At 46.9% G+C, this 72,089-nt stretch overlaps 2 protein-coding genes across 2 annotated transcripts; one reads left to right on the top strand and one right to left on the bottom strand.

Annotated features, from left to right (window-relative positions):
- Window positions 1-35,261: 35,261 nt before the first annotated feature.
- LOC125523261 (zinc finger MYM-type protein 1-like) lies at window positions 35,262-38,734 on the top strand. The gene is made up of 2 exons (XM_048688309.1): window positions 35,262-35,697; window positions 35,843-38,734. The coding sequence occupies exon 2, from the start codon at window positions 36,133-36,135 to the stop codon at window positions 37,270-37,272; it is 1,140 nt and encodes a 379-aa protein (XP_048544266.1). The 5' UTR covers window positions 35,262-35,697; window positions 35,843-36,132; the 3' UTR covers window positions 37,273-38,734.
- A 7,448-nt stretch (window positions 38,735-46,182) lies between these two features.
- Window positions 46,183-64,293, bottom strand: LOC125525808. The gene is made up of 5 exons (XM_048690812.1): window positions 63,090-64,293; window positions 59,541-60,074; window positions 57,978-58,640; window positions 56,896-57,582; window positions 46,183-48,267 (listed from the first exon to the last, which is right to left on the bottom strand). Exons 1-5 carry the CDS (start codon window positions 64,188-64,190, stop codon window positions 46,246-46,248), a joined length of 5,007 nt encoding a protein of 1,668 aa, XP_048546769.1. The 5' UTR covers window positions 64,191-64,293; the 3' UTR covers window positions 46,183-46,245.
- Between the last annotated feature and the right edge of the window lie 7,796 nt (window positions 64,294-72,089).

Raw genomic sequence — 72,089 nt, 5'->3', positions numbered from 1 at the left:
GAGTCCTGGATTAGGGGGTGTTCAGGTATCCGGACTATACCTTCAGCCGGACTCCAGGACTATAAAGATACAAGATTGAAGACTTCGTCCCGTGTCCGGATGGGACTTTCCTTGGCATGGAAGGCAAGCTTGGCGATGCGGATGTTGAAGATCTCCTACCATTGTAACCGACTCTATGTAACCCTAACCCTATCTGGTGTCTATATAAACCGGAGGGTTTTAGTCCGTAGGACAACATCTTCAACATACAATCATACCATAGGCTAGCTTCTAGGGTTTAGCCTCCTTGATCTCGTGGTAGATCCACTCTTGTACTACCCATATCATCAATATTAATCAAGCAGGAGTAGGGTTTTACCTCCATCGAGAGGGCCCGAACCTGGGTAAAAACATCGTGTCCCTTGTCTCCTGTTACCATCCGCCTAGACGCACAGTTCGGGACCCCCTACCCGAGATTCGCCGGTTTTGACACCGACATTGGTGCTTTCATTGAGAGTTCCTCTGTGTCGTCGCTTTTAGGCCCGATGGCTCCTTCGATCATCGACAATACAGTCCAGGGTGAGACTTTTCTCCCCGGACAGATCTTCGTCTTCGGCGGCTTCGCACTGCGGGCCAATTTGCTTGGCCACTTGGAGCAGATCGAAAGCTACGCCCCTAGCCATCAGGTCAGGTTTGGAAGCTTAAATTACACGGCCGATATCCGCGAGGACTTGATCTTCGACTGATTCGAGCCACAGCCGAGCACGCCGCACTGTCTCGATGGGCATGATCTAGCTCTGTAGCCGAACAGTGCCCTGGAGGCCGCACACGCACCGGTACCGACCCTTAATTCGGAGCCCACTGCGCCAATCGAGGATGAGCGGTTGGACGCCACCTCGGGGGCTATGATCCCAAAGGTGATCAAGCCGAATACCAGCCCCGCACTCTGCAAGACTCATGGCTCCGAGGAGCCAGACTCCTTTCCAGACTCCGAGCTCTCCGCGCCCCTGCCAATCAAATCTGACTGAGCGCCGATCATGGAGTTCACCGCTGAGGACATCTTTCAGTACTCGCCCTTTGGCGATATCCTGTAGTCACTAAAGTCTCTCTCTTTGTCAGGAGAGCCCTGGCCGGACTACGGTCAGCAAGGATGGGATATGGATGATGAAATTCAAAGCCCACCCACCACCCACTTCGTAGCCACTGTCGATGATTTAACCGACGTGCTCAATTTCGACTCCGAAGACATCGACGGTATGGACGCCGATGCAGGAGACGATCAAGAACCAGCGCCTATAGGGCACTGGAAAACCACCTCGTCGTATGACATATACATGGTGGATACTCCAAAAGATGGAGATGGCAATGGAACAACGGGGGATGACACCTCCAAGAAACATCCCAAGCGCCGGCGTCAGCGGCGCCGCTCTAAATTCCGCCAAAGCAAAAACGGCGATTCCGGCACGGGAGATAATACTACCCCGGATAGCGCTGAAGAACACCCCGTCCAGCAAGATCGGCATAGGAGGATGGCGAAGCCAGCCCTCGCGAGAGAGCGGCAGACAGAGAGGTTGAGGATAATCATTATATGCCTCCCTCCGAAGACGAGGCAAGCCTCGACGATGACGAATTCGTCGTGCCATCAGATCCCGCCGAACAAGAGCGTTTTAAATGCAGGCTCATAGCCACGGCAAGCAGCCTCAAGAAAAAGCAGCAACAGCTTAGAGCTGATCAAGATTTGCTAGCTGACAGATGGACTGAAGTCCTTGCGGCCGAAGAGTACGAACTCAAACGCCCCTCCAAGAGCTACCCAAAGCGTAGGCCGCTACCCCGATCAGAGGAGGAAGCACCTACATCACCAGCGCATGACATGGCCGACCGGCCACCTCGCGGCCGTGACAGAGAGGCCTCTCGGCCCTCCACCCAAGCCATGCCCTGACGTCGTTCAAAGACTAAGGAACGGGAAAATGCACCAGACCTGCGAGACATACTGGAGGACAAAGGCAAGGCAAACAAGATCGATCTATGGATCGCGCAGGCGCCCCACGGCACGTGACGTTGATCGTCATTCCAGATACAATAAATCCGGCCGGGCCAAACACAACAGACAAAGCTCCTTTGAGTTGCGTCGTGATATAGCCCAATACAGAGGCGCGGCACACCCACTGTGCTTCACGGATGAAGTAATGGATCATAAAATCCCTGAGGGTTTCAAACCCGTAAACATCGAATCATACGATGGCACAACAGATCCTGCGGTATGGATCGAGGATTATATCCTTCATATCCACATGGCCCGTGGCGATGATCTGCACGCCATCAAATACCTCCCACTCAAACTCAAGGGACCGGCCCGGCATTGGCTTAATAGCTTGCTAGCAAATTTAATCGGTTCTTGGGAGGACCTGGAAGCCGCATTCCTCGACAATTTCCAGGGCACCTATGTGCGACCACCGGACGCCGATGACCTAAGCCACATAATTCAGCAGCCAGATGAATCGGCCAGGCAATTCTGGACACGGTTCCTAACAAAGAAAAACCAGATAGTCGACTGTCCGGACGCAGAGGCCCTAGCGGCCTTCAAGCATAATATCCGTGACGAGTGGCTTGCCCGGCACCTGGGACAGGAAAATCCGAAATCCATGGCAGCCCTCATGACACTCATGACCCGCTTTTTCCGCGGGAGAAGACAGCTGGCTAGCTCGCAGCAACAACTTAGCAAAGAACCCTGGTAAGTCAGATACCAAGGACAAAAGTGGCAGGACACGTCGGAACAAGCAAAAGCACCGCGTTAGCAGCAACAACAACGAGGACATGGCAGTTAATGCCGGATTCAGAGGCTACAAATCCGGTCAACGGATAAAGCCATTCAAAAAGAATACTCAGGGCCCGTCCAGTTTGGACCGAATACTCGACCGCTTGTGCCAGATACACGGCACCCCCGAAAGGCCAGCCAATCACACCAATAGGGATTGTTGGGTGTTCAAGCAGGCAGGCAAGTTAAGAGCCGAAAACAAAGACAAGGGGATGCATAGCGATGACGAGGAGGAGCCCAGGCCGCCGAACAACAGTGGAAAGAAGGGTTTTCCCCCACAAGTGCGGACGGTGAACATGATATACGCAACCCACATTCCCAAGCGGTAACGGAAGCGTGCGCTACGGGACGTATACGCGATGGAGCCAGTCGCCCCAAAGTTCAACCCATGGTCTTCCTGCCCGATCACTTTTGATCGAAGGGACCACCCCACTAGCATCCGTCACGGCGGCTTCGCCGCATTGGTTCTAGACCCAATTATCGACGGATTTCACCTCACAAGAGTCCTCATGGACGGCGGCAGCAGCCTGAACCTGCTTTACCAGGATACAGTGCGGAAAATGGGCATAGATCCATCGAGGATTAAGCCCATCAAAACGACCTTTAAAGGCGTTATACCAGGTGTAGAGGCCAACTGTACAGGCTCAGTAACACTTGAAGTGGTCTTCGGATCTCCGGATAATTTCCGAAGCGAGGAGTTAATCTTCGACATAGTCCCGTTTCGCAGTGGCTATCACGCTCTGCTCGGGCGAACCGCATTTGCAAAGTTCAATGCGGTACTGCACTACGCATATCTAAAGCTCAAGATGCCAGGCCCTCGAGGAGTAATTACGGTCAATGGAAACACCGAACACTCCCTCCGAACGGAGGAGCACACGGCGGCCCTCGCAGCGGAAGTACAAAGCAGCCTTTTTAGGCAACTCTCTAGTCCGGCCGCTAAAAAGCCGGACATTGTCAAGCGCGCCGGAGTTACCTACAACAAGACCGCCTGGCACGTTCGGAGCAGGCGTAGCAATGCGGCCCCAACCCCAGCCTTCGCGTACATAACTACGCCCTTGAAATACCATGGGCGCAGGGGAAGGGGCACAATCACGGCATGCCCAAAAACACGGCCTAAACCGTACTAGGGGCTACCGAATTATTTTTTAATTTTTTCTTACTTTCAGGAATCCATACTTCGGACGACCTGTTCGGCAATTCAAATGCCGCACAAACGATGCAAGATCCAGGGAAGCAGACAAGCCATGCCGCAACATGGAACTACCAGGTGGTCTCTATTACGAGCAGTATACCTGATTTACATACAATTCCACGGCCTGCCCCTGGACAGGCCATGTTAAATAGTCCAACCTTTTGCTTATCGCACTATGTGTATCGTTCGGCTTTGATCACAGCCTTTATATAAACAATGCATAGCTTTTGTCTATTTTTTGCATTACTATCTATTATATCTGTTCATTAATGACAGGTTGCTCCCGTACACTATGGTACGGCAAATACGCCAGGGGCTTCAGTACCCCTCAATATGGTGTGTGAAGTCCGTACACTTTCACAAGTGCGGCACCCCGAACTTATAGCACTATATGCATCGGCTCCGAATCATGATTTGGGTCAATAGTTGGGTTTGCCCGGCTCCTATGTTTTGGTGCCTTACGTTCCGCTATATCGGCTAAGGTAGCACTAGGAGAACCACTGCGATTGTGCCCCAGTTCAGCTGGGCTAAGCACCTCAGTGGAGAAAGCTAAAACTGACTGTCATGATGAGGCGAGAGACCGGTCGGTGTTCGAGAGGTTTTTCGAGTCCCTAAAGACTTATGCCGCTTCGAGCGAGGAGCCGACTTTGTCCGGCCAAGGCGTGGATAGCGCCCCGAACTCGGTCTTCCAAAGTAGGGGCTTCACCGAAATTTAAAATTATAGAGTTATATGGCTAAGTGAGAGTGTTCAAGCATTATAGTCTGATTGCCTTGTTCATTGTGCTGAGTGCCTCCCTCGAAGGACCCAATCATGGGAAAAAGAGCGCTCAGGTTTATCCTGAACACCCCAGCACTAGTGGCATGGGGGCAGAAGCCGACGACTGGCCATCTCTCAATTTTTGATAAACGGCCGCACAGAAAGTAATATTTTAAATTCAAAAGCATTGCTTAGCGCATATGAACAAGTTTTCAGCGTACAGGACAATACGAGCGAGTTCATTCAAAAATTACATCCTTGGTACATTCATCCGCCATAAGGCGGGCTCCCGGCAGAACGTCCTTATAATAGTTCTCGGGCTTACGATGCTCCTTCCCCGCCGGCGGCCCGTCCTTCACAAGCTTCACACCGTCCAGCCTACCCCAGTGCACCTTTGCATGGGAAAGGGCCCTGCGGGCACCTTCGATGCAGACGGAGCGCTTGATGACCTCAATCCTTGGACAAGCCTCCACCAACCGCCGCACCAGACCGAAGTAGCTCCCGGGCAGGGCCTCCCCAGGCCACAGCCGAACTACGAAGCCCCTCATGGCCTGTTCGGCCGCCTTGTGGAGCTCGACCAGCTGCTTCAGCTGGTCGCTTAAGGGCACAGGGTGTCCGGCCTCAGAATACTGAGACCAGAACACCTTCTCCGTCGAACTGCCCTCTTCGGCTCGGTAGAATGTGGCAGCATCGGATAAGCTACGGGGAAGATCTGCAAATGCCCCTGGAGAGCTCCGGATTCAGGTAAGTAACAAGTAGTTTACTTTTATATTTCTGCTTTGCATAGAGAATGCCTTACCCACCGCTATCTTTTTCACCGCATCCAACTCCTGGAGGGCTTTCTGGGCTTCGGCCTTGGCAGACTTGGCAGTTTCATGGGCCGCCTTGAGCTTGGACGCTCGCGTCTTTGAGTCAAGCTCCAGACTCTCATGTTTTTTCATGAGAGCCTGAAGCTCTTGCTGCGCCTCGCCGACCTGCGCCTCCAATTTCTCTCGCTCGGTGCACTCCGTGGCCGCTTTCTTCTTGGCCTCGGACAGCGCCTGCTTGAGGGTCGCCACCTCAGTTGTGGCACCTACGATAAGCAGCATACCCCTGTTATTTTTTGCAATTGCGTCTTTTTATAGGCATTTTTTCTATAAGGTATTTCTTACCTTCCTTCTCCTCGAGCTGCCGCTTGGCAAGACCGAGCTCCTGCTCGGTCCGCTCGAGGCCCTGCTTCAGGGCACCCACCTCCGCAGTCAGTGCGGCAGTGGCTAGCAGCGAAGCCTGCATACGCATATTGACTCTCTTATTGTTAGACTCCAGCGAAATTTATTAGATCCTCTATTCGGCTTTTCTTTCCGAACGCCAAACAGAGCATCAGGGGCTACTATCTATGCAGTCATATTTTTACATATTTTTACTTACCTCGAAGCCTGTTAGAAGGCTAGCACAAGCTTCAGTCAGTCCGCTCTTGGCGGACTGAACCTTCTGGATCACCGCACTCATGACAGTACGGTGCTCCTCGTCGATGGAGGTGCCATTAAGCACCTCCAGTAGATTATCCGGCGCCTCCGGTTGGACGGAGGCCACCGGCTCGGTAGGCTTACTCCTCTTAGAAGGAGGTCGCCTGCCGCAGTCCTGAACCGTTGAGGATTCCGGCGCGGTGTCCGGCACGAAGCCGGACTTAGAGCCCTGGGGGGTCTTGTCTCCCTTACTCCCGGAGTCTGGGAGGTTGCCTCGCGGCTCCTCCAGGACCACCTCCTCTTGGCCGGCAACTTGCCGTTATGCCACTTCGGCGTCGTCTGCAGCTCCGGGGGAGGTAGCGGGTGGAACTGAATTCACATCCGATGAATTCAGAGAGCCTCTCGACGACTCATCGAGCCCGGCCTTGGGCGGGCTGCGCAATTATATTCGACATAAGGGAAAGTTGTGTAACAAAAGAATATTATGAGTTACTCTGGTATCCGAATACTTACGATTCCGCTGGACGCTTGACCCTGTGCGGCCACTCCTCTTCGCGCTCGTCGGCGTCGGTGGAGTAGTCCGGCGGAGGGGTCTTCTTCTTCTTCTTGGACCGTTCGGCCTCCCCCGTTGGGGCGGCCTTCCTCTTCTTTCCTCCCCCCGCTAGAGGTGGAGAGGTTTCTTCTTCCTCCTCCTCGCCTTCGCGGGAGGAGTGCGTCTCGGATTCGTCGGACGACGAGTCCGACACCGCCATGTGCCGGGCACTCTTTCGAGTCCCCGTGGTCTTCTTCCTCTTGGCCTTCTTCTCCGGCACCGCATAAGGAGCCGGAGCCAGCAGCTTCGCTAAGCGAGCAGGGGCTGGGTCTTCAGGCAAGGGAGTTGGACAGTTAATTAGTCCGGACTTCGCCTGCCAAGCCTGTCAAAGGCGAGGGAGTTTAGATCCCGCATAGAGTCAAACTATGAAAAAAACTTAAACATCCTGTAAAGGGTGAAAGTGGCTTACCTCGCTAGCGTGACGCTGCGAGCTGTATCCGCGGTCCTCGGAAGCGGATGCGGGAGCCTCGGCGCCTTTGGTTAGCACCCTCCAGACGTCTTCATACGTCGTGTCGAAGAGCCTGCTAAGGGTTTGGTGCTGCGCCAGGTCGAACTCCCACAGATTAAAGTCCCGTTGTTGACACGGAAGGATCCGGCGGACGAGCATAACCTGGACTACATTAACAAGCCTGGTCGGCTTGTTCACCAGAGACTGGATGCATGTCTGCAGTCCAGTCACCTCTCTTTCGTCACCCCACGACAAGCCCGTCTCTTTCCAGGACATGAGCCGCGTGGGGGGTCCGGATCGAAACTCAGGGGCTGCGATCCACTTCGGATCGCGTGGCTCGGTGATGTAAAACCACCCAGACTGCCACCCCTTCAGGGTCTCCATGAAGGCGCCCTCGAGCCATAGGACGTTGGCCATCTTGCCCGCCATGGCGCCTCCGCATTCCGCTTGGCTGCCACGCACCACCTTAGGCTTGACATTGAAGGTATTGAGCCAGAGGCCGAAATGGGGGCGGATGCAGAGGAAAGCCTCACACACGACGATAAACGCCGAGATGTTGAGGATGAAGTTCGGGGCCAGATCGTGAAAATCCAGGCCGTAGTAGAACATGAGCCCCGGACAAATGGGTGGAGAGGAAAACCCAGTCCGCGGAGGAAGTGGGGAAGGAATACTACCCTCTCATGGGGCCTTGGGGTGGGGAGGAGCTGCCCCTTCTCAGGAAGCCGGTGCGCGATGTCTTTGGACAAGTATCCGGCCTTCCTTAGCTTTTTGACATCGCCCTCCGTGACGGAGGAGACCATCCACTTGCCTCCCGCTCCGGACATCGCTGGATAAGGTCGAGGTGGGAAGTGCGGGCTTGGGCACTGGAGCTCGAGTGCGCGGAAGATGGATAGGCAAAGGAGGAAGAAGGCGTAGGTAAAAAGGTGGATCCTTATCCCCTTATATGGGCGGATGCGGCTATGCGTCCCCACCAGCCTAGTAAAACTCGCTTGCCTCCCAAGCACCGTGATAAATGGCGCGGTTGGGTTACCCACGTCCATATTGATGAGAATCCCGTAAATGGGGGACACGATCTCTGCTTTGACAAGACGTGCCAAGGAAACCGCCTCGCAAAACGTGCTGAGGTGGGGAAGTGAAAACGATTCGAGTAAAAGACTTGGCCGTAGTGTGATGACACGCTGCGGAACATGTTAGCAGATTAGATTGGTGTTAATATTATTCTCTCTATGGCAATATGTGGAAGCTTTTTTGCAGAGCCGGACACTATCTTTGGTGTTTACAATATTTTATGAAGAACTTGGAGGAGGAACCCGCCTTGCAATGCCAAAGACAATCTGCGCGCCGGACTCGTCGTCATTGAAGCCTGGTTCAGGGGCTACTGAGGGAGTCCTGGATTAGGGGGTGTTCGGGTAGCCGGACTATACCTTCAGCCGGACTCCAGGACTATGAAGATACAATATTGAAGACTTCGTCCCGTGTCCGGATGGGACTTTCCTTGGCGTGGGAGGCAAGCTTGGCGATGCGGATATTCAAGATCTCCTACCATTGTAACCGACTCTATGTAACCCTAACCCTATCCGGTGTCTATATAAACCAGAGGGTTTTAGTCCGTAGGACAACATCTTCAACATACAATCATACCATAGGCTTGTTGGGGAACGTAGCAGAAATTCAAAATTTTCCTACGTGTCACCAAGATCTATCTATGGAGAAACCAGCAACGAGGGGAAGGAGAGTGCATCTACACACCCTTGTAGATCGCTAAGCGGAAGCGTTCAAGAGAACAGGGTTGATGGAGTCGTACTCGTCGTGATCCAAATCAGCGATGATCCTAGCGCCGAACGGACGGCACCTCCGCGTTCAACACACGTATGGAGCAGCGACGTCTCCTCCATCTTGATCCAGAAAGGGGGGAGGAGAGGTTGATGGAGATCCATCAGCACGACGGCGTGGTGGTGGAAGTAGCGGGATTCCAACAGGGCTTCGCCAAGTGCTGCGGGAGGAGGGAGATGTGTCACGGGAGGGAGAGGGAGGCGCCAGGGCTTAGGTCCGGCTGCCCTCCCTTCCCCCCACTATATATAGGGCCAAGGGAGAGGGGGGGGCAGCCTTGGCCCTTCCTCTAAGGAAGGGTGCGTCTAGGGAGGAGTCCATCCTCCCCAAGGCACCTAGGAGGTGCCTTCCCCCTTTAGGACTCTTCCTTTCCCTTATCTCTTGGCGCATGGGCTTCTTGGGGCTGGTTCCCTTGGCCCATATAGGCCAAGGCGCACACCCCTACAGCCCATGTGGCCCCCCGGGGCAGGTGGACCACCGGACCCCTTTCGGCACTCCGGGTACAATACCGATAATGCGCGAAACTTTTCCGGCGACCAAAACAAGACTTCCCATATATAAATCTTTACCTCCGGACCATTCCGGAACTCCTCGTGACGTCCGGGATCTCATCCGGGACTCCGAACAACTTTCGGGTTACCGCATACTAATATCTCTATAACCCTAGCGTCACCGAACCTTAAGTGTGTAGACCCTACGGGTTCGGGAGACACGTAGACATGACCGAGACGACTCTCCGGCCAATAACCAATAGCGGGATCTGGATACCCATGTTGGCTCCCACATGCTCCTCGATGATCTCATCGGATGAACCACGATGTCGAGGATTCAATCAATCCCGTATACAATTCCCTTTGTCTAGCGGTACGATACTTGACCGAGATTCGATTGTCGGTATCCCGATACCTTGTTCAATCTCGTTACTGGCAAGTCTCTTTACTCGTTCCGTAACACATCATCCCGTGATCAACTCCTTGATCACATTGTGCACATTATGATGATGTCCTACCGAGTGGGCCCAGAGATACCTCTCCGTCACACGGAGTGACAAATCCCAGTCTCGATTCGTGCCAACCCAACAGACACTTTCGGAGATACCCGTAGTGCACCTTTATAGTCACCCAGTTACGTTGTGACGTTTGGCACACCCAAAGCACTCCTACGGTATCCGGGAGTTGCACAATCTCATGGTCTAAGGAAATGATACTTTACATTAGAAAAGCTTTAGCATATGAACTACACGATCTTTGTGCTAGGCTTAGGATTGGGTCTTGTCCATCACATCATTCTCCTAATGATGTGATCCCGTTACCAATGACATCCAATGTCCATGGTCAGGAAACCGTAACCATCTATTGATCAACGAGCTAGTCAACTAGAGGCTTACTAGGGACATGGTGTTGTCTATGTATCCACACATGTATCTGAGTTTCCTATTAATACAATTCTAGCATGGATAATAAACGATTATCATGAACAAGGAAATATAATAATAACCAATTTATTATTGCCTCTAGGGCATATTTCCAACAAGGCTAGCTTCTAGGGTTTAGCCTCCTTGATCTCGTGGTAGATCCACTCTTGCACTACCCATATCATCAATATTAATCAAGCAGGTGTAGGGTTTTACCTCCATCGAGAGGGCCCGAACCTGGGTAAAAACATCGTGTCCCTTGTCTCATGTTACCATCCGCCTAGACGCACAGTTCGGGACCCCCTATACCTTCATCATGTCGTCCGCCGCTCTCACCCGGCACTACAGGAGCTGGTAATTGCGTAGGCGGGGTGGTGGTCTCCGCACATGCTTGTTGATGTGTGGTTATTGGTGTGCTCTCGGCCGGCTCCAGACGAATAAGATTCTTCGGCCATAGCAGCACCCAACCCTTTCACCTTCCAATCCGTGGCGGGGTCTCGTCGTCCGCTCCCACATGATGTACTGAAGGAGGCAAATCCTCGTGCCCCGATTTCACATTGGACAAGCTAACCCTGAAGTGCCCAGCAGGGACCAGCTGGTTGTGGAACGTGGGTTGCAAGGGGTCCATTATCATCCCCTTTCCCACGTCCACCTTCTGGCCTTTGATCAAGTAGAGTATGGAGCACGGGGTTTCTTTCGCCTGCAAACACATATGTCTGTGGCGTAAAACATCCGAAAGGCAAAAAAAATGGAATATTATATATATATATATGGTGGTGCGACATGTAATTACCGTGATGGCGTCGAGCTCAGCCAAAGACGAAGCCCCACCGAGCACGCCAGAGACTGAGGACGGGCTGCTATGAGCGGGAGCGGCTGCGAGAGGAGGCCCGGTTGCATGGGCAAGTGATGGTGCGATGATTTTGTTGTTCATGGAGTTGCTCCCGACGAAACTGGGCAACGGGAAATCATGTACCGTCTTGTTTGGATTTTCCTTCGTCCAGTTGATGATAACTGGAACCAAGTTAGTAGCGAAATCATTTCTGCAGGCAGTTATAGCTGCATTAACTGCCTGCTATAACAACTCATATTTGTCCTCGGCTGCTTTTTTCGCGTCCCCAGCTGCTTTTTTCTCGACCGCAAGCTTCACCTTCGCGTCGATGTCCGCCTGACTAAACTTCTTTTTCTACTTCTTGGCCTCCGGACCCTCGTTATAAAACACCTTCCACGTGGCGCCGTCTCCAGCGCAGTGCACACGACCATATTGCGGCCGCTGGCCCAAAGGGAGTCCCTTAAGTTCGTTCAAGGCCCGGTTGAGAGGGGTGTCCCACTTGGGCCTCATCGGAGAAGTAGGGCTTTCGGCTGCAAGTTGGTGTTGCTTCTCCAGTAGTCTAATCAATTTCCTCGTGATCTGGTCTGTGTAAAAAACCTTTTTCTCCTTGTCCCACTTGTAGCGGGCCCTGACGAAGTCACGCTCCAAGGGGTTGGTGAACTTCGTGAAGGGGTCTGGGAGACCCGCGGCTTCACGTTCCGCGTCCTCCTTATCCCATATGGGCCTTTTACCGAGGTAGCCACGGCTTCCGAGGCGATGCTTCCCCGTGTTCCTTTGCTGAAGGCTCTTGAATTTCGCAGCCTTAGCCTTGGCTGCCTCGGTAGCGCAAGTGTCCTTGAACTTTTCGAACTCCTCTTCCGTAAGTGTCGGATTTTCCTCCAGAATCTTGGACAGGGGTTCATCAGCCTCAATAGCTCGTTTCACCCTCCCTTTCCAGGAGGCCAAATCATTGCTGAACATGCCCATGGCGTGATTGTTAATCTTTTTCATCTTCTGATCATCCCACAGTTGTTCTATGTTATCATCCCGGTCGGGGAACTTGAATCTCTTGTGCAACTTCGTTAGGAGCAACTGTGTCAAATGTTCTTTACTCCTTAAGTCATCGTCGTTGATGCTCGCGCATTCCCGTAGGATGCATCCTACTTGGTTCCCATAGCACTTGCGAGGTTCTTCCGGCTCTAACGGCTCAAATTTGCCAGGTGCCATCTTTGTGATCACAAGTCGTACAATCCCTAGTTTGTTAGGTTTTCGTATCCTCTGCTTCTTATGCTTCCTCTTTTCGGTAGCGGCATCGGGGCTGGTACCTTCCCCGCCGGTATCTTCCCCGCCGGTACTTTCCCCACCGATCTCGGCGCCGCCATCAGTGCCGGCGCCGTCGGTGTCGATGTCGGCGTCAGTACCATCATCGAGGCCGACCTGCAAACCTTGCTTAGCAGTCAAATAGTCGAGGTACTCTTGTTCAACCTCATAATCCATCTCGTCTGCATCTTGGTCAGAAGGCCCAGTTTCTTCGTTGTTCGACACGTTTCCTATGATTAAGTGTCCTCATTTATTTCTAAAAGTATGAATAAATGAGAAATGACATAAAAAGGAAATCTATGTGCCAGCACTCGATATGCCAACTATGTAGCACAAATCATGCCTTTATTCACGGGAAATTTCGGCATGACCTTTGCTAAAAAATGGACATATCGAGCGCTTGAAATTCACCGGAACGGACATGAATCAACATTCCGGCATAACATAGGCCACTCGAATCATTTACCAAAACATGACATATCCACATATCACACATGTCCAGTTCAAATTTGCATATAAATTCATAAGTAAATAGATAACCTATTAACATAACTAAAACCTAAGTAAATTAACCCTAGCTAGCAGAGAGAGAGAGAGGGGGGGGGGTTTACAGAGGGTGCAGGGGCGAGGAGGCAGGCCCGACGACGACCGAGGTTGGGAGGGGAGGAAGCAGAGGAGGGAGGCGAGGGCCGACGGGTCGGGGGCGAGCGCGCCGGGGTCGGGGGCGAGCGCCGGCGCCGGGGGCGAGCGCGCCTGGGTCGGGCGCGGCGGGGTCGGGGGCGAGCGCGCCGGGGTCGGGGGCGGGCGCGGCGGTGCGACGGGGCCGGGGAAGAGAGTGGGGATTTGGGGGAAAAGAGGCGGGATGAAGCAGGGAGAGGGAGAATTTTGGGTTAAGTGGAAGTAGTAGTAGCGCGTTTACACGAAGCGCGCTACTACTATTACGGGCAGCTATAGCGGTTTTCTGCAGAAACCGCTACTGCTAGCTTGACTAGCTGCAGCTCTTTTTCACTAAAGCGCTACTGCTATAACCAATTTCCCTTTTTTTTCTTTTCCTCAGCATAATAGGAACATATATATTACATCATTGGACCCTTGCATAATAATGGCTAAGTGTGTATACAAAATAGGAACATATATATATTACATCATTGGACCCATGCATAGTAATGGCTAAGTGTGTATACAAAATAGGAACATATATATATTACATCATTTGACCGATTCCTCTGCGCTGACGTTTTCGTTTTTGAGTCAGCTTCTTTCCCTTCTTGTTCGTAGAAGAATAATTGAGCCCCTCATTGTGACTTTGCCTTTTCCATGGAGTACGATTTTTCTTTGGTAATGTAGTATTGATTCTTCTTTTGACGTATACTTCATCATCATCGTCATCTTCCCTCATTGGGTTGCCGTACTGATCATAGTCTTCCTCGTTGGCGACTCCATCCATTCCAATGATGTTTCTTTTGCCTTTCATCACGACAACACGACTGGGATTGCATGGGTCGGTTATGAAGAAGCATTGTGTCACGTGCTTAGCGTGTACCCATGGCTCGTTTTTTGCGATAGCGTTCACGGTAGCGCTCTTGGCGTCGGGTATAGTCATGGTAGTGAAAATCCGGCTTTCTCTTTCGACATTCTTAGCCCATCTGACACGGAACATCGTCGTGTTGTGCAGTCCAGAGTAGTCAAGCTCCCAGATCTCCTCGACCCTTCCATAAAATCGTTCAGTTGCGCCGTTGTTGCTGCCGGTCATGCATTCCATCATCACCCCTGAGTTCTGATCATCACTGTCCATATCTTTGGCCTCCGTGTAGAACATGTATCCGTTGATATCATATGCCTGATAGGTTACGAGGTTGGGCGAGGGTGTTAGGGAACGTAGTAATTTCAAAAAAATCCTATGCACACGCAAGATCATGGTGATGCATAGCAACGAGAGGGGAGAGTGTTGTCTACGTACCCTCGTAGACCGAAGCGGAAGCGTTGATGCAACGTAGAGGAAGTAGTCGTATGTCTTCCTGATCCGACCGATCCAAGCACCGAAACTACGGTGCCTCCTAGTTCTAGCACACGTTCAGCTCGATGACGATCCCCGGCCTCCGATCCAGCAAAGTGTCGGGGAGAAGTTCCGTCAGCACGATGGCGTGGTGACGATCTTGATGTTCTACCGTCGCAGGGCTTCGCCTAAGCACCGCTACGATATGACCGAGGTGGAATATGGTGGAGGGGGGCACCGCACACGGCTAAGGAACAATCACGAAGATCAACTTGTGTGTCATGGGGTGCCCCCCTGCCCCCGTATATAAAGGAGCAAGGGGGAGGGGCGGCCGGCCTAGGAGGGGGCGCGCCAAGGAGTAGGATTCCTACTCCTAGTTGGAGTAGGTTTCCTCCTTTCCTAGTCCAACTAGGAGAAGGGGGGAAAGGGGGGAAGAGGGGAAGGAAGGGAGAGAGGGGCCGCGCCCCAAACCCCTTGTCCAATTCGGACTGGGCTTGGGAGGGGCGCGCGCCACCTCCTGTTCCTTCCCATTAAGGCCCATTGCTTCTTCCTCGTATTCCCGTAACTCCCCGGTACCTCCGAAAATACCCGAATCACTCAGAACCTTTCTGATGTCCGAATATAGTCGTCCAATATATCGATCTTTACGTCTCGACCATTTCGAGACTCCTCGTCATGTCCCCGATCTCATCCGGGACTCCAAACTCCTTTGGTACATCAAAACTCATAAACTCATAATATAACTGTCATCAAAACCTTAAGTGTGCGGACCCTACGGGTTCGAGAACAATGTAGACATGACCGAGACACGTCTCCGGTCAATAACCAATAGCGGAACCTGGATGCTCATATTGGCTCCCACATATTCTACGAAGATCTTTATCGGTCAGACCGCATAACAACATACGTTGTTCCCTTTGTCATCGGTATGTTACTTGCCCGAGATTCGATCGTCGGTATCTCAATACCTAGTTTAGTCTCGTTACCGGCAAGTCTCTTTACTCGTTCTGTAATACATCATCTCGCAACTAACTCATTAGTTGCAATGCTTGCAAGGCTTAAGTGATGTGCATTACCGAGAGGGCCTAGAGATACCTCTCCGACAATCGGAGTGACAAATCCTAATCTCGAAATATGCCAACCCAACATGTACCTTTGGAGACACTTGTAGAGCACCTTTATAATCACCCAGTTACGTTGTGACGTTTGGTAGCACAAAAGTGTTGCTCCGGCAAACGGGAGTTGCATAATCTCATAGTCATAGGAACATGTATAAGTCATGAAGAAAGCAATAGCAACATACTAAACGATCAAGTGCTAAGCTAATGGAATGGGTCATGTCAATCACATGATTCTCCTAATGATGCGATCCCGTTAATCAAATGACAACTCATGTCTATGGCTAGGAAACATAACCATCTTTGATCAACGAGCTAGTCAAGTAGAGGCATACTAGTGACACTCTGTTTGTCTTTGTATTCACACATGTATTATGTTTCCGGTTAATACAATTCTAGCATGAATAATAAACATTTATCATGAAAATAAGGAAATAAATAATAACTTTATTATTGCCTCTAGGGCATATTTCCTTCAGTCTCCCACTTGCACTAGAGTCAATAATCTAGTTCACATCGCCATGTGATCTAACATAAATAGTTCACATCTTTATGTGGTTAACACCCATAGTTCACATCGATATGTGACCAACACCCAAAGGGTTTACTAGAGTCAGTAATCTAGTTCACATCGCTATGTGATTAACACCCAAAGAGTACTAAGGTGTGATCATGTTTTGCTTGTGAGATAATTTTAGTCAACGGGTCTGTCATATTCAGATCCGTAAGTATTTTGCAAATATCTATATCAACAATGCTTTGCACGGAGCTACTCTAGCTAATTGCTCCCACTTTCAATATGTATCTAGATCGTGACTTAGAGTCATCCAGATCTGTGTCAAAACATGCATCGACGTAACTTTTTAGGATGAACTTTTTGTCACCTCCATAATCGAGAAACATATCCTTATTCCACTAAGGATAATTTTGACCGCTGTCCAGTGATCTACTCCTAGATCACTATTGTACTCCCTTGACAAACTCAGTGGTAGGGTATACAATAGATCTGGTACACAGCATGGCATACTTTATAGAACCTAAGGTTGAGGCATAGGGAATGACTTTTTCATTCTCTTTCTATTTTCTGCCGTGGTCGGGTTTTGAGTCTTCACTCAACTTTACACCTTAAAACACAGGCAAGAACTCCTTCTTTGACTGTTTCATTTTGAACTACTTCAAAATCTTTTGTCAAGGTATGTACTCATTGAAAAATCTTATCAAGCGTCTTGATCTATCTCTATAGATCTTGATGCTCAATATGTAAGCAACTTCACCAAGGTCTTTTTTTTAAAACCTTCTTTCAAATACTCCATTATGCTTTGCAGAATAATTTAACATTATTTTTGATCAACAATATGTCATACACATATACTTATCAGAAACGTTGTAGTGCTCCCACTCACTTTCTTGTAAATACAGGCTTCACCGCAAGTCTGTATAAAACTATATGCTTTCATCAACTCATCAAAGTGTATATTCCAACTCCGAGATGCTTGCACCAGTCCATAGATGGATCGCTGGAGCTTGCACACTTTGTTAACACCTTTAGGATCGACAAAACCTTCTGGTTGCATCATATACAACTCTTCTTTAATAAATCCATTAAGGAGTGCAGTTTTGTTTATCCATTTGCCAGATTTCATAAAATGCGGCAATTGCTAACATGATTCGGACAGACTTAAGCATCGCTACAGGTGAGAAACTCTCATCGTAGTCAACACCTTGAACTTTGTCAAAAACCTTTTTCGACAAGTCTAGCTTTGTAGATAGTAACACTACTATCAACGTCCGTCTTCCTCTTGAAGATCCATTGAATCTCAATGGCTTGCCGATCATCGGGGAAGTCAATCAAAGTCCATACTTTGTTCTCATACATGGATCTCATCTCAGATTTCATGGCCTCAAGCCATTTCGCGGAATCTGGGCTCATCATCGTTTCCTCATAGTTCGTAGGTTCGTCATGGTCAAGTAACATGACCTCCAGGACAGAATTACCGTACCACTCTGGTGCGGAGCTCACTCTGGTTTACCTACGAGGTTTGGTAGTAACTTGATCTAAAGTTATATGATCATCATCATTAGCTTCCTCACTAATTGGTGTAGTAGTCACAGGAACAGATTTCTATGATGAACTACTTTCCAATAAGGGAGCAGGTACAGTTACCTCATCAAGTTCTACTTTCCTCCCACTCACTTCTTTCGAGAGAAACTCCTTCTCTAGAAAGGATCCATTCTCAGCAACGAATATCTTGCCTTCGGATCTATGATAGAAGGTGTACCCAACATTTTCTTTTAGGTATCCTATGAAGACGCACTTCTCCGATTTGGGTTTGAGCTTATCAGGATGAAACTTTTTCATATAAGCATCGCAACCCCAAACTTTAAGAAACGACAACTTTGGTTTCTTGCCAAACCACAGTTTAGATTGTGTCGTCTCAACGGACTTAGATGGTGCCCTTTTTAACGTGAATGTAGCTGTCTTTAATGCATAACCCCAAAACGATAGAGGTAAATCGGTAAGAGACATCATAGATCGCACCATATCTAATAAAGTACGGTTATGACATTCGGACACACCATTACACTGTGGAATTGTGAGCGGATAACAATTTCACACAGGAAACAGCTATGACCATGATTACGCCAAGCTATTTAGGTGAGACTATAGAATACTCAAGCTTGCATGCCTGCAGGTCGACTCTAGAGGATCCCCGGGTACCGAGCTCGAATTCTTTGAACTTTTCAAATGTTTCAGACTTGTGTTTCATCAAGTAGATATACCCATATCTGCTCAAATCATCTGTGAAGGTCAAAAAATAATGATACTTGTCGCGAGCCTTAATATTCATCGGACCACATACATCAGTATGTATGATTTCCAACAAATCTGTTGCTCGCTCCATTGTTCCGGAGAACGGAGTCTTAGTCATCTTGCCCATGAGGCATGGTTCGCAAGCATCAAGTGATTCATAATCAAGTGATTCCAAAATCCCATCAGCATGGAGTTTCTTCATGCGCTTTACACCAATATGACCTAAACGGCAGTGCCACAAATAAGTTGCACTATCATTACTAACTTTGCAATTTTTGGCTTCAATATTATGAATATGTGTATCACTACGATCGAGATCCAACAAAGCATTTTCGTTGGTGTGTATGACCATAGAAGGTTTTATTCATGTAAACAGAACAACAACTGTTCTCTAACTTAAATGAATAATCGTATTGCAATAAACATGATCAAATCATATTCATGCTCAACGCAAACACCAAATAACACTTATTTAGGTTCAACACTACTCCCAAAAGTATAGGGAGTGTGCGATGATGATCATATCAATCTTGGAACCACTTCCAACACACATCGTCACTTCACCCTTAACTAGTCTCTGTTTATTCTGCAACTCCCGTTTCGAGTTACTAATCTTAGAAACTGAACTAGTACCAAATATTGAGGGGTTGCTATGAACACTAGTAAAGTACACATCAATAACATGTATATCAAATATACCGTTGTTTACTTTGCCATCCTTTCTTATCCACCAAATACTTGGGGTAGTTCCGCTTCCAGTGACCAATCCCTTTGCAGTAGAAGCACTTAGTCTCAGGCTTAGGACCAGACTTGGGTTTCTTCACTTGAGTAGCAACTTGCTTGTCGTTCTTCTTGAAGTTCCCCTTCTTCCTTTTGCCCTTTTCTTGAAACTAGTGGTCTTGTCTACCATCAACACTTGATGTTTTCCTTGATTTCTACCTTCGTCGATATTAGCATCACGAAGAGCTTGGGAATCGTTTCCGTTATCCCTTGCATATTATAGTTCATCACGAAGTTCTACTAACTTGGTAATGGTGACTAGAGAATTCTGTCAATCACTATTTTATCTGGAAGATTAACTCCCACTTGATTCAAGCGATTGTAGTACCCAGACAATCTGAGCACATGCTCACTAGTTGAGCGATTCTCCTTCATCTTTTAGCTATAGAACTTGTTGGAGACTTCATATCTCTCAACTCGGGTATTTGCTTGAAATATTAACTTCAACTCCTGGAACATCTCATATGGTCCATGACGTTCAAAACGTCTTTGAAGTCCCGATTCTAAGCCCTTAAGCATGGTGCACTAAACTATCAAGTAGTCATCATATTGAGCTAGCCAAACGTTCATAACGTCTGGATCTGCTCCTGCAATAGGTCTGTCACCTAGCGGTGCATCAAGGACATAATTCTTCTGTGCAGCAATGAGGATAAACCTCAGATCACGGATCCAATCCGCATCATTGCTACTAACATCTTTCAACACAATTTTCTCTAGGAACATATCAAAATAAACACAGGGAAGCAACAACGCGAGCTATTGATCTACAACATAATTTGCAAAATACTACCAGGACTAAGTACATGATAAATTTAAGTTCAATTAATCATATTACTTAAGAACTCCCACTTAGATAGACATCCCACTAATCTTCTAAGTGATCACGTGATCCATATCAACTAAACCATGTCCGATCATCACGTGAGATGGAGTAGTTTCAATGGTGAACATCACTATGTTGATCATATCTACTATATGATTCACGCTCGACCTTTCGGTCTCTGTGTTCCGAGGCCATATCTGTATATGCTAGGCTCGTCAAGTTTAACCTGAGTATTCCACGTGTGCAACTATTTTGCACCCGTTGTATTTGAACGTAGAGCCTATCACACCCGATCATCACGTGGTGTCTCAGCACGAAGAACTTTCGCAACGGTGCATACTCAGGGAGAACACTTCTTGATAATTAGTGAGAGATCATCTTAAAATGCTACCATCAAACTAAGCAAAATAAGATGCATAAAAGATAAACATCATATGCAATTAAAATATGTGACATGATATGGCCATCATCATCTTGCGCCTTCGATCTCCATCTCCAAAGTACTGTCATGATCTCTATCGTCACCGGCATGACACCATGATCTCCATCATCTTGATCTATATCAATGTGTCGTCACGTGGTCGTCTCGCCAACAATTGCTCTTGCAACTATTGCTATCGCATAGTGATAAAGTAAAGCAATTATTGGGCGCTTGCATCTTATGCAATAGAGAGACAACCATAAGGATTTTGCCAGTTGCCGATAACTTCAACAAAACATGATCATCTCATACAACAACTTATATCTCATCACGTCTTGACCATATCACATCACAACATGCCCTGCAAAAACAAGTTAGACGTCCTCTACTTTGTTGTTGCAAGTTTTACGTGGCTGCTACGGGCTTAGCAAGAACCGTTCTTACCTACGCATCAAAAAACCACAACGATAGTTTGTCAAGTTGGTCTGTTTTAACCTTCGCAAGGACCGGGTGTAGCCACAATCGATTCAACTAAAGTTGGAGAAACTGACACCAGCCAGCCACCTGTGTGCAAAGCACATCGGTAGAACCAGTCCCGCGTAAGCGTACGCGTAATGTCGGTCCGGGCCGCTTCATCCAACAATACCGCCGAACCAAAGTATGACATGCTGCTAAGCAGGATGACTTATATCGCCCACAACTCACTTGTGTTCTACTCGTGCATATAACATCAACACAGAAAACCTAGGCTCTGATACCACTGTTAGGGAACGTAGTAATTTTAAAAATTTCCTACGCACACGCAAGATCATGGTGATGCATAGCAACGAGAGGGGAGAGTGTTGTCTACGTACCCTCGTAGACCGAAGCGGAAGCGTTGACGCAACGTAGAGGAAGTAGTCGTACGTCTTCCCGATCCGACCAATCCAAGCACAGAAACTACGGTGCCTCTGAGTTCTAGCACACGTTCAGCTCGATAACGATCCCCTGGCTCCGATACAGCAAAGCGTCGGGGAGGAGTTCCGTCAGCACGATGGCGTGGTGACGATCTTGATGTTCTACCGTCGCAGGGCTTCGCCTAAGCACCGCTACGATAGACCGAGGTGGAATATGGTGGAGGGGGGCACCGCACACGGCTAAGGAACGATCACAAAGATCAACTTGTGTGTCATGGGGTGCCCCCCTGCCCCCGTATATAAAGGAGCAAGGGGGAGGGGGCGGCCGGCCTAGGAGGGGGCGCGCCAAGGAGTAGGATTCCTACTCCTAGTTTGAGTAGGTTTCCTCCTTTCCTAGTCCAACTAGGAGAAGGGGGGAAAGGGGGGAAGAGGGGAAGGAAGGGAGAGAGGGGCCGCGCCCCAAACCCCTTGTCCAATTCGGACTGGGCTTGGGAGGGGCGCGCGCCACCTCCTGGTCCTTCCCACTAAGGCCCATTAAGGCCCATTGCTTCTTCCTCGTATTTCCGTAACTACCCGGTACCTCCGAAAATACCCGAATCACTCGGAACCTTTCCGATGTCCAAATATAGTCGTCCAATATATCGATCTTTACGTCTCGACCATTTCGAGACTCCTCGTCATGTCCCCGATCTCATCCGGGACTCCGAACTCCTTCGGTACATCAAAACTCATAAACTCATAATATAACTGTCATCGAAACCTTAAGCGTGCGGACCCTACGGGTTCGAGAACAATCACTACAAGAAATCTATTAATACATGACGATCACCATCCGTCACAGACCAAGAGAAAACTGTCATGGGTGCCCACCCATGACGGACTTGAAATTCGTCATGTATATCGCGTCATAATTTGACATCGTATTGACCATGACGGATCTTGGCCGTCATGGATCTGCTCGAGGCCCGCCCAAGGCCCAAACCATTGTGACGGAATAAACCGTCATGCAACGACGCCACATAGGATCTTCAATTAAGCAACTGGATTGACGTGGCTGCCAATGTGGACATCTATTTTTCGTCATAGAAACCGTCATGGATTTAAGCAAAATTTAAATTTAGTTCAGCCCATTAGCCTATTTAATTCGGCCTAATTTTCACCAAGTACATTTTTAAGCATAATGCGTTACAGAAATCATAATGCGAACTTTGGCCCAAGACAAAGTATTTCCAAAGTTTCATTCAACCATCGAAAGGTATCTACAACATAGCAGTTTACAAAAACCTCCATAAAATGGTAATTTTACAACATAGCTTATCAAAATATCACTCAAAAAATTAAGAAATAGTACAATTCAGTTCACACAAACTGTACATTTAAACTATTGAAGTAGTTATTCATGTTCTTGCCGTCGACACTCCTGATGGACGCTATCTGTCACGTCATGCAGATTGTGATGGGCAGCACCAAGTAGCCCGATATGCAATCATACCTAGCATATTTACAAGACCGTTAGATATTTGTAGATATGAATAGATAGATGTAAGAGAAGTGCAACAAATTTAAAAAATAAATCACGTGTTGTCCAAAATTCTTAAATCTTACACTGCTACAAACAAGAATAGCATAGTATTTGCTACATATAAGTATCATATAGATCTGTATTAATTAACACAACCAAGTTATGAGTAAACAATGAAATGCTAAGTACTTTGCATATCGTCCAAACAAGAAACAGAAAAACCCTTGTCTGACAAAGGGGGACAATACATAATGCAGTGCACAAGATTCATTCAATTGTCATATGTCTAATGCTCCTTGATGATATGTTATGAAGATACAAGAAGGGATAGTTATGCGTTGAGAAGACAAACAGCGACAAACAGCTACATACATCTACAGTTGTCCAGTTGTACAATATTTTTCGAGTCCAGTGAGTAGGCATGGATCCACTTTTCAATAATTATTGAATGGCGCCTTTGGGTACCACCGATTTTCATAAATTAGGTTAAGAAACCACAGAATCTACCCTGTTAGAGCATTAAGAAAGCATATATGCCCTGAAGAACAATGTCCACATCTTTTTGAGACTTGATAGTTGAAACTTAGAAAAAAAAAGATATAGTAAAAATAAAATCAAAAGGCTATGAAGGACACAACAATTGACCTATCTAAGAATGTTGACATTTTGCCCAAGGATACATTTCTCTTGCAGCCACAAGAGATCATCAATAGTGAAGTATACAGCTGAAGAATTTGTATTCGACAGGAACGATAATAAAGCAATAAGTGGAGATGCAAAATTACCAGTAGTGGTGAGGTGATACGTTTCTCACAGCGAGGACAACACCATCCTTAGTCTTCAAGGCGCTAGTAGTGGAACCAAACTACAATCCATAGCAGAAGGATCAACATCATAAACGTGGCTTACATGTGGCGAGGGGCACACAAATCTCAGCACCAAAATCTAAAGGTCTGCAGTCCCATCCTAATTGTCCAACATCAGGCTCCACAAATCTGGGTGTTGAGAAAACTGTATATCAACCTGGGTGTCCATGAGATAGACCTGGGCAAAGCAACTGACAAAAATTAGTATACTGTTAAACTAAAACTTTTGACATAGAATTATTATTGACACAAAGAAGAATTTCATTGGAGGCCAAAGTGCAATGACAACACCAATACTGTTATTTGCTGCAAACAAAAATCAAAATTTTCGAAGCTGCAGATTATTACACTATCTCATTATCTTTGTGTGCCTCTAAATCTCCAAAGCTGCAGACTGATACACTTCCATTATTTCATTTTAGAGCCTCAATCATGTTGAGTGGATTAGCTTATTCAGTGGTGAATCTTGTGCCTCCCCCTCCAGGTCAGGGAGCAGCTTATTCAGTGGTAAAATTGTGTGCCTCTCCCCCTGCCTCTCAGCTTTTGGAGATGGAAGGAAGTTACTTCCAAAGCTTGCTGTGGTATGTCGAATTGCATAAGTTTCAAACAAGACCATATACCTACATATATTGCGAAAATGTGACTTGAATGTCACACGCACACACCAAAAAACGTCCAGCATTAATTCAGATAGGAACATGTACAGATATATGCAGGAAAACAAATTCATGATTACCGATCAGTATTAAGCGAGACATTGTCAGAACTAAGAAATACTACCTCAGTTTAGCCTATAAAAAGCACATTATATTTTGAAATGGAGGTAGTATGTCTCAACTTATCAGAACCTTAGCAATACACTAAAGCTGAAGGAGATTTTTTTACCGAATGTAAGCATTGATATTTGATCCTAATAGCATCAAAGATCTAACTTAGACAAGTTCTGCTGCAAATAAAAATGCACACTGGTATACTGTATCAAACAGCCACTTCTCAGTGAAGAACATACACAACGTCAATTATTAGTTTGCAACTATGCCAGGGAGTAAAGTGGTAAATAATATAAAAAATATAGATATATGCTAGATTTATAACAATAGAAAGGAGAAGAACACTAATATGCTTTATTCATCACTGGCATGGTCTAATTTTTTGTTAGGGACTGAACGTGAACTACCACACAACTTGTTTTCTTCTGCAGACATATCTTTTAGGAAGATATGTTTTATTTCAGTGTTTTTAAACCATATATACGACAAACACAAATAAAAAATTTGTATCAATAAGAAAACACTTACACAAATTCAGGATTTTCTACAGTTCTTGGCTGCTTGCCTTCACTTCCGAAGTGCCGATGGAGCTGCTTGTGCTAGCCAAGAGGGATGTTCGTGGTGGTTCAGATGGTGGACTTCCCTGGATGTTAGGCGCGTGTGTGCACCTGCAAGATGAAGGAAATCAATCACGCAAGCACGCAGCCCATCACCTAGCAACCACATATGTACTACGGAAACAACAAGCACGCATGTACTACGGCAGCAGCAAGCACACATGTAGTATGTCAGTAGGAAGCAAGCGCCCAGCGGACAAGACGACCACGACAAGCAGCAGCAGGAGGGGACCTGGAGGTGAGCAGGGGTTGGGAAGAAGTTACCTTCTGGCAAGTGGCAACGGGCGGCGGCGACAAAGCGACTCCACGCAGTGGCAAGGCGATTCCATGCGGCGGCGGCACGCTCATGCGGTCACCATCGATCCAATCTGCTTGCTCTAGAAAAATCGGCATCGGGGAGAAGGGAGAGAGTAGCGAATCTAGGTGGGGATAGAGGGAGAGAGGAGCGAATCTAGGTGGGGATCGAGGAGGAGCGAGAGAGGAGCCGATCTAGGAGGAGTGACAAGACGAGGGGGCGGCGGCGGAGGGGGAGAGAGATTGGAGAAGAATTGTCTTAGGGTTAGGTTTTATATACGAGGATGGGTTTGGGCGGGCTTTTGTGGGCTTGCGGGCTGTACTAGGTCATCCATGACAGTTTTCGAATTTGTCATCAGAAATCCGTCATGTATTAACAGATTTTTTGTAGTGAATGTAGACATGACCGAGACACGTCTCCGGTGAATAACCAATAGCGGAACCTGGATGCTCATATTGGCTCCCACATATTCTACGAAGATCTTTATCGGTCAGACCGCATAACAACATACGTTGTTCCCTTTGTCATCGGTATGTTACTTGCCCGAGATTCGATCGTCGGTATCTCAATACCTAGTTTAATCTCGTTACCGGAAAGTCTCTTTACTCGTTCTGTAATACATCATCTCGTAACTAACTCATTAGTTGCAATGCTTGCAAGGCTTAAGTGATGTGCATTACCGAGAGGGCCCAGATATACCTCTCCGACAATCAGAGTGACAAATCCTAATCTTGAAATACGCCAACCCAACATGTACCTTTGGAGACACCTGTAGAGCACCTTTATAATCACCCAGTTACGTTGTGACGTTTGGTAGCACACAAAGTGTTCCTCCGGCAAACGGGAGTTGCATAATCTCATAGTCATAGGAACATGTATAAGTCATGAAGAAAGCAATAGCAACATACTAAACGATCAAGTGCTAAGCTAACGGAATGGGTCATGTCAATCACATCATTCTCCTAATGATGTGATCCCGTTAGTCAAATGACAACTCATGTCTATGGCTAGGAAACATAACCATCTTTGATCAACAAGCTAGTCAAGTAGAGGCATACTAGTGACACTTTGTTTGTCTATGTATTCACACATGTATTATGTTTCCGGTTAATACAATTCTAGCATGAATAATAAACATTTATCATGAAAATAAGGAAATAAATAATAACTTTATTATTGCCTCTAGGGCATATTTCCTTCAGAGGGGCCATGTGCTAAGGCGTATATGAGCAATCCGTCCTTAGAGCCCTCCTCCGGGGGATTAGCAATAATATGTTCTTTGAACCAATGCAGGAAAGTGGAGTTGTGCTCTCTAGTAACTTCGGCGTTCGTCCTGCATACCCCCCGGTCACGATACTTCTTTGCGATAATTTCTTTGTGCAGTGCCACGAAAGGATCTACCTCGTCTAGGTGTTGTAGCACTACCAAGTTTGCTCTGTCAAAGTCGCTGCGTCGATCAGAGTATGCCACGTGCAGTTCCCTGCGACCGTTGCAGTGACCTTATCCTTCGAGCCTCCCATCGTGCTTGTTAACGGGCAAACCAACACTAACACCAGGCGGCAGGTCTGCGCCATATAGAAAATTCTCACAGAAAGAGATGCACTCTTGTGTCAAATAGCCCTGGACGATGCTTCCATCCGGACGGGACATGTTACGAACGAATCCTTTGATGATCCCATTCATCCTCTCAAACGGCATCATGTTGTGCAGGAATGACGGCCCCAGGTCTATTATGTCATCCACAATATGGACACACAGATGCACCATCACGTCAAAGAACGCGGGCGGGAAGTACATCTCAAGCTCATTCAGTATCACAACGATCTCTTCCTGTAGCCTTCGGAGCTGCTTCACACTGATCTACTTTCGAGAGATGACGTCGAAAAAGTTGCAGAGACCAATAAGCGTATCACGGACGTGCTTGTCCATTATCCCTCTAAGGGCAACAGGTAATATCTGCGTCATCATCACATGACAGTCATGAGACTTCATCCCGCTGAACCTTTTCTTGTCCATGTCTAGATATCTACTTATCTTGCCACAGTAACCGGAACTAACTTTGACTCCGGTAAGGCACTTAAAGAATTGATTGATCTCAGTCTGACTTAAGGTGAAGCAAGAAGGGGGGCAATAATCCTCATTCTTTATTTTCTTGCCCTTCTTCTCCCGTGCCTCTGTCTCCGTCTCTGTCTCGTCTGACATTTTACGGGGCGGCATGTGCAGATCTTCCCTGATTTTCAAATCTTGCAAGTCTTTTCTTGCCTTCGGCCCATCCTTGGTCTTATCCGGCATGTTCATCAGTGTTGCGAGCAAGCTCTCAAGGACATTCTTACAGATATGCATTTGATCAAGGCAATGAGGTGTATCGAGTTTGTGCCAGTACTCCAAGTCCCAGAACACAGACCTCATCTTCCATACCTTCAGCAGCGGCTCCGGCGCCTTTCTCATCGTCTTTCCCGGCGCGGGGCACTCCTTCCAGTTTTTCAACAGCTCATCGATTTCGGCACCGCTCCGCTTACGTGGAGGTCCTCGATGCTCAGCGTGACCATTGAATAGATCTCCACGGTTTCTCCACGGGTGGTCCTGTTCGAGCCATCTTCGATGCCCCATGTACACGATTTTCCCAGACCCGCCATCTTTCCTTGAAGTTAGCTGCTGAGACGTCGTATCATCCATGCACCGCGTGCATCCGCAATATCCATGGCACACCTGGCCTGCCACATATCCGTAACCAAGATAGTCGTGCACTGTCGTGATCAGCGCGACTCTCATGTTGAAATGCTCGCCTTTGCTGGCATCCCATGTCTTGGCCGGTGTTTTCCATAACGTGTCTAACTCCTCCTGAAGTAGCCCCAGATACAAATTAATATTATTTCCTGGTTGTTTCGGCCCTTGAATAAGCATGCTCATGTGAATGTACTTCAATTTCATGCACAACCAGAGGGGAGGTTGTACATCCATACAAACACGGGCCATGTGCTATGGTTGGTGTTCTGGTTGCCAAACGGATTCATGCCATCGGTACACGCGCCGAGCACGATGTTCCTTGCATCACATTCAAAATACCGATAGAAGCTGTTCAACGCTCTCCACTGGCTTCCATCCTTGACGTGTCTCAGCTTCGGATCATCTCCATCGTTGGGCTTCTTCCTCTCCGCGTGCCAGCGCATTAGCTTTGCTTCCTTAGGATCTACAAAATACCTCTGGAGACGGGGAGTGATCGGTAAGTACCATACCACTTTCTGGGGACATTTCTTCCCGGCCTTCTTGTATCGAGAAGCATTGCACACCGGACAACTTGTTTTTTCCGTGTGCTCCTTCCGATAAATTATGCAATCGTTGATGCATGCATGGTATCTAACGTGTGGCAGATCAAGAGAGCACATGATCTTCTTGGCCTCATCAACACTACTAGGACATAGATTACCCTCGGGAAGAACATCCTTTAGGTACTTGAGATGCTCATCGAGGCTAGTGTCGGTCCATTTGTTTTTAGCCTTCGTCTTCAGGAGTTGGAGCGTGAAACTCAAGCGGGTCACCTCAAGATTGCAACCATCATACAATGGAGTGTTCGAGTCTACCACCAGTTGCTCCAGCTTAGCCTCCTCTCTAGAAGCAGCTCTCTCAGTACTCGTCTCCTTGCGAAGCAATGCTTGAACATGAGGGTCCCGCACGATTGAACTTAGTACCGACGAACTCTGCTGCGTGGAGTCCATGTCGTTCTCTCCGCCGCCATGTCCGGCCCCTTCTCCGCCGCCATGTCCGGCCTCTTCCCCGCCGCCATTATCGATCATCTCTTCGTCTTGCCCCGTGTCATCATTGCCTGCCCCGTCGGCATCCTCAACATCGTCATCCTCATCTTCAATTATCCACCGAGTATAGCCATCCATGAAACCAATCATGAGCAGGTGCGCTTCGACACGACCACCGACATGGGGGTCAAGCCAAACTATTCCTTTGCATTTTCGACACGGACATAAAACCTCTGTCAGGTTATTTTCCTTCATGTCCTGCACCGCCGACCGCAACCACCTGTCCACCATCGTTCCACTGACCATCGTCAACTCCGCACGGTAATAATAAACAAATTGATTATAAAAATGCGTGCATTCATCAAAGTCATACAAAAATTCGGCATGACCTTCCTTAAAAATAGGACATATATAGATCTAGAGTTTGCCCGGAATTCGCCGAAACGGAAATAAATCGACATTTCGGTAAAACATAGGCAACTCAAATGCGCAATTTGGCGTCAACTCATGCCACACACACAATTTCCATAAAAATATCACACACACATGCATAAACATATTTCCATTTTGCAAAAGCATGAAATATTAATCACACCTCTATCTCGAGATCGAGCACACGGTGGAGATGATGATGTAGGGAGGTCAAAAGTGCACAAAGCTCTTCTTGACAAAGAAAGATCTAGTTAGGGGGCAAATAGGTCACTTAACTAAATGCTACATCTACCTAGCTAGCTAATTTGGGAGGAGACAACTTCAACTAGTGGAGGGGGGGGAAGAGAAAGGAGATGAATTAATGGAGGTGGTGTAGTTATAGCTAGGAGTAATGAAGAGAGAGAAAGGTAGGTAGAAGAGGGAGAGTAATGGGGGGAGAAGTATTGAGGAAGAAGAAGAGTGAGAGAGGGAGGATGTGGGAGGTAGGGGAAAGGGAGGAGAGGAGATGGGGAGGGGGAGGGGGGAAAAGGTGGTGGGTGCTGCGTCTTAGCAGTAGCGCGGGAGAAAAAGCGCGCTGCTGCTAAGAGCGTAGCAGCAGCGCGCTTTCCTGTCACGCGCTACTGCTTAACGGGCCAACCCTGTGCACAATTTTAAAATTAGCAGCAGCGAGGTGACAAAAAAGCGCGCTACTACTATGGAATTAGCAGCAGCGCGCTTCCTGACGCCGCGCTACTGGTAAACTTATGTCGTTGTGTACTGTCGGTGGATTTTTGTAGCAGCGCGGTTTAAGAGTCACGCGCTACTGCTAAGTTTGCACCAGTAGCGAGCTTTCCGTAGCCGCGCTGCTACTACTTAGCAGCAGCGCCTCTTTTTGTGCCGCGCTGCTACTAAGATTTTGTGTATAAGGTTTTCCCTAGTAGTGGTGACTCTCGCAAAAGCACAATCGTGCCTCTCGCGGAAACAAAATCGTGACTCTCGCGAAAGAAAAAGAACAGGAAATGCATTTTGTTTTTCCCTTTCCGAGAGGCACGGCCGTGACTCTCGCGAAAGCACAACCGTGCCTCTCGCGGAAGCAATACCGTGACTTTCGCAAAAGAAAAAAAAAACAGAAAACGCGTTTTTTTCCGTTTCCGAAAGGCACGGCCGTGACTCTAGCTAAAGCACAACCGTGCCTCTCGCAAAAAAAAACCGTGACTTTCGCGAAAAAAAACATGTTTTTTTCGCGCAAATTTTTTTCGAATTTTTTTTGATCGAAAAGCTAAGGAAGACCGGGCGAAAACCAAAACGTCGAAAAAATGGAAAAAACCGTTTAAAAAGCCGAAAACGCGTGAGGAAAAATAAAAAAAAAACAAAATCCGGAGGGAGGGTCCAGAGCGCGACACGTGGCGAATGGCTGAGAGCGCGTCAAGTGGCGCTGATCGTTGCGAGGCTCCCGAAGGACCGCTCGTTAACTAGTTGCTCCCACAATATGCAGAAGCCCTCCCTTCGCCGTTCTATCTCGCCTAGGGCCTCCTCCCCTCCCCTCTTCTCTTGCCCGGCGATTCCTATTTGACGCTCGCGAGCGTCACAATGGCGACACTTCGCTAAAGCAAAGCCTTCCATCGCCCCAGTTGGGCCGGCCCATGGTCACTTTGTTGTTTCTGTTTTTTTTCTTTCCTTTTTCCTTTTTTCCATTTTTATGTTCGTGTTTCTATTTCTTTTCTTTTCCTTTTCCTTTTTTCCTTTTATTTCTTTTATCGTGTATTACACAATTTTCACTGATGCACGCGGGCATCACACACGGGTCTCCTGTTGCCATGGTTGTTGCCGTCCCAAATTTTTTGTTTATTTCCTTTTTTCCTTTTATTTCTTTTTTGTGTATTATAAAAATTTCACTGCCTCTTACAAAAATGTTCATCATATATTAAGAAAATATTCATAATATTCATGATATCCTACAAAAATCATGCTTTATAAAAATGTTCATCATATATTAGAAATTATTCATTGGATATACAAATGATCACTGTGTTTTTGACTTACAGCTCTGGATATACAAAAATTTCACTGCCCCTGTGTGGGGCACTGTTACTTACAGCCTCTACGAGTTGTTTCCATCCTCCATGTAGCCTGTAAACACACCGATACGCCTCCCACACACGCATTTATACCCACAAGATAATCACGCACTCATAAGTCACGCATTTGATTGATTTCCGGATATGATACACAGGATGATTTCAATCCATTGATTGCCTCAAATGTTTTTCTCTAACTACTTTCCTACTCTTCTTTCTACACCCACGATTTTTTCATGCCATCTTCCCCCAGAGCTGAGTAAGTGTTTCCATGAGCTGCAGGCGAAAGAGTCTATATGGGTGAGCTCCTACCGTCACTATTGGAACCGCCGCCGATGCCAGGTTCCCACGGTTTGCCGTGTTGCTTTTATAGGGAGCTCGACTGGTTAGGGTGTCTGCCGAGTTTCGAGGTAATTGAACTCCATAGTGCCGGGCAACTCTGCAAACATCACTGTTCGCCCAGTGTAGAAAAAGGGACATGGCGACAAAAAGAAACTCGGCATTGTCGCACGTTTGCCGAGTTCCATCGACTGGATACTCGGCAGTGTTCTGATAGTTGGACCCTACCAACGACCAGACAGGGAAGATGTGACAGCGGTCTAAGTTTGCTGGGTTTCCACTAACCAGAACTTGGAAATCATTTTCCCTTTTTATTTTTCTTATTTCAGAATTTCAGAATTTCAGGGGCCACATTTAAGTCAAAGATGTGTTGCACGGGCCCACCAAAAACGGGGCAATGGCTAATTGACGGTAGGATTCCTATGTTGACTTCTGAAGATCAGCAAAGCCTTGACCCTTCGTCTGCCCCATGCATATAAACGTTGGCGTTGGCGTGGGCGCAGACTCGGCAATAGCTAGCTGTACGCCTGTACCTGTATGTTATGTTCATGCATGCTCTGCTGGCCTTGCTTCCACGGTCCCGATCCGATTGGGGTTCTCAGCTTGTCCGATTGGGGTTCCCGGTCGAGTCCGGTCCGATCTGGCAGCGGTCTCCGTTCTCCACACGAATTCGTCTTGGTGACGCTATATTAACGGGGTTTACGGCTGGAGTCAACGTACAGATCACATCCAGCGTACCTGACTAGCTAGTTATAACAAGCAAAGGACTCCACGACTCAAAGTCTCAAATACACAGGATCGATGGCGCCACGGAAAAGGCGACGAAGCAACATATGTGCGGCGACACCTGCGCCGGATATAGCTGCACCATTATCGCTCCCAGCTGATCTCATACTCGAGATCATGGCGCGCACCGAACTTTTCATGCTTGTTGTTGTGCCGCCGCTTGCAAGCATCTCGGCCGTGGCATCCTAAGCCTGTCGTTCATCTGCCGCGTCACTCAACATGTGGCTCCCTCGATCCTCGCCGACATTTCTAGCTATGACGACTGGGCCCTCACTCTGGTCCATCCGGTCACGGCCGCCGCAGAGTCCTTCTATCATGACCACCTCTCGCCCTTCATTTCACGCCGCTTGGCTAGCCTCCTTGGTCACTACAACATGGTAACATCCGGTGGCGGACTCGTGGTCCTTCGCCACCAACATGTAGAAACAAGACAAATGTACAAGAAGCGCTTTGACTTGTGCGTGTACAACCCCATCACAGGCCACTCCGTCTTCCTCCCAAAATCGTTGTATGTCCAGGTTGGCATTACTTCTGTCCTGGAATACGTCCTACTCACCGCTGCGGATGGCATCGGCTGCTCCTTCATGCTGCTTTTCATTGATCACAACATGTGGAGCATCGAAGTACACACCGCCACATCCTCCTCTCATACCTGGGAGACTGTCACTTATGCAAACAATCATGACTCTCCATGGCAGTCGTTTCATGGCTACCACGAAACTGCCATCCTCCATGGCAGCGTCGTCCACTGGTTGGTCGAGCAGGGCAAACAAATCCTTATCTATGACGTGAGGACAAGGATGTCGAAACTAACTAAGCTGCCACCTATCAACCACAAGACAAGCCAGCTCCAGTAGGCGACATCACCAGATAAGAAACTACTAAAACTCTGCGCCATTGATGGGTTCATGATATCCATGTGGCTACAGGTCCCTACTACCCCAACAGGTGGTGGTGGTGATGGAGATGGTTGGGCGCTAGAAACTGTGATTAACATAGAGGAGAAGATATGGTCGTTCTACCCAGACCTCCCTGTTGGAGATGGCCCTGATGTACTAGCCGAGTTTAAGGAACTCAGGAAGTGGACCAACGACATGGTCCTGCTGCAGATATGTAGTGGATTTTGTGTAGTTCTTGATTTGGAGACAAAGGAGATACATAGGCGCGAGTGGGGATCCATGTTCTTGGAGATCGACCTAGAATCTCACCTACAAAGCATGAAAGTTTTTTTCCTAACTAGCTACGAAGTAAGGAGGGTGAAGGTAGGTTACAAATGGATTTATCACCTTTATCGATCGATTCTTTAGAAGTTGATATTTTATCTTATTTTGACCTTCACATGAACAGATTATCACAAGGTATATTGAAAAATAAAATCCATGCAGCACTAGATACCTTCTCCTAGGACTATTCTACAAGCAGTTGTTGGGCATGTCCCCATTTTATTGGCACAATATGGTTTTCCTGAATATGTATAAAACGAAAAAAAGAGTATGCCATTATTACAACATTAGAAGTTGCACAGGAAGAAAATCATACATGGGTGGTTTGTGGTCAAAGTTCTTACCAGGATGTAATTATTTCCGTACGCCCATGTCTACTACCAATGCATCAAATCCTGAGAGCACAACGAGCTCATCCGTAAGGTGCCACAAGGACCGCTGCAGGAGCTCGCCCGGTTGCCTGGTGTATCACATGGACGGACATTTTGACAGTGATGCAGATGTGGTAGCCCCCCAGGGCGGGGTGGTAGGGGCGCAGAGGCAGCATCCGCATCAACCGGCCTCCTGGCAGCAGCTTCGGCCACGGCCCTCAAAACGGCAGATGGCAACCACGTCAAGATCTTGATAATCCCCAAATACAAGGAATTATCATAATAATTTCCAAAGATGGAAATGATAAGTATGGAGTGTCGGACCCACAAGGAGTTAAAGGTAAGATCAATATTATCTCAAGTCTTATCTGCCACCGATACAACTCTACGTACATCGAGCGTTTGCTTTCATCTATAAACGAGAAATAAAACAACGTTGTGGGTATAAAGAGGATAGCTTTGCATCATATCAGAAAGCTGAAATATAAAAATAGGTCCTGCCTTAATAAAGTTAGAGTATATTACAAATATCGACTGTGGAATAATGATGAATTGGTGTGCGGAATTGTCCTAGGCAATTGTTAACAAGATCGGTAATTATTATTGCAATTGTATATGAGAGAGAGGCATGAGCTAACATACTTTTTGTACTTGGATTATATGAACTTATGATTGGACCTCTAGCAAGCATGAGCAACTATTAGAAATTATTAAAGTAAACACAACCATAGCATTAAGTATCAAGTCCCCTTACTCCCATACGCAACAAACCCTTACTCGGGTGTACTACTCTGCAGTCTGCACTTTCCCCGTCTCCTCAATTCTCCAAAAGTCCAAATCCCCAATCTCTTTTCTATCTCTCTTCCCGTGCAAACCCAATCCCTATTTCTCTTACTTGTTTGTTTAATCCCAATCCTCAATCCTAAGAATCTGAGCAAATCTTCCGGTGCTGCTTAATCCCAATTTCTCTGTCCGCCGGAGAGAATTGGATTGTTGGTTGGAGGAGCGGAGGAGCAGAGGAGTCAAGGAGGAGCGGACGAGCCAGGGGCCGCAGCCCGCAGCCAGGGATCGACGACCGCCCGATAAGGTAGCGTGCGAGCGCCGCAGCCCGCAGGGCGCAGGCCGCCTGTTGCTCGGTACTCGTCGCCTCACCGGCCGGCCTCCCGCACCAAACGCGGCACTGTCCGCAGTCCGCTCACGAACAGGCCAAGTAACTGAGTAAGTCTGTTTATTCCTACAATATTTTACAATGTTAGTTTTTCAATTTTGCTTAGGAATTTTTACTCTTTAGCAGTGTTGCTCTTTACTAAATAAAGATCTATTTTTTCCAAAGTGATTGACTAGCAGTAAATTTTCTCCACAGGGCCGAGTTTGGAAAATGGATAAATATGCCAAGTTATGGGCTTCGAAAACCAATGCCCCAGATTCTTCAGAAACATCACCTGGAGCTACTGGACCGCCTGTAGTGAATATCAATGCAAGGCCAACTGTTGTACAAAGAGTTGTGGAAGAGGCAGTTGATCTCAGTAAGCTCCAGCTCAAAGAAGACCAATTTCGCAGTTTAAAACCGCCAAAGTCCGTGATGACGTGAGAAGAGCTTACCTCCAGAAAGGGCCGTTTCAACCAAAAAAGCACAATTTTCTCCAAACGGATATGAGTGGAATTATGCGCCGTTTTAATCCGGACTGGTTTAAGGATTATAGTCGCTGGCTGGAGTACAGTATAGATGAAGAGGCGGCCTTTTGTCTTTGTTGCTATTTGTTCCAAAATGAAACTCTAGGGCATGGTGGCGGCGATGCATTTTCCACCAAGGGATGGAAATGTTGGAATAAATGTAGCAGACTGGATGTTCATGTTGGTGGTCCTTCTAGTGCTCACAATCAAAATTTGAAGAGATGTGATGATCTAATGAACCAAAAGCAATCCATAGCATCTGTCATGCTTAAGCAAACAAAGAAATCTAAGAGGGACTATCGAGTTAGATTAATTGCATCAATTGATATTGCAAGATTGCTTCTTGTTTCGGGATTGCCGTTTCGAGGACACGATGAATCTGAATCGTCTAAGAGGAAGGGTAATTTCTTTACCTTTTACGAATGGTATGCTGCACGTTGTCCGGAAGTGAGTGCTGTTACTCTAGGGAATGCTCCGAAGAATTTCAAATTGGTTTGTTCTGATATTCAGAAAGAAATTGTGCGTGCTTGTGCTGAAGAAACACTTAAAGCTATCATAGAAGATATTGGAGATGAGTACTTTCCAATATTGGTTGATGAATCTCGGGATGTATCTCACAAGGAACAAATGGCTCTAGTTATAAGGTATGTTGAGAGGAGGGGGTTTGTAATGGAGCGGCTTATTGGACTTACTCATGTTAGTCAAACAACTTCTCTTGCACTGAAACAAGCTATTTATTTGTTGCTCGCAAAGCATGGACTTAGTCCTTCGCAAATCCGTGGACAAGGGTATGATGGAGCTAGCAATATGCAAGGTCATTTGCATGGTTTGAAAACCCTAGTGATGGAGGATTCTAGGTCTGCTCATAGCATCCACTGTTTTGCACATCAACTACAATTGACACTAGTTGCGATTGCAAAAAACCATGAAGATGTTGTATGGCTGTTTGAGTGGATGACTTATATCCTATCCACGATAGGAGGTTCTTTCAAGAATAGGGATATGCTTCGTGAGAAACAAGCAAAAAAAATTGAGGAGGCATTGCAAATGGGTGAACTTGAAACCGGGAGAGGATTGAATCAAGAACTTGGGCTTAGAAGAGCCGGTGATACTCGATGAGGTTCCCATTTCAATTCTCTCTTGAATATGATTGCCTTGTTTCCCTCGGTAATTGAAGTCATTGATGATATTGCGGAAAATGGACCCAAATCTATTGATAGGCTTAAAGCAAAGGGGGTATTGGATGCTATACAAACATTCGATTTTGTATTTATGATGCATGTCATGAAGGTTATACTTGGGATTACAAATGATTTGAACACCTCTTTGCAAAGGAAGGACCAAGACATTGTCAATGCTGTCTCATATCTTGGTACAACTAAGAGGAGGCTACAAGAGATGAGAAATGAAGGCTGGGAAGGTATGCTTAGCAAAGTTATTCAGTTTTGCATCAAACATGATATTTCACTTCCAGATATGGATGCCATGCATGTTCCCCGAGGATCAAAGTCAAAGAGAAGAACCCAGATTGATGGCGTGTCAAATGAAGATTACTACCAAAGTGTTATGTATTTTTTTTAGAAAAGGAGGATGACCCCCTGCCTCTGCATCTGGGCGATGCATACGGCCACTTTATTAATTATTCTCACAAGACCTTACAAAGTAATACAACAGCAAGACTAAAGCCACCGTCTAAGCAACAACTGTCGCTTCACCTATTCAAATGATGAAGGGGCGCTGATAGCCTGGGCCTAATACCAAACAGACATCGCAGCCAAACCTAAACATCTAAGACCTGTGGTCCCAACCAGGACGCCTGCCTGGTATGGGGCACCTACCAGTCCGGCGCACTTCTCAACCAGGACGCCTGCCGGGTATGAGGCCGCCGCAGCCACCTGCCACGAGTCCATCTTTAGAGCTGTATTGTTGCATCTACCATGCCAGATCTCTCTGCCATCGATGTCACCACGACGCCAGACAGCGTCGTCCTCCTGCGCGAGTCCATCCTCCCATATCGAACTCCGAATCTGCACTGCGCCACACCAAAGTGTCATGTATGCTATCATTGATCTGTTGCATGTTGAGTTGAATGAACGGTTCAGCGAAACCGGCACTACCTTGCTACTTGGAATGGGCTGTTTGGATCCTTCAGGTTCTTTCTCTAACTTTGACAAAGAAAGAGTATTGGCCATGGCTCGTTTATATCCTGATGATTTTGTTAGTGAAAGCAAGGTAGAAGAACTTAGTTGCCAACTTGATAACTTTATTGCAAACATCTGCGAAGACTCCAGATTCTCAGACTTGAAAGGTGTTGGTGAACTTTGCCAAAAGTTAGTTGAAAAAAAGAAGCATACAACCTTTCCTCTGGTTTTTCTTTTGCTGAAGCTAACATTGGTTTTACCCGTCGCCACTGCAACGGTTGAGAGAGCACTTTCTGCAATGAAATACATCAAGTCTGATTTGCGAAACCGAATTAGCGATGACTTTCTATCCCATGATTACTTATGTCGAAACTGATGTATTTCAGTCGATTAGTACTGAGGCCATCATGCGTACCTATCAAGGTTTCCATGAACGTAAGGGGCTGTTACCGTAGCTTTTCTTTACATGGTGAGTATCATGATGTACTACTGTACTCTGGTTATTGTAATGACAATTTGTTCCAATGTTTTTTTAAATGCACTGGTTATTGTACTACTGCACTGCTTATTGTACTGATGATTAGCGTGTAATGTTTTTTTCTAGAGAAGATTAGCATGTAATGTTATAGCTTGACCCCACAGAGTTTGAGTCCTGGAGCCGCCGTTGAGACTCACCTCTCTGAATTAACAATTGTGGTTGCAGGATCGGCTAGATTAACTAAAGTTTACTATCCCTCTCAACTGAATCCCTAACTGCTTTTGCAAAGAACAACAACATGGGTGTAGCTGCAGGTAAACATGCAAATTTGACTCTGCTCGCTTCTTTCTTGTGAGATCATGGCAATGTCCGTTCTTCTTCTTCTGAATGAATAAATGAATGAAAGAAGTTTTTCGGTGCGAATACGATCGCAGGACCGTCGGCAAAGGAAGGGAACACACTTCATGCCAGGAAGTTTGCTTAATCAGAGTCAGACCGTTGAGGGGCAATGCCGGCACCATATGTCCATGGAACTATTACATAGTTGAGGCCTCAGCGATGAGCGGTGTTTTCTTCTGAACCCAGTTCCATGGGTGTAAACTGAGCATACATTCAGTCTCCATCCATATGATCCAATTAGCATGTATCTTCAACCATTGCACTTGCAAACAAGCAAGATGCCAACTTCAACACTCAACAGCATCACCCAGTTCATTCAAAATATTGGCTGTGACCATTCTCGACAAATACTAGTAATGAACATCCATACATACTTACATAGTGATGAAACATTCAAAATATTGGACATGACCATTCTAGACAAACAATATATCATATCAGAAAAATGTAAAAGGGAAACTGAACCTAGGCTAGCTAACAACAGTGGTGACTGGGGTCTGCACTGATCCAGCAAAGAGGTGCAGAGAACTTTACCCGGAGTGAAAGGCACGTCTATAAGGTTGATGCAACGTATGTGATAAGGACTACTGGCATCCAAGAAAGTTCCAGCAAGCCAAATGGCCTCAAGCCTTGGTTTTGTTCTCAGGTTGGATTACTTGGATCACTACATCTTGGCATGAGACTTTCGACGGGACTAAAACCTGTTCCCATCCACAACCACTCCTTGAGGTTGCAGAAGCCTCTCCACGGCTTACGCCAGCCTACTCCTTCCTCCTCTGCAACCACTAGCAAGGTACACTGGACGTCAGAGCATCTCCAGCCACGCCCCCAGAAAGGCCTCCCCAGGCGATTTTTTCGCGCCGGCGCAGAAAAATCGGTCCAGTCGCGCCCCCAGGAGCCTGATTTTCGCCGGTCTGGGCCGAAATTAGCGCCGGCGGATTCAGGCCGAACCCGGCGCGCTGGGGACGCTAGGGGGCGCCGGGGCGAGCGGTTTTGGCGCCAAAGAGCCGCGGGCCCGCCGCATCAGCGACACCGCGCGTCGTCTTCCCCGAACGCCTCGGTTTCCCGCGTGGAATCAATGGCAAGGCTGCCGCCGGTCAGCCTTACCATTGATTCCTCACGGGCGGCGCGTCACGGGGTGGTGCGCCGACGCCTCCCCTCCCTCGCACGCGTACACACGGGCGCAGCGCCGCTATATAAGCCAGTGGCCTCCCTCGCCTCTGGCCACACCAGCCCTTCCCTAACCGCCGCCGAGTCCTCCCTCTCCCGAGTCTCGCCGTCAAGCCCTCCCTCTCCCTCCCTCTCCCGATGGCCGAGTGATTCCCCGGAGATGAGGCCGCGGCCAACGGCTTCGGCCGCCGCTCGCTCCGCGAACAGGAGTCTTGACTCCTGTTCCAGGTGAACATCGCGACGCCGCCGGACATGTGCGCTGGTCCGACGGGGTGGAGACTCAGCAAGGGGGGAGTGCCCATTCCCCCGTTGCCCGACGCCGTGGCGAAACCGGCCGACTTCGCTGATGAGGTCGACGTCGTGCGCGCCTCCCTCACCGACGCCCAGCTCGCCCTCCCCGAGTACGCCGCCGACAACATAGCGGCGTGGACGGCGTACTTCCAGCGCCGACAGCAGCAGAGGATGGCGTCCACGAACGGCGCGCCGGTGGTGGCCGGCCTGAAGAACAACGAGGGACGCCACCTGTGGTGGGGTGTCCCCGGCCGCACCCTCGAGGGCGTTCTGACGTACCTCGACGGCGGCAACGACCCGCCGTTGGCATACCCCCCGGCGAGGGCGGCCGCCACGGCCACGGCTCACCGCCGATGCGACGGGCAATGGTTGCCTGGGAGGTTCGACGCCTCCTCTTCTTCCTCCTCCTCCCGCTCTTCCTCACACTTCTCCGGCGCTGCTCGGCGTCAAGGCCGAGCCCGCGGCGGAGACGCCGCTCGGCCGGCACACTCGCACGCCGGCATCGTCATCAATGAGAGTGGCCGGCGCGCCTCCTCGTCGGCTCCTCCGCGCTTCGTCAAGCCCAAGACGGAGCCGGGGCTGGCGCCGGTGAAGACGGAGCCGGGCCTCCCCGCGGTGAAGACGGAGCACGGCGGCGACGTCAAGCTCGACGATGACGCCGCCCTAGAATGGGCGCGCGTGGACTCCCTGAAGATGGCGAGGGAGCGCCAGTGCGCCGCCCTGCGGCGATTCGCGCAGCGCCGCCGGAGCCGCGACGAAGAAGGAATCGTCGTCATCGAGGACAGCGACGACGACGACGCGCCGCCGCCACCAGCCCGCTCACCCCCAGGGGGCGATTTTAGGCGCCCCCTGGGGGGCCAACGGCTGGAGATGCTCTCATGTACTGTCATCTCTACTTCTTTACTAAACAGCGGCAGCAAACATATGACATACAAGTGCTACGACCAAATGAATTATGCTCAAATCAGAGCTCATGCACCAGGGCTCAATGTATCAGCCTTTTTCACTTTCCATGGATACATCACAGCAGCTGGTAACTCAATTTTTCATACCAGGCATGCTAATTGAAGCACTACCTGCAAACAACAACTGTTTTGCTTAGCGCACTGCTAATAGCTAGGTGTATCAGGTCAATGCCATATCAAGAGAACAAACTTTTTTTTTTCGAGAATGTAAAAATGAACTTTGATATGTGGGATGCAGGGGGCTTGAGAATCACAAATCTGTAAGAACATCTAGCAAGATGCAATAATTAGTAGTTGATCACTATGATGTGCAAAATGCAGCTGCATCACTAATTGTTCTCCCGATGCATAAAGAGCTTACTGCCAACAACATACAACTGAAAATAATATGTTTGTAAAGACTACGGAGCAGAGCCAGACCTAGTCATGAACTTGCTAATCTCACCTCGCTGAATTAACAGTTGTGGTTGCAGGATCGGCGAACCGTTAGATCAATCAACACTTTTCATCCCTCTGAACTGAATCCTGATTGATTTTGCAAAGAACAACAACATGGGAATACGTGTAACTGCATGTAAACACGCAAATTCAACCCTGCTCTCTTTCTTTTGACTTCATGGCAATGTCAATTCTTCAGAGTGGGTGAATGAATGACTGAAGTGCTTTGACGCGAATTTGATAGAAGACCAGCGGCAAACTTCATGCCAGAGAGTTTGCTTAATGGAGAGACAGATCAACGAGGCCAAGGTCAACGACGTCATCTGCGGCGTCGTTACACATTTGAGGCCTCAGCGACGAGCATTCTCTTCTGCTGAATCCACTAGTTGCATCCTTGTAGACTGCACATGCATTCAGTCCGCAGCCGTTTGACCCAACCATCATGTACAACCGTAAGTCTTGCAAACAAGCAAGATGCCAACTTGAAGAGCATTACCTAAGTTCATTAAAGAGCAAATCACGCATGCATATGCCACGACCATTCTCGACAGAGAAAAGACCATCGAAAGAAGGTGAAAAAATAGAGGCGACTCCTATGCTATTTTTCTCCTGAGAAGAACCCGGGCTGGCTTGACGACGTAACAGTAGCTGCCCAAGTAGATGTTCTCCTCGCCTCTTTGGCCGTCGTCCAGAGCAGAGCAGCAGAACTCTGAGAATATGATGTTCCTGGCTTCATGAGGTGGAGGCTGCATCATCATTCAATGTGCATATGATGGTGTGAACCAAGCAGAAGGATGAAGGCCTGCATTCCAGAGTCGATCATGATCACGGCAGTGACCAAAAAGCTTAATCATACAAGCAAGTAGCACTTCCTGTTGAAAAAGCTCAACCTGAATAAAAAAAATACTAATCAGGAATCAGAACAAACTTAGTGTCGTCAAGGACTTATCAAGTGAATTTATTTACACTACAGCAGTGAAGAACTAGACACATAAAAGGCATAACAATGTACACAGGTGTGTAAACGTACACAGAAAGACGTAACAGCAAAGACCATTAACGTTCAGGGTACTATCTGAATGCTCTGTTGCTTATTCGGAGTAAAACAAAGTACCCAATAAGACAAAATTTCTAAGAAATGGTAGTTAGAAGACTCGCATGCAGCGAAATATTGTGTGAGAGCTGCCGTACACTCAGAAGTGTTGATTTCTTTAAAAGTGTTGTAGAACTGCACACACCAGCGAGTTCACCCTAAAGCTCAAGATAATGAGGAAAGATGGGCTTTGCATTTATTTATACACAACAATCCACCTCACGTGTGACTCCCTCAAGTCTAAACGTGTACTGAAAGTGGGCTGCAATATTTTCTATTTGAAATTACGCCAGCCAGGTCTTAAACCAAAAACTGAAGCTCATGAGCAAAGATGGACTATGCATTTATACTTCAACAGGTTTCATAGTCTTAAAAGTTTCAGTTCCTGATAGGCAGTAGTCGACCTCTGCAATCACTCTATTGTTGGAAAGGTACAAAATGAAACCTTGACTTCTCTTCCAGGTGAATGCCAAATATGTTGGCTTTCCTTTTCGTGAATATGCAAACGCCTTGCCTAGCATTGCATTGATAGAAGAAAATAGAGTTTGACGAGTACAGATATACAAGGGTGAGAGTTACAGGAGTTGGCTTCGACGCAATGTTGTCAGCTCGTCACGGACAGATGAAGAAAACCAGTTGCAGAACTCGAGCGCCCCGCTCGGCAAGCTCGTGATGGAGCGACACCAAGCAAGGACCTCATGCCATACCTGGCGAGAGAAGGAACAACCGGCCAGGAAGTGTTGCATTCTTTCAGGCTGTTGGTCGCACAGAATTTAGAGTGGAGCATGAGTGACTCTTCGCGTCGCGAGTCGATCGGCGGTCCAAATATAATGACCTTCGGTTGTCATAAAAGATCACTACACGATAATACCGCCATCTCCACCGCTATGCTCTGCTCTTCTCTGAATTTCATTCCTAACAGCTGTTGTAAGCGAATCCAAATGAATGAATCAGGCCCAGCCCGAACACCTTTCAGGCATAAACAGTCTGCCTTATAGCCAAAATGCACAAAAGAAACCCCTAGGTACATGTCTCTACCGTGAAAATATATTATAGAGCAGGTGCGCCCCGGCCCGCTTATCTGGTGTGTACATACACCTCGCGATATGTGCCAGCCGCCCAGCCGCTACCGTAAGACCAGGCTAGCAGGCCCTTCGTCCGTGATCTGCCTAGTACATAGAGTAGGGTACTGTTCAGCTAGAAACAGCTATGGGACACGGCCCGTGACTCTGGTCAATATGCGCCCCCCCTTGTACCTCTAGGAGCAGGCTAGCCTGAGTAGGGAGGACTGGAGGAGGGGAATCAGCCGCTGTACGGGTCTGCGGCCGAAGAACAGGACGCGCACCACCGCGTGTAATCTCCGGCGCCGGCGGGAGGCAGATAGCAAGAACCGAGTTCAGGTCCATCCTTCTTCGTCACCATGCAGGTACGGACTCATGGCTATCTGAATGGGGATGCAAATGACATGGCCGTGTGCATGTAGGAAACTCCGGTCTAATGGCTGTCTGAATGTATTGTGCCAAAAATGCAGATATACACGGCATTAAGTTCCGATCTTTTTGCACTCTGAATCCTTTGATACAAAATGCAGATATACACTGCATTAAGTTCCACTATAATGGCAGTCTAAAAGTGTTGTTACAAACGGAACAAAATACAGTAAACAAATGGAGATGCGCATTGCACAAAATGTGTTCGAATAATAATACATGTATTTGCCATCAGGTGTAGCTTAATAGATGGTGCTTGTCTGACCAAGTCACGGGCTTGCGTCCATATGCTTGGTGGGCATAAGCGAACAAAAGTGGACAGCCTAGGCTACCTGTGCGTGTAGAGCGCCAGCGCCCCGTAAGAACGCATCTGCCACGGTAATCAATCTGGATAACCAGTTCTATCCGATGCGGATCTCGAGGTTCAGTAGCTTGTGCCAACGCACAGGATAACACGGCCGGGGTGCAGATGTTCTAAAAATCCGCGTCCGTCTCTACTGTACCTTTGTCACACCCTTCTTGTATCCAAAACAATTGGCGCTCCTCGTGTCGCTCTTCCCGAGCGACTCGTGTGGCGACCAGCCTAGTCTCCGCCAGCCTTCCCTTCCTCCCCTGTCCTCCTCACAGCCTCTAGAGAGATCCGGAGGGCAGGGCTCTCAAAGACGGAAGTGCCGGGGTTACGTCCGGCATGGCTCTTCTCGGCTCCGCCGCTCTTGATCTAGATCTGGTCGCTTTGTCTCCTTCCTCTACTTGGTGGGCTTCTCCGTAGGGATAAGGGTCACGAGATTTGGTTGTGCTCGATGCGGATGCAGCTGTAGGCTGGGATTCAGTTAGGAATAAATCCCTAGCCGGCACTAGTCTACCGTGACGGCGGAGACGCCCGAGGGCGCCGCTTTTTATGCATGGAGACATTCGTCAGATCCACCTCTACCTCGACCATGTCATGTATATTCTGGGTGAAAGCTCTAACTGTGATGGGCAGCGACGGTGCCTTTAGCGTCATTCCTTTCTTGAAGGAACCACCTTGGGAGATAGCTAGCTGGTGGACACTGTTGGGTTACCGTTGGCGGCGATCTGGATCAGGAGATGGTGCGGTGTGGCATCTACCGCCTCGGCGACGGTGGGTCTCGACAGCGTGGCACAGCACGGTCTCGGCGTGGACATGTGTTGATGTACATGCACGGGGTGGTGGCACTGTTTGGCGTCATGGTGACGGGAGCTGGCAAGGTCAATGTGCGGATCCCTCCTGAAGTTGAGGTGGTGATGGGGGCTGCGAATTCTGGAGCGTGCGCATGCAGTGCGCGCTAAGGGCCTGCTAGACCAGTTGGTGATCTCGGTTCGCTGTGGGGTGGCATATGAGGCCACGTGTTGGTTGGTGTGGTCAACGCACATCATCAAGCTAGTAGGTATAGCGATGTAGGGCCCAATGGGTTGGTCTATGTATTTGTTCTTATCAGACTCTGTTGAATAATTTAATAAAAGAGGTTGTGTGCCTTGCTCGATGTAGATGCCGGGGTTACCCTTCTTTATGGAAAAAATAAGAAAAAAACTGGAAAATGTTGGAAGATGATATATGGGCCCAATGACCCTGATGAGTACAATGTTTTGTGGACGTTCTATTCTTGCACTAGCTGCAGAAATATATAGAGGGCATACACATACATTCTGATTGGTCCTCGAAATGCAGGACAGGTTCGTTCGCATGATCAGCAAGTTTCTGCTGCAGGTCTTGTTTGATTGCTTCATTGTAGGAACCTGTAAGCCACACTTCCTTGAGTCTGCATAGATTCTCTAGCCCAGAAAGCTCCAAAGAAGACTCAGTTGTAGAGCAGTGAACCACCAGCGACTCAACAGTACGCGTTATCCACTGTCCAAAAGCTATCTCTGATCTGTAGCTACCGCAATTGATCTTGAGGACAGTGGCATCTCCGAAGCCTCCACCAATCCAGTCCTCCTCCCTCCAACCATAATGGAGATCTCCATCTTCAATTGGCTTGACGCAAAGATGACGATACTTATCCTTGCATCGCAAATCCTTAAGGCTGTCTATGTCCACTTGCTCTGATATTGTCAGCTCAAGATCTTCGACATCAACCTTTTTGAGACCATCAAGTTGCTTCATCCAAACTGGTGATACGTGTACATTGCCCCTGTATAGCTTGAGGCTCTTTAGTGTCTTTGGTGGCTTGGAGATGTCATCCAAATTACACAGATGATCCTGCTGCTCATCATGGTCGAGTCGAACTGATAAGGATTCGAGATAGCCGTGACCAGAGATGGTGTAACAAAAATCCTGCCAGTTTTTTCGGTTGATACCAGACAATTTTAGCTTGCGTAACTGGGTAATCTTCTTGAGCTCTCTGAGGACAACCTTCCCACCTACATTGCTGACATTCACAACACCAAGAGTATGTAAGGCCGTCAACTTCCCAATCCCCCATGCTGCAGCAACAGGAAACTGAACACCATCATGAGCGCTGCTAACATGTCCGTGTCTGTTCAACTTTGACAACCAGCTAAACACCAAGCCACCACGTGGCCCGCTTCTCCGCGCTGCTGACGTCCGGGCCTCGTCAACATCTGCAGCTGCTGTTGGTGTTGGTTGGCTTGTGCTCACACCAGCACCGTCACCATCTCCATCGACTGCTGGTGGTGTTGCTGCTGCTGCTGGTCGTTGGCTTGTGCTCGCAACATCACTATCCAGTGGTGGTCCAGCACGGACGTACTGTAGCTTCTTAAGCTTGATGATAGTAGCTGACAGCGTGACTATACGTGTGCCTTTGATATCTAGAGTCTGGAGTTGCCTCAAGCCACCCAATGATGCCGGCAAACGGGTAATATATTGACATCCTCGTAGGGAGAGGAACTTGAGGTGTGGCAGTAGATTCCCTATCTGTTCAATGTCACCATTTGTTACACCTGATGTGTCCTCCAAATCGAGCACCCGAAGATATTTCATTTTGACATCAGGAGAGATGAAGAATGACCTCCAGTCCCCAAACACTGTCAATGACCGTAGCCGTGACAATTCCATGCTCTCAAATAGAATCTTGTCTCTATCCCAGCATCTGCTTATGGTGAGGTGTTGTCCAGCACGTTGCGTGTTCGGGATGCAACGCCCCTCTAGTGCAAACACAAGGTTATCTTGCATTGGCCGTGAAAAAATATATTCACGGAAGAAACCATTAACTTGGCACAGGTCCTCCATGCTTGGTGAATGCTTCTGTTGGATTATGCTCAACTTGACAAGCTCGGAGATAAACTTTTCTCCGTTCTCTTCCGCTGTACTACCAAGTGTGTCCCTGGAGTAACCCTCAGCAATCCACCTCCTTAGCAAACGACTTTTCCTAATATCATAGCCTAAAGGGAAGACTGAGAGATAGAAGATACATGGCTTGAGTGAATCGGGGCAAGCAACAAAGTAGGACTGCATCCAATCAAATAGACCCCTTAAATTGTGGAATTTTGGATCGGTCTCCAACATGCCCATGAAGTCGGCAGCATTGACAGTCTCCAAACCACATTTTCTTATGTGCTGGTACTCACGGCAGTACTCTCCTATAGCAGTTAGTACTTGGGGTAGCCCTCCACACTTCGTGATGAGGTTTGAAAGCTGTTGCGTGGAAATCGATTCCTTCCAATTAGCTATCTACAATCAATAAATAATTAAGTTACTTCCCCATAAGAAAAAGAAGTTAAATTCTGAAATGTGAAAAAAATTCAAATTTGTAACCATACACATAAACTTAAGTATTATAAGTACTTTTCAATTTAAGTTGAATTTTTCACCAAAACCACATTTGATCTTTAGCTGTCAGACGTGTGATACACATATGAAGTCAATTTCGAGCAAATAATTTCAAATATGAAAAGTATATGATGGAAAACTCTGAATTGAAATCACATTCAGAAATGGAACTCAAACTGTATCGAGAATGTATGAAATGTGAGAAGTTAACAAATTAAAAGTACACTCAAATTTGGACCACATGGCACGTGTGGTCACCTTTTCCATGTTGATGATGAGCATATGAATGATGTAGATCTTCCCCATCAAAAAAGTACACTCAAATGTGCACTGCAAATTCAACTATGCATATATCAAGTTGTAGTTCAAGCACATTACAATTCCTTTAGTTCTCTAAAACTTTTTTTTACATCAGCAGAGTTATTGAACACAAGCTTGATAGCTAGTTTCAAATGTATTTTAAAATTTTCTACATTTGGGATTTAGTGTTTTTATTTGGGAGCACGTGCTATCGATCAAGTGCACCTTTCGGTGTTTAAATACTAATACAAATATTATACTACATAACTACCCGTGCGTTGCAATGGGGGTGCAAATATTTTGTATCTTATAGTCATGCTTTATCTCCTATTTTATTATTAATGTGGTTATGTGACAAAAATAGATTTTAACTTGCTATTGGATCGATATTTACTGACCTACCAAAGAAACATTATCTTATTTGGTAAGATGTTAAGATATTGGGCAGCTGAGGTGGTTTTCAATGAAAACCTGTTGGAAAAAACAACAAAACCAAGGCGGAGGTGGCGAGAGAGCATATGTAGAGGTGGGATTTGTGGTCGGATGGTGTAAGATGGAACACTATGCTTTTTCATGTAGGAGAGTTATTAATTTGTTTTCGAGAACAATGTGTAGATACAATTTTTACAAGTATGCCATCAAAATATTTTGAAAGATACTAGTAGAAAGTTTTTCAAAAAATTGACTTTATATATGTCCCAAACAACCATTTGGCTTGCTCTATTTGGAGATAATATGAATACACGTGGAGTTCTTCCATGTTGAACCCAAAGTTTGATGCAATAGGAATTTTATTGGGGGCAGTTCTGCGTAAGTTTTTTTATGCCACTGCCTCTGCTGGCTGCAGGTGCCCCTGGTAGTGCCTCCCTTCGCCCCGCTGTCATACTGGACCCGCCGCTGCATGCGTCCCCCCTGATCAGGATCTGGATTCGACGCCATTGCGGTCTTTAGATTCCTACGAAGCGTCATCTGGTGGCTATGTCCTGGAAACCCAACAAGAGCTGCTGCGCAGGCTTGCATCGGGTGCATCTCTGCTCGGGATTGAGTGTGCATCGCATGCCGTGTCCATTAAAGGCGAGGCTAGCATTAACTCTAAAGTTGCTAGATGGTTGGACTCCTCTCGTCCAGTTGCCCCCGAGCCTTCTATTCCGACAAGAAGGGCGGACGCGGGACGTAAGCAGGATGTGACCGACGACTGGTAGGTCGTCATGCCGCGCAACAGCCCCCGCTGCATTGCTTTTCCCAGCTCCTGCATTGAAGCCCTATCCCATCCCAAGCTGGATTAAAGGCAGGTCTTGCCACTGCCTTCCTTGCTCCAGAACATAGAGCGAACACGTGTCGTGACCACATAAGGTGCACTCGCTGTCTTGAGAGCGGCCACATCATCCATGATTTGTCGGAACAAGTGGTGGCCACTGAGGTACCTGCTCAGCCCCATCCCAGTACCGCCGCTACCTCACCACGTTGCTGCTTCACCTCAAGACATAGAGCCTCGTCTTTGGTCCTATTTGTGGGTCGCCACTCCAACCACCGCCAACAGATGCAGCCTTGTGATGCTGAGGCTTGGAGACGCCACCTCCTGGCGTATGGAAGACTTTGTCATCGTCTCGCCCCCCCAGAGATGCAGCTAGAGTCCGCAATCCTTCCCACCAACCCATACGATGGTCACCACGTTTGCCACCACCTTTAGCCCGCACCTAGCCGACGTACCCGTTATTCACCACAACTTGGGGCCATTCTTTAATAGGTTCATCCATCCACACCACCGCACCGATGCCGTCACCAACGGGGACATCCCTTGGGGCAACTTCCACATCCATATGCGCGCTTGGAGGCTTGAAGACAATGCTGACAACGAATATATGATGCATCATGTGCCCGTCTCCAACGAAGAGATCTAGCTGCACGGCTGGAATGGCTACATCGCCATGTTTGTGGACGTCCGCGACTGCTCTTTGGTTTATATCAAGACGCGCTTTCTATGCAAAGACAACACGAATGCCATGGCTCTATGGGCATGGACGACCAACCAAAACATCATCCTGAAGCTCAAGTCGCTCATGCTGCCCGCTCGTGGCAAATGTCGCTGTGGCCAATATGGTCTCCATCACCGTGTGCTGATCCATCTGGACTTGCACCAGGATTTCTCCAACATCTATGATGGCGAAGTCAACCAGCCCTTGCCCGACATCCACAAGTTCACGTGGTTCCATGGTTTGGTTGATGGCACGGCTAGGCCACGGGCAGGCGCAGTGGCAACAATAGGGACGTGGGGCATCGCGATCTCTGTGATGATGATGACGACCGTGGCGGCCGCTATAGCTAGTAGGATGGCTGAGCTCGGGAGGGTTGGTGCGACAGGTTTCGATAACCCCTCTCTCAAAACCCACGGAAAAGGCGGCGTGAGGAAGGGCAGGATGACCGCACATGTGTCCGCTCTTGTGAACGCCGACATGCTGATGTGCAACCTCATGTGCCCGCTCCTCTATCGATCATCGCTCAAGACACTGACCACGACCCAGTGGGCATAGCCCTGTTTGACTGTTGTCCCCTCGCGTGGGACATCGTCGCTCCCGTGAGAACCAATTGTCACCCGACTTGCTTACCTAGGTTCTTCCTACTACCGTGGGCACCAAGCGTGACGTGTCTACCTCATCTCCAACAGCAAGCTCGGCTCTAAGGGTAGCTATCGACATTTGTTCTACAGCCGGCCTTGTCTCCCCCTACCAACAATGTGCCATGTTGTCCTGCCTAACTTTGAGGGCTCGTCGCCCGTTGAGGCGGCATTCCTCATCTATGACTAGTGTAGCGCCAATGTCATCCCATTTGCTAAACATCCACACACGAATGTGTTGTCCTTCCATCGCCCACAATGTCACCACCCGCCGGCCTCTGACGGCATGCTGAAAAACCATGGCCAGTTTTGTCATCTCCAACAGAGGTGGTGGCATCTCCATCTGACGCACCAGCGTGCGTCTTCAGGCAGGTGGGCGCCCTAAGGCCATGTCAGTGTCCAAGTCAGCGACTGCTTTTTTTTCTGCCACTTGGGGACAATACAAGATGGAGAATATGTGATGGTCTAGGTGTTTGACGCTTTTGCAAAACAGTTCAAGTCTCATTTCCCTACGGAGGATGCTTGCAGCGATGCACACCATCTTTAAGGTTTTTTTTTTGAGGGGACACCATCTTCAAGGTTAATGATGTCCATGTGATGGTTGTGGAGGACGCGTTCATTGCTCATGGTGGTGGTGACGTGCTAGACCACTAGATGGTCATCCGAGTAGGCATGGACATGCTGCTGAGCGCCACTTGATGCACGGTCACTTGAGATCCCAATTTAGCTATGTTTGCATGGTCACTTAGTTTGGTTGGGAGCATCGCACCTAGTATGTTTTATGCTCCATCTGTGCCTCACTGGAGATTGTGTCAGGGTAGTCTCTATGGAGTTTGTGCAATTTGTGATGTTGGCCCTGCATATCTGCACAAGTTATGTCAACCCATTATGTTATCATCTTAGACCATTCCTTCAATGTCCTGTGTTGGAATGGGAGGGGCTAAATTTCACTAACTAGTCATGAAACATTATGAGCGACATGATTGTGGCTTCGTCATGTCTTGTGGTCTACCTACCGGAGACAAAATTGCAACATGTGAACAATATTTCTATTGCTTGCCTTTGGGGATGCGATAGATTGTGAAGCTTCATAGAGAGGGCGGCCAAAGGAACCGTAGGATGGATTCTCATGTTATGGGATGACCTCCTTGTGGAGGTCTATGACATATCCATCTCCACTTACTGCCTCTCTGCCAATATCCACATTCAGAAGTCCGATGTGCAATATAAGAACACAACTACGTACAGGCCAACAACTTCCTCTTGCAAGGATGCGTTCTTTGCCGAGCTCATTGGCCATAAAATGCCAAGTGGTGTGATGTGGCTTGCCTCTGGTGACTTCAACCTAATATACTGTGCCCGTGACAAGAACAAAAGAAATGTCTACAGAAGTCGCAACAATTTGTTTCAAAACACGCAATACACTTGTGAGTTGAAAGAGATCCACCTCCAGAATAGGTGCTTTAAATGGGGCAACTAGAGGGTAAACCTCGCCATGATCATGCTCGATTCCTTCTTCTACAATGCTGAATGAGATTTACAATTCAACACCAAAATTCTTCATGCCCTCTCCTCTTCACTCTCCGATCACTACCCACTTTTGCTTGCCGACGAGAGGGTCCAGAGAAGACCACATGCATTAAAGTTTGAGAGTTTCTGGACCTCCTTGTCGGGGTTCTCTTAGGTGGTGCACCAAGTATGGAACGAGCACATTGATCATCTGGAACCTTACCAGGTGTTACACCACAAGCTCAAGAAGGCGGGCCTTCGTCTTGCCTAGTGGATTATGGGCCCTTTCTCCAAGGCAAAGATCCACTTCCATGCTGCCCTCATCATTCTTCACCTCGACATGGCTTAGGAGGATCGGTCGCTCTCCATTGAGGACCTTGACCTTGATGCTTGGCTCCAGAGATGAGTCATTAGCCTTGCGGTTGTAGCTTAGGCTAGTAATAACTACGTGCAATAATGTCTAACCTTAGAAGAAGAAAGAAACCACATACACTGCATCAAGCACAACCATGGGTGGATTAGTATGTGCAAAAAGAAGCCTTAATTCTTGAACACTTCTTCGACGTCATGGAAAAGGGGAATCCGAGGTCTATGGATTTTAATTGCGAGGAGCTTCACCTCTCGGCTTATTATTTGGGTGTATTGGATGATCCAATCACCGAGGAGGAAGCATGTAAAGCCATCAACGACATGCCAAGTGACAAGATGCCTGGCCTCGATGGCTTCACTAAAGCCTTTTTCAAGAGGTGTTGGGGCATAATCAAAGCTGACATATGCATGTCATTCGCCTATTTGAGAATCTTTATGGTTCCAACTTGCATTGGCTCAGTTCAGCGAATGTCATGCTACTTCCCAAAAATTAATGCTATTGTAAAATTCATTGCCAGGATCCTCGCGAACCTACTCTGCCAACACATGTGTGCCCTTCTCTCCAACGCCCAAAGTCCATTCATCAAGAGAGGAGTATTGATGATAACTTCGTGTATGTCCGGAACCTCATTCATCGGCTTCACAAGAGCATGACCCCATCCCTTCTCCTCATGTTCGAGCAAGTTTTGAAATTGGATCACCAACTTGCGTTGCACCTTGTGTATCCTCCTAAACGGTGTGACCAGCCATCCAATCAAGCATGGTAGGGGCCTCAGGCAATGTACTTCCTCTCGCCCCTTATATTCGTCATTCAATAGATAACCTTCAACATCTTCTTGACTTGCATCTACAAGGGGCCTTCTCCGCCAGATTCGAAGCGGTGGTACCTTGATGTGAACCTCCTTATATGCAGACAACGCGGAGGTTTTTATGGCGTCCATCAAACGCGATATTGACAACCACTATTTTATCCTACAATGTTTCGGTGATACCGCGGGCCTCGCTACCAACTTTTAAAAGCGCTCGGTCATCCCAACTCGATGTGGCCACTTCAACCTTGGGAAAATCCTTGAAAATCTTTTCGCCACAAGAACCTCTTTCCCAAAGAGATACTTGGGGCTTCCCCTCCCAGTTTGACAACTAAAGAAGGTTGAATTTTAGTTACTTCAAGACAAAGTGGTATTCAAACAGATTCCTTGGGATGGGAGGAACATCACCACAATTTGACGTTCACGTTGGTGAAGTCAGTGCTCTTCTCTCAAGTGTTCTACTACATCACCCCCTCATCGCCCACCCGGAGCACCCTCCAAAGTAATAACAAGCTCTAGCATGCCGTCCTTTGGTCCGATTCAGACAAGACAACTAGGACGAAATGCAAAATGAATTGGGACTTGGCATGTTAGCCTTTTTAAAGAGGGGACGAGGAGTGTAAACGCCGCAAAATTCACAAGCGCCCTAAGATTGAGATTGGCTTGGTTTCACTGGAAAGAATCAACCAAGATGTTGGTTGGAATGGGGACCCCCTGATGCAGATGACCTTGATCTCTTGTACACCTCCACCATCATTACCACCGGAAGTGGTGCTAGGACACCTATTTGGAATGCGCCATGAGTGCATGACGGGAAGTCCAAAGAGATTGCCCCTCTCATCTACGAGGCGTCAACGAGGAAAAACTATAAAGTGCGGGAGGCTATCCACGGATATGCTTGGGTATCCTAAATTAAGAGTTGGGCCAACTTCTCAATGTATCACATCGGACAATTTATTGATATTTGGACACTCCTACGTGACTTCCATCTTGATGAGCATGCGGAGGATGACATAGTTTGGAAGCATAGAGACAGTGAGATAGTCTCAGCAGCTTTCACATATTTGGCACAATTCATGGGGACTTTCAACTCGCCGACACAGAACACGGTTTGGAAGGCTCGGGCCGCAACCAATGCCATGTTTTTTGCTTGGCTGGCAATACAAAATAGGATTTGGACCGTTGATCTGTTAGCCAAGTGAGATTGGACAAATTGTGGTCTTTGCCCCCTTTGCAAACGAGAACATGAATCCGCGATGCACCTCTTCTTCAAGTGCCTCTTCACCATCCGCCTTTGGAACTTGTGAAATAAGTGGATACAGCTTGAGAACATTGACACATCATGCTGGCACTCCAAGCTATCTCTTAGAGGATGGTGGAGCAACCTATCGGACAAATGTGTCCTGAATAAAAAAAAAGCTACGGCATCTCTCAGCATGCTTAGTACCCGGACCTTTTGGAATGAAAGAAATGCACACATCTTCCGATACAAGAGCGTTCTGCCTCCAATCCTTCTAAATTCAATCAAATTGGAGGCTAATGTTTGGGTTACTGCAGGTCCAAAGAAGCTGTGGTTTAAGATACTAGGAGAATGAACCTTTTATATATTATGGGTTGTTGAGCCCTGTAAAACAAACTCTATTATCTTCTTAATTAATGGATGAGGCAAATCTGTTGTCTCCATTTCAAAAAAAAATCCTCATTCTATAGGTAAAATGTTTGACTTTGTGGGCCCCGACCCACTCAACCCAGTTAAAATTCTGAAATCTCAAAGGCCCCATTTAAATTGTATGACAAATGTGTAAGTTTAGTACCATACTTCTAGTGAGGAAGATTAGCACCAATATATAAGCTAAGCAATTCTACTACTCTTTGTTGCATGGGAAAAGAGAGCAATAACACGCGCACTCACTCACTCACTCATGTCGCGTCAATTGTTTTTGGCTAACGTTATGCCCTTGTTGGAAGTACTAAATTTTTACTCCGTCTGGGTTCCTTGGGTTGAGCTGCTTTTGTGGCGACCCCATCCCAGTGATACATGCACAACCGTTCAGGAGAGCTGGCCTTCGAAACAGAGCCCCCTGAGAACCTGCATCGGGTAAGGGGCGATTAGGTTTTTGGGAAGATTCTTGGTGGGAAAGCTCACTTCTGAATGACTTGATAACTGTCCATCCGCTTTTACGACTTCCCATACGGTGGGCGACCACCTTGTCTTCACCACCATGGCTGACAACACTGTTGCAATGGAGTTTCTGGTGAACTCGCATATTCTGAAACTCTCTCTGTTGACATGTGCCTATGGTCCATATGAGTATATGCTAGATGTTTCTAGTCTAGGTGATTTCCCATGTCAATAATCTTGTGATGATGCTAATCTGGACTAAGTTTGACCGGATACTACCTATTATCCTAACAAAAAATTGGCCCACCTTTGTCAATAATTACAAAGTGAATTGGGTATCGTTATTCATATCATGTATTTATAAATAGATAATCTTTGTGATGTCACGCGTACAGATTATCAGCTTGAATAGACCTCAAACCAATGTTTTAAATAGCCGGCTATAGCTCCGCTATAGCCCGCTATATAGCCTTTTCAGCAAGGTGCCGCTAAATGATCCTATGTACAAATAGCCTGCTATAGCCTGCTATAGGCCGCTATAGCTGATTTTGAGGTCCGCCGCTATTTGGCAATAGCCCGCTATTTAAAACATTGCCTCAAACATGACAGCACAAATAATGCTAAACGCTTGATCCATTAATTTAACATATGAATTAACTTACATTTATAATTTTTGTATTTATTATAGATTAAGATAGGCATATTAGGTTTTCATCTGTTTAGATTGACATGCGTGCACACATAGACATGCAGAAAGGAAACTAGAGCATTTCAGTTAAAAAAAATGCTTCAGAAAAACACAATACCTCTTTTCCTGCCATTGGGTAACACATTGCCTTTGAGAAGACATCGAGCGCCCAATCAGCGCTTAGACCTTTAACATTGACCACATCTTTTTCAGTATCTACAACACAATGTCTGGCGATGCTTTCTTCATTTGTAACAACAAGTATATATCCTTTTAATGGCTCGGATAACAAGGCATCTTCTATCAAGTCCCAGTCATCATTGGAGCGCAGACCATCAATGACAACGAGGCATTTGTGCTGATGAAGAAACTCATGACACACTTGAATTGGGTCCTGGCCTTGCATCATACCAACTGCTGCAATTTCCTTTGCTTCAAGATCATCTGAATGAAAGTCCAAAATTAAGAGGCTACACAAGTCTGTCAGATTGAACGGATAGGGCACATCCACCCAGGCATACTTTGTGACTATGGAATCTAGTCGTAAGAAGTCAATACGTTCTGCTCGGCTGAGACCACGGTAGCTACCAGTCATACTGGTGTGGTAGAATCTTCTGACTAGATATGATTTCCCAATCCCTGCGATCCCCCACACTGAGATCACACCCTGCCTTTTATCTAAAAGTTTATTCCATAAAATATTTTGATGATGCCCAATAAGTCTAAATTTCTTGATCCAGTCACATGCCTCTATCATTCTACTAGAAAAGGCGCGACTCATGTCCTGGTCTGAGTACCCTGGCTTCTGCAAGCAAGAAACATGCATGCATATAACTGTAATTAGCACAACTCAATTCATGCAAACTATAAATTCTGATATGGCTACGTAGTATATGTAAATTAGCTGCCCCCCCCCCCCCCCCCCCCCCCCCCCCCCCCCGGCACCATATTCATTCATAGTAAGTACTATGTTAATGGCAAGGACAATGAATTCTACGCAAGAATATTGATACTATTTGATTCATGTAAAATTGGGCCTTAAGTCGAGAGACACCCGCAACGTATAACTTCACATATTTGTGGAAGGGAATGCGAAGAAAAAAAAGAATAACTGCTGATTAGAGTACTCTACGGAGGTGGAAATTTTAATTAGCACTCGTAACCAGCACATCGTAGGGAAAGTTATAAGAGTAAACACACCTTTGTCAATGGTGGATCAGCGGGCAGGTCATAATTTGGACCATCAATATAGGACACTCCATCTCCTAGATCCACACTTTTATCTTTTGTAATGACCAAGATACGTCTTAGGGCGCTGGGCTTAATATGCCCTTGACGACGATGAGAAAATAAGGCACTTTTTATTTGGTTCCAATCATCCCTGGATCGTACACCTTCAATAACAACGAAGCACTCTTGCTCTCGCAGGAGATCAAGGCACCCTTGGAATGGATCTTTGAGCCCTTCCATCATATCAACAGCTACGGTTTGCTTGGCTTCAAGATTATCCGAATGAAAATCCAAAAGTAAGCGCCAACAGAAATCCGTCAAATCAAACGGATCCGGTACATTGACCCAGCTGAACTTTGTAAATGGAAAGCGTGTATGACGGGGACGTACATCGCCTTCACCTACATCAGGCATTTGGTCGTAGTAAAGTTTCTTGGCAATAGCCAATTTCTCAGTATCATCGATCCCGCGCAAGGAGCTCACATTAAAACGATGTTCGGCACAGTAAAATCCTGTCCGATCGACAACAGAACCAAATTTATCCATCCAGTCACGTGCTTCTTCCCTTCTGTTGGAGAAAAAGTGACCCCGTTTGGAAGCCTCCTTGGCTCCGATTCCATGATAGTCACAGCCCTGCACACACAAGAGTAAGATACGCATGCACACACACATATATTCATATATATCGTAAAGTAAGTACAATAATCAGCACAATAGCTAGCTAGCTAGTTCGCCATATTGAACCTTTTTTTTTATGGTGCCCTATTAAACTACATATGCCTGTGAGCCATGATTGAGATAGACGGAGAAGACATAGAGAATTAATCTACTACTCCGTCCGGATGGGGAATGTAGGATGGGCACAGGTTTTAGGTTCTCAATTTATCTAACAAATTTTGCATAATATACAAAAAGAATGTTTAGAAACTTCATTCGACAACGAATCTGAAGATATATTTTTCGTAGTATATAACACATGTTTCGTTAGCCAAAATAAAGACCTAATTAAGATCCATGCCCGACTTATAAACCCGAATGGAGGTAATTGGGTTTGAACTAGGCTTGACGAGTAGGACTAAGGAAGTGTATGTGCGTTGTGCCCCCGATGGGTTTGAACAGAAAGGGAACGAGTAGTTTATTTAGTACTATTGCTACCCCCTCCAGGCGCGTTATTCTAGGTCGGTAAGTTGACTAACCACATACATGTATTATGTGCAACGAAAAATATATCTTTAATACCTTCATCCATAGATGAATCCAGTGATGGATGTATCAAATACGTTTTACTTGTCTTAGATTTGTTTAGATGCGGAAATATCTAGACACGTTTTATATCTGTATCTAACAAATCTAACACAAATAAAATGTGTCTAGACTCTAGATGCATCTGTATCTTAACAAATCTAAGACAAATAATTTGGGACAGAAGTTTGCATATGGTTAGTGAAGTTAATAACCTGAACACGCATGTGCCCTGTGCACCAGACGGTGAGAGTACTGCTATTATTATAAATTAAACACGCAAGTGCATACCTTGATCGATTTGCGAAGTAGCAGGTCGTCATCCAAGTCTTTGATGTTCAGCACTCGATCTGCCTTGACTGCAGAATGTGTGGCCACACTTTCTTCCTCTGTAATGGCAATGATACAACCACTAGCAGGCTCGGGAAAAAAGGCAGCTTTTATGAGGCCCCAATCATCCGTAGAGCTCAAACCATTAATAACAACAAGGCAGTCATCTTCACACAGAAAATTCCGGCACCTTTCAATTAAACTTGTGCCTCCAGTTGTACCAGCTGATTTAATTTCTTTTGATCGAAGATCATCTGAATGAAAATTAAAAAATAAGCGTTGGGAGAAAATCCCCAAATTGAACGGATTTGGTACGTCAACCCAGATATGTCGTTTGAATTCAACTCCTTCGAATTCTTTTGACTTATGTGCTATGGCCGTGTACACTTTATAAACAAGAGTTGTTTCATCTCGCGTACACCCCCACACAGAGATTACACCACCACATTTTAATTGCCAAATAAGTTCACCCATATCACTCCGACGTCCAGAAACCTGCAAATAACAAATATAATCGTTAAACATAATGCAAGGCCCAGATCCATTCCTGATACATTTCAAACATATCTATAAATTTTTGTTGTATTCATGATGCTTACACGCCAATAAGATACAAATTATGTATTGTTTTAATGATTTATTGGACTGTCATATTAATAAAGCACAGAGAGTCAGTTGCTATCTTGCAGTGTTTTTTTGTTATACAATTCTCGTATTACCCCGGCGTCTACAAAACCCGTGAAAATTCTGCAAGTTCTTTTTATTGGAGAAGAAGTGCTACACCAGAACAAGGACAAAGAGGATCCTGTGGGGCTCATGCGTGTGGTGGCCTAGGCGCGTGGGAAGGAGGTGTGGAGTCCATAGGCGACCCCTCCACCGCCACTTTATCCCGTCGGCTCTTAAATATAGTAAAGCCATACGCCAAATGATATCCCTATTATTTCCTGGCCCCTTGACACTGTTGCGGTATGATCTTATATAGAATCTTTCTTTGGTACTCTATCGGCGGGGGAAATCATCACCATCGTTCTCTGCGTCACCATTGCTGCTATCGAAATGATGTGTCAGTAGTCCATGATTTGACTATGAGTTCATAACAGTACCTACGTCATCTATCCCTTCTTTAATACAAAAGTCACATGAATTGCCTAACATGATTACTATCAATATGAGGCAATATGCTGTATTCTTATTGTGGTATGTTAAATTATAATTTATGATCAGATTACTTATAGTTTTCCCCTTGATCTATTTGCATGATATATAGCTGTATATTGCTCTCCAATCTTGTAGTTTACTTTTGGCCAGTCTAGATGAACTAACTGCAAGGGAGAGTAGTGTGCACTAGTGGGGTTGATCTCTTTAAGCTACTATTTTTGGTGATAGTAAGAATAGAAATCTCTTTGTTGTATACTCGGCACTAAGGATAACAAGATGATCAAAATTTGCCCTCATAAATGGATGTAGGTGTAGGTAGAAGTGGTTATCAACTGCATGCCACTTCACTTAATGCTCTGCTCTATTTTTAATTAATACCTAGGATGCATGAAAGATGGTGACCTTTGGGTGGAGTATTAGCTATAGCTGTATGCTGGATAGCGTTCTACGGATATTTGGATGTACTGCTTGTATGTTATCATTTCATTTATAATTTTCCATCAACATTGCAATTCTTTATTCAATTTCCTACATTTGTAATTTATGCACCGCAGACACTTTGGAAGATGCTACGAGTGAACTTGCTGCAACTAATAAATTAATAAATTCAAAAATATGAAAACACTTCCAATCACTAGACACGTTGACAACTTGCTGCAACTAGCAAAGTTAGTGAGATTAACAACCTCACTAGACTTGTTGAGGACAGAAGTGGTTTTTTTAATTGTGTGCAGAACTGATCCTTGGAAATGGATCAGAGGGAAAACTATAAGTAATCTGAGGTAAGCTTACCACGTACTGCAAACTCCTACCCTTGGGTGCCCAACAATGCTCTGTCACTCTTTTCTGGCTTCATCAAACTCAAAACGTTTTAGCATCATTGTCAGCACTGTACCAGACACAGCAATTCCTGAATAATCCTCAGGTATATTCATGTCTTCTAGTGTCCACCGTGAACAAATATTTAGTATCCATCTGATTCTCACCTAGACGAGACCTTTAACCTTAGCCGATAGCAATTCTATTATTTTAAGATGTCGTCATTAAATAATTGTTGAAATTTTCATGTCTTAATCCCGAATCCTTGCCTGATACTGGGATATGTGGAAGTAGTTATTAGGTAGGAAGGTAATTTACTGGGATAATGTAGTATGCTTATAATATTCACGACAACAACTTTTGACTACTAGCTCAATTCTAATCTACTCCAAACTCAATCCTTACCTGATACTGATACATTAACTAATTAATTATTGCATATGAGGTCAGCATGTTCAGACTTTGAAATCTAATATGCACAATAGGTTGAGATTATCCATGTTTGCAAAGGTTGTCATACTAGATGTATCATCGAAATGCATTCATCTTCCTACATGAATAATACTTTATACAAATATCAATTGTGAGAGTAATGACTTGAGATGTATATTTAAAATAATGTCTATGACTGTGAAAAAAGTTCCTTCAACCATGCAATGCTACATGAGGCAGGCGTTAACAAACATGGGTGGCAATAATACATTTATGCAAGCTTGCCAACGTTTAATATTGTGATCTCAAACTTTTGTGTTTTTTTCCATAGTTAATTTTTAAAGAAACATATAATAAATTATTTGGACAACTCTAACACCAAGATGTCTAAATTGTGTTCGACATGGACTCTACCATGGATTTTATAAATTCTAGGTCTTATAATATGGGTCAACAAAAAAGAGTTTCTTGATATAATAATATGATATTAACCACCAACCTATCAAAATACGCGATGTAGATGTTTCCGCTGCTAAGTAAGTGTGCTCCACCAATTCATAGTAAGCTCACACACGTTTGTATATTAGGCCAACCGATCAAAATTATTCTAAAAGAAATAGAGGACTGACATTTGTACTCAAGGAAGTCAATGAACAGATATTTAGATTTACATGCACTCAAGGAAGTCAATGAAGAATTTCGTGGTAATATACAATATAGTGAACTAATCCTACTAAAATACATGTAGAACACAATAGGCCAAATAGAACTAGCAATTTAGATTATAAGCGTACTAAAATACATGCAAGATTTATTAGACCAAACAGCACACATGCCTACAAAAATCATTCGTCAAAGTAGAATGAAGTCTATGAGACATATAAATCAGTGCTATCCTCGACAACTTTGTTTTATCTGACATTAATGCAACAAATTCTAAGTAACTTATTGCATGTTAATATTCAAAGTTAGAATTTTTTTACTGTAAACTTTCCAGCACGTTGGATATATATTCCCGAATTAAGAGGGTAGAACTGCTAGCAATTTTTAGTAAGAATTAAATAATATAATGAAGTAGTTGATTTCTTTCAGCGTACTTACCTTGCTGAAGAAGGCACAAAGAGATTGGCCATAAGAGAGTTGTCTGAGCTCAGATACTTGGTAGGGATTCCCCATGCAGGCGATTGCAAGCCCCAGTTGATGTGTCGTCACCACAATGCGGCTACCGTTTCCACTGTCTGGCAGGTACATTCTGATGGTGTCCCACTGTCCCACAGTGGATAGGTGCTCCACAACGACGAGATACCTCTGCTCATAGATCACTTGCTTCATGAGCTGGGCTTTCCTAAGATCATCTTTCGTACCCAGTACCGCTCTCATCTTTCTCTGGAACTCTGCACCTAGTAGCTTTGCTCGGTGCGAGCTTGCATAGAACTGAGTTAGCAAGTTATTGAGGAAATCGTCGGGGTTAAAAGGATGCGCCAGCTTTACCCATGCTCGGCTTTTGAATTCTTGGCAGATTTTTGGGTCATTGTATGCCTCCTGGATGACATGTGTGGCCCCAAGATCAGCAGCTGTTCCAGGACCTCCCCATAGTGATATCACCTCAAGGACATTCTCTTGGCTGTTGATCAACTTTCTTAGGTCACCCATGTCGTGCCGCATCTTCCCGGCAGCCTCCCACACCTCGCGTAAGATGTGGAATCTTGACGATGATGGGCCGGCGTTGCGCGTAAGATCTGGTGCTGGTGCAGAAGTCTTGGAGTTGCTGCTGGAGTCGCCAATGAGGTTGTAGCGGGTGTTCCTGTGGCTGACATCCTCCACCCTTGCCTTGAGTTGTTGTATCTCGGTGACTGCCTGGTCGAGAGATCGCGGAGGTGCCATGCAATCCGGCAGCACACGCCACATCCAGGACCAGCTGCCTGACTTGCTGTCAAGGCTGACAACGAGCTCGACGCAGTCCTCCACGTCGAAGGCGAGGTCGCGGATCTGCCTGACCCACGTCCTCACCACTTCATTCTTGGCACGCTCTTTATTGGCGACGTTGAGGAATGATTGCATCATCTCAAACTCGCCTGTGATGAACACCAGATCATTCTGCACCTGAACCTTTAGCTTCACCTCCTCGTCGATGGCTGACTTCACCCTGCTCACCGTGCCCTCCACCGCCGTCTTGGTCAACCCAAGCGCAAACTCCGCCATGCTCTCTTGATTCTCAGTTGCTTCTGTGTTATAACCAATTTTGTGGTGTGCTGTGGTAGGATTGATCGGGCTAGCTAGCAAATGCTTGGTCTGAAGTCCTGGAGTAAATATAAAGTGGAGAGCTTGATTTATTATTATTATTGTCTATATTCAAAAGACTTGCAGGCTAGAGGAGTTAAACCCCTTTTGTTAACAGCACAACGGCCACATTAGGTACCCCGATCAATGTACTTAACCCTTGCCAATTGTTGGACCACGCAAGACCAATATCTTAATCAACAAGTTCCAATTTTTTTTTCTTAATCAATCATGCCGGCAGTGGATTCATGCGTGTGACTGTCCAGTAGGTAGCCAGGGCTGACATGCACAGTTAGACGAGACTTGGCTACATTTGCTAAGAGAATACTTTGGCATTGGTCGAGGTCCTAATTAAGAACTCATTCATTTAGGTAGCGAATTGCTGAAGCCTTTGTTCGCAATAACCAACATTGTGTTAGCTAAATCATGGCTTTACAATTATTTTTTTTGAAAAGGAGGAAGACCCCCGGCCTCTGCATCTGAGCGATGCAAGAATCCACTTTAGTAATCTTTACCCCTAATAATAAAGGATGGAAACTTTCACAGTTCTCCATACGTCGCCCCTTTATCTCCGTTAATTTTATGTTAACTTGAAAGATCGACGGTTGAGATTTAAAAGGAGGAAGGTTTCTCTTTTCTTTTCTCAGGGTAAGGTTTCCTGTTCCACCTCTTTTCGTCAAGCTCCTATGATGATCGATCCATCCTCTCTCGCGATAGAGCGATCTCATTTGACTGCGCCCAAGTCGATCAACCCAAGCCCAGCGAGCTCTATCCTTCCCAGGATCATCTCTCCTCTCCCAATGACTCAAACCCACTTACGCATGTCTGCAAAGCAAGAAAGCTAATGTGGCCTCTCCTTTTCCTCCGATCGAGCCCTAGATGCTTTGATCCGATGGCTCTTTCTCTTCAACCTCCTGACATCTTCAGATCCAGAGTATGCAAGAAGGACGATGCGCATGGAGGACGCATTCCTAGCTAGCACGATCACCACGAGGACGATGCAAGAAGGACGACGCGACACGGATGACGCGGAGGACGCAGCCCTAGCTAGCACGGGCACCGCGGCGACACGGACGACGTGGAGGACACAGCCCTATCTAGCACTGGTACAACCGGGACGACGCAAGAAGGACGGCGCGACACGGACGGCGTGGAGGACTCAGCCTTAGCTAGCACGCGCACCACAACGACGCGGACGACACATATGCGACAAAGACGACGCAGAGGGCATCCCTAGCTAGCACGGGCACCACAGCGACGTGGACGACGCAGACACGACACGGACGACACAGAGGACGCAAACGCACGTGACAGGTCCACCGAGTCCATGCAATGTTTGCATGGGGTTGTTAATGCTTTGCATGTCAAATTCGAAATCAATGGGGCAGTAGCAGACGGGGCCGTCCCATAGTCACCCTGCGAATCGGAGATGGAGAGTGCAGCCGAGGCAACATCGGAGAGTGCTAGGGGCTATAGTGGCGAGTGTGGGGACTGGGGTGATTGCTGGGGCTGCTACATCATATTTTCTGTCATTTGGCCCCCCTAATCTTAATTTCCTGGCTCCGCCCCTACTCGCGACGAATACATCGATAGCTTCATTCGCCCTGCTTAGGGAACTGCCGGAAGAGTCAACTGGGACCAAGAGGTTAGTGTGATCGACTTAATTAGTACAGTACTTAACTCAAAACATTTATGATGTGCTCATACACACACACACGTAGGATTAGATCCTATATCCATATGACAAGATTCAAATATAGTTGCACAGAAGTTATTTAAATTACAAAGTTTCAGAAAAGAGAACTGGAGATAATTTGCAGCACACATTTTTCAGAACTATATGGAGCATATGTTAGTACACTTGCAGACTAAAAACCAACAATCAGTTTTGCCCGCCCTCTGCGTTCCCTGAAACCACTTACGGCCATGACCTTGAATTCTGCAGCTAGGCCGTGAACGTGCCAGTCGTGTTCGCCGTTCGCTGATGATGACGCCCAGGCCAAGCCAGGGAAGGAGAAAAGGACGTTGCTGTTGTGTTCGTCGGGCCGTCTTTCCATGGATGTGGTGCCGTTGATGGCTAGCCTTGGACGAGAGCCTCGCCGCTGCCACATGCTGTGTGGATGAATGGGCTCCTGTTACTAACCGCCACGGAACGTCGGCTGCTGTGGTATTGTGGCATATACGCTTGGTAGAAAAAGCTCCTGTTTTGATTTATAGGTGATGCTGGGGATCCATATGTGATAAAATTTTGACAAGTAAAAGTTAGTTCATTGGCTGCTGGGTGGGCTTTATGTGATGCAATAGTGCGCTACAGAGAGGTACATAGGTTCCTCACAGCTACAGGTAAAATGTATAGTTTATTTGTGCACTATATTTTTATATATTTGATGGAGCCGTCTAATTTAGACGTGAAATTATAGTGCATAATTTCCTTTCAATATACTAATTCCAATTTACATATTTTTACACTCTATTATATTTATAAGTAACATACTCTATACAATGTTTACCAAAAGGAGGTTTCCTTACATCTGATTATATCACTTTGATGTGAGATGGGTTGTAAATAGTTGTCTCTAAATTTTACCACTGTTGTAATTTACCTTCTGCAAGCTAGACCATGTAGTGTGCATTTGCAGAGACAAAATAACTAATTATTATGCATACATTTTTACACCATAGTGTGGTGTGGAGGAGGCATGCCGCCACATGTGTAGGACCTTCCCTCTCTCCATGAAATAAGTCCATATTCAAAAGCAAGGGGCAATATGAGGGATGGCGTACGGACCATATGCAGGGGACATGTATTGTGTGTGGAGAGGGACTCAGGAAGAGTAGCCCTCATGTCCAGCCCGAGAGTTTAATTCAAATATTTTCTTTCGCGGGTGTAGTTCAAGAACAGGTGTGCCAAGAGGTGATTGAATTTATCGCCTCGGGATTAACCATATCTATACATGTTGTGCTTAGCTGGACACTGCGACCATCATCGGCGAGGGTGGGACGGAGGATAAGTGTTATCACTTGTGGGTTGTCGTGTTCAAATAGATGACCTGGACCGAGGAGGAAGGGTCCTTGAATGCTTATTATGGCTAGAGTGTGTGATTTATTTTCTCCCGTTGCAACGCACAGGCATTTTTGCTAGTTATTCATAATAGACCTTACAAAGAAATATAGCAGCAAGTCTAAAGCCACCGACTAGGCAATATCTGTCGCTACTCCTATCCAGTTGATGAAGGAATGCTGATAGTCAGGGCCTAATACTAAATAGACCTCGCAACCAAGCCTAATATCTAAGACCTGAGACCCCAACCAAGCCACTTGTCAGGTAGCGCACTCTCAGAGGCCGCCGCTGCCAACTGCCACCAATCCATTTTCAGAGCTATACTGACGCATCAACCTTGCCCAGTCTAGCTGCCGTCGACGCTGCCACGGCCCCAGACAACCTCACCACCCTGCGCTCGTCTACCCTGCCACATCAATTGCCGAGATCCAACTGCACCATGCTACCAATACTCATCGTCATCGACGCGGTAGATACAACACTGCCCCTCCTGCTAACCTGCACAGCGTCGCCACTGCTGGAGCTACGCAGAGCCCACCACCCATAGCACCTCTCCCCGAACATCTGAGCCTCCCAAGACGGCGCCTCCATGGAGGTTATGACGCGCAGGACACCGCTGCTGCCCAATCCAGTCTGAAGTTTGGACTTTCGTCCGGGAGGTGTTCGGAAGTGGATAGGAGGGACCTCGGCTTAGCCTCCAGGAAGGGTAAAGAGGATTGAGGGACGCCGCCAATGCTGGGCCGGACCAGCCGACCATAGATTCCTCCGGTCCCCATCCTATACCACCAAATCTTTGTCTGCTCCGGATCCGGCAGCAAGCCAAGAACCGAAACCTACATAGATGAGATTGCCACGGAGCTCAACCCAACAGGAGTCGAGAGGAACATCCGTAGTAGATGTCCACGTGCTGAATCAGCTGATCCGACGTGGCCAGCAGCGAAGACCACCACCCCGCGCTGGCTGACTGGGTCTAGCATCATATCAAGATCTGATCTGAATCCGACAACACCCGCAACCACCTGGCTGAGCCCACCACATAGCCATCACCATGCGGCGAGAAGGGATCCCTCCACCGCCGCCACGCCACGCACAACGTCGGCAAGGGTAGCCCGCCCGCCGCGCCGCCGGACCCCACGTAAACCCAGTGCTTCCTCGCAGTCCAGCCATCCCGCGCCGGTGAAAATGCTCGAAGGGGAAGAAGTCCCGCAGCCGCCCTGCCGGCCAGGCTTTGCCTGGTGGCGCTGCGGACGGCTGCGAGGAGGGTGGGATGCGGGACGGCTCGAGGGGGAGGCAGCTAGGGTTTCCCCCTGGGTCGCCCACGAGGGCGGCACGAGGGGCACCTCTCTCCGAGCAAGCTAGTCCAACTTCACCGCAAAAGACCACAGATAAGACTCTCCCATGGCTTTACATCTGAAACTCAACAAAGCAACCTACTGAAAATCTATTAGTTCAGTACACTCTACTTTGAGTTAATATGCTAGCAGCAAGTTTTACGCCATCACACAATTAAGTTCAAATTTGTTTATATATTTCTCCCCAGGATCAGGCCTAGGCATAGCTGTACCCACAACTCATGCATCTGTTTACTTGGAATTTACTAACTCAGTTGTCAGCCACCAATAATTGATTGATTTTAGAAAAGCCTGATGTGCAAACTAGAATAGTTAAATCCTTTTTGTTAGCAGCCTAACAGGTGCCAATTCATTTACTAACTGGCTTGTCCAGTAGCTAGCTAGACATCACATCACAGATATAATAATCGGTACATTTGCATGTGGTTACATAGATAAGAAGGTTAGAAGGACGCATGATTAGTCACCGGCCGGCCACTTAAACAACTCAACACGCAAACCCACTGACTGACCCACAATTCGTAAGTCTACATATATACTTTGAGAGTTGCTAACAACCATCCAGCTCGATATGAGAGTGATGGCGAATTCTGGAATTAAGCGGGCATGCATCATCAAAGTAGACTTTGTTTGGCGTGCGTACCTCCATGCAGTCTCGATCTATATGTATATATGAAGAAGAGTAGGCGTAGCCATGTCATACTGACGTTGTGTAAATGGGATGACACGGGGATCGATCGAGGTCCTAAATAAGAAACTTGTCGATTGGTGGAGCGTCTGTTCAAGTTAAGCAAACATCAAGCTGGGCACTAGCATGTGTGGTCACATGGGGTAGTAGCTGCTCGAGATAATTATGTTTCACAAGTTAGTATAGCAGCTAAATCGGGCCTAACAAAATTAGTAGTGAACTTGTGATTGAAGAATCATGGCTTCACAAAATGAATGAGCATAAACGCTGGGTTAATTGAGAAACGATTATATAATTGAAACAGTGAGTAAATTTTGAATTAGCCAAATCATGGCTTCTCAATAGGGCTTAGAAAAACCCTACACACACATCCTCTGACACACCAGTAATTAGTTTATATGTATATATACTTGAGCGTTGAGTTGCTAGCTATCATCCAGCTCGATCTGACTGTGATGGCGAATTCTAAAATTAAGGTAGCTTGCATCACCTAAGTAGACTTTGTTCTGCGTATGTCCCTCAATGCAGTCTCAATCTATATGTGTATATGGACAAGAGTAGGCGCAGCCATGTCTGACTAATCTCATTAAACGAGAAGACTTGAGGATCGATCGAGGTCCTTGTTAAGAAACTCGTAGCTCGGTGGAGCGTCCCTTCATGTTAGCCAAACATTGAGCTGGCCATTAGCATGTGTCGTCATATGGGGTTGTTGGCTTGTAGCTGGTCGAGATAGGTATAGTTGATAAGTTAACAAACAATAGTCTAGTAGTTGAAAAGGGAATACACATAATTAGCAGGGATTGAACAATCTTGCCATCAACAACCGAATAGCTTCACATAACCACAGGGTTAAAGAGAAAGGAGGATACTGTTGAAATGTTGAGCCATTTTCGAATTGGCTAAATCATGGCTTCACAACTAAAAGTCAACTGAGCCTGATGTCTTAAACATGAGCACTCGTACCCACAACCCACGCTACTTCTTTATACTTTATTACTCTAAATTAGTTGGCTAGCAGCCAGCTCTGATTGTGATGGCTGATGCCCAACACTACCGACACCAAAATAAGTTGACATTTATGTATGACCAAATTAAGTTGACATATGCGTATATAATTATTCCGCGCACCTCATATTGCATGACATACTAGTATGACTAACTATTGTATGAATGGGCTATTAGGTTGGCTATAAACATGCCAACTCCATATAGTCGGGTCTTGACTATATTATTAACCATGCTCTTAGGCATAGCTTTGTACCCACTGTCGAGGCAACGAATCTGACAGTGAGTACTTGGAGTACGAATAGCGGCGGAACCTCACTACGACACAGGTGTGACAGTAGGATATTACAAGTTCAGGCCCGTGTGGAGAGGTAAAAGCCCCAAGTCTCGAGCCTTGATGACTAGCGTTATGCTCCTCGTATGTTGCAGGTACCGCGTGACCCCTTTGCCTTCCATGTCCTAATGCGGGCAAGTGAGGCTGACTGGCGGTGAAGCGTCCGAGTAACTGTCACCATCCGAGTGGATATTCAGAAGTGGGCATCTGCATGCACCAACGGTCCTCAGACCTTCTAATCATGATGTGTGGCCTTAGGTGGGACCAGGATGTCATGTCCTTTAACCTTCCCTTAGTATGTGACCCCATCATTAGCCCTCGAATCGGTTGAGGTTTCGTAGAACGAATCTGTTGAACCCTTGATTCGGTCTGACTACTACGGAAGCACTTAGAATCCGTCACCAAGTGAGAGAAAGAGGCGGGCCATATATTAATTGCATGACATGCTAGTATGACAAACTATTTTATGAATGGACTATTAGGTTGGCTATAAACATGCGAACTCCATATAGTCGGCTCTTAGCTATCTTATTAACCTTGCTGTTAGGCATAGCTTTGAACCCACTGTCGAGGCAACGAATCTGACAGTGAGTACTAGGAGTATGAATAGGGGCGGAACCTAGCTACGACACAGGTGTGACACTCGAATTTTACGAGTTCAGGCCCCTAGCGGAGAGGTAAAAGCCCTATGTCTCGAGTCTTGAGGCTATGTTTTCTCTAGGATGTCTGATTACAGAAGGGTTGTGAACCCTTGTTACAGTGCTAGGGAGCGCCTTATATAGGCTATGTTACAAGGGAGGTAAAGAGAAGGATTAATAGAGGCATTACTGGTAGCTGCTGGCATTACTACACTTGAAGACTAGCATTATGCTCCTCGAACGTTGCAGGTACCGCATGACCCCTTTGCCTTCCATGTCTGAATGCTGGCGAGTATGGACGACTGGTGGTGAAGCTTACGAGTAAGTTGTCACCATCCGATTGGATATTCAGAAGTAGTCATCCACATGCACCAACGGTCCTAGGACCTTCTAGTCATGATGTGGGGCCTTAGGGATCCAAGGGAGTGCCCGAGGGGAGGCCCGTGGGGCTCACAGGACACCAGGGCGCTCTAGAGCCCCGGGCATGCCATGTTGGGTAGTGGGGCCCACGGGAGTCCTTTCCACCGCCTCTCAGCTATATAAATACCCAAATATTCTAGAAACCCTAGGGAGTCGACGAAACACAATTCCAGCCGCTGCAAGTTCCAGAACCAGGAGATCCAATCTAGAGCCCTATCCCGGCACCTTGCCGGATGGGAACACGGTCGCGGAGGGGTTCCTCATCCCCATTGGTGCTCGTCCTATGATGCGTGAGTAGTTTACCACAGACCTACGGGTCCGTA

Source organism: Triticum urartu, chromosome 7, assembly GCF_003073215.2.
Source record: "Triticum urartu cultivar G1812 chromosome 7, Tu2.1, whole genome shotgun sequence".
NCBI lineage: Eukaryota > Viridiplantae > Streptophyta > Magnoliopsida > Poales > Poaceae > Triticum > Triticum urartu.
This window is presented reverse-complemented; position numbering and strand designations above follow the sequence as displayed.

Bases quoted from the DNA above. Each gene is read 5' to 3' on its own strand.
- LOC125523261 (XM_048688309.1), top strand. From the start codon at position 36,133: ATGAGTGGAATTATGCGCCGTTTTAATCCGGACTGGTTTAAGGATTAT.
- LOC125525808 (XM_048690812.1), bottom strand. From the start codon at position 64,190: ATGGCGGAGTTTGCGCTTGGGTTGACCAAGACGGCGGTGGAGGGCACG. The intron at 58,641-59,540 runs GTATGCACTTGC...TTGTGTGTGCAG, and splicing joins TACTTCGCAAATCGATCAAG to GGCTGTGACTATCATGGAAT. The intron at 57,583-57,977 runs GTGTGTTTACTC...TCTTGCTTGCAG, and splicing joins CTGATCCACCATTGACAAAG to AAGCCAGGGTACTCAGACCA.